A 67,505-nucleotide genomic window follows, 5' to 3' on the forward strand; every position below is an offset into this window, starting at 1 on the left:
CCCCCCCTCTTCTCTTTCTTTCTGCCCTCCACCCTCTCTCTCTCTGCCCTCCACCCTCTCTCTCTCTCTGCCCTCCCCCCTCTCACTGCAGCCCCTCTCCACTCTCTCTGCCCCCCCCTCTCCTCTCTCTCTCTGCCCTCCCTCCCTCTCTGCCCTCCCCCCTCTCACTGCAGCCCCTCTCTGCCCCCCTCTCCTCTCTCTCTGCCCCCCCTCTCCTCTCTCTCTCTGCCCTCCCCCTCTCACTGCAGCCCCTCTCTGCCCCCCTCCCTCCCTCTCTGCCCTCCCCCCTCTCACTGCAGCCCCTCTCTGCCCCCCTCTCCTCTCTCTCTGCCCCCCCTGCCCTACTTCCGCAGGGGCCCATTTATCATTAACTATTTGCGGCACATTCCCAGAAAAAACCCTGTTTCCCGTAGATATCCGTGTTGGGGGCGGGTTAGATGAAAATTTCCCTGTAAAGTATGTGGGACTTCACGCTATGGAACTCACGGTTAAGTGAATTCGACCCTTGGTCTTCAGAGACCTCTAACAGTGCACGTTTACCTCATTATCATAAGTGAAAATACTTAGCATCACCTCTGGATCATTTAAAATGTGTCGGCTAGTAATGAATACACCTGTGCAGCAACTAGATCTTGAAACATGCACTGCTAGGAGTCCCTCAGGGCTGGCACTGAGTTTGGGAAACACCATCTAAAGTGGTGATTATTAATACTGTATTACTTAAGCTATCAAGTGTATAAGGAGACCATTGTGTTCCCTGCCCATTTTGTACATGAAGAAACGTGCCCTTCCCTGCAGTGCTATCAGCAGCTGAATACAATCCTAACAGCGGGGTGGCTTAGCTGGGGTGGGCATCGAATCTTGAAACCTTTTCACAGTGTGTATTTGTCGGTTGCTGATAGCATGGCATCAGTACCTTGGTCATGTCCTCGGCAGCTATATGGTCCCTTAGGAGTGCCCAGTATGAGAGAATGACCTAGCGGTCCAGGATCTCGCTGGTCCGTGGCCAGCCCTACAGCAGTGGGGAGTCAGAGGGGTGTGATAGGAATTACCGCCGGCCGCATAGCCGACGTTTCGATTCCCGGCAGCGCCGGCAGGGGTGAAGAAGCTGATCGTCCAAAAAGGTAAGTATGCTAACCTAATTTCCCCCCTAACCTTCCCTTAGGGGTGCCTAACCCTAACCTTCCCCCCCCCCAAGTGCCTAAACCTAACCCCTCCTTCCCCACCACCTGAACCTAAGTCTCCCGGGGGGGGGGTGCCTAACCCTAACCTCCCCCCGGGTGCCTAACCCCCCCCTTCCCTTAGCCTAACCCCTCCCGGGGGGGTGCCTAGCCCCCACCGGGAACCCTATACCTAATCCTCCCCCCCGAGGCTGTCTGTGCCCGGCTTACCTTCGTTCAGTATGCTGGGCGTCGGTCTTCCGGTGTATGGATAATGACAGGCGTCGAGTTTTCGATGCCTGTCATTAGGACTGGGCTGTCAGCTTTTAGACTGTCTGCTTCCAGACTACATCCCAGTCAGAGCTGTGGAATCTAGCTCTCTAATTGCACCAAACGCAGAGAAGTACTGTATGTGCTGGGTGAAATGGTTAAGCTGACGGGCATTAATGTTGCATTGTCTTTGTGTGGGTAGTTTACTTGTATTTATTTTACTTAGTGGCCAACGTTTTTATCACCCTCTCTGCTGGGTGTCTGAGGGGCATTGAAGAGGCATGTGACACGGTCTGGTGGGCATTCAAAATCCACACACGGTGGTCTGATCGCATGTGGGTTGGTCTGAGGGGCATATGCAGTGGTCAGATTGCATATTAGGAGGCCTGAGGGGCATATGCATTGGTCTGATGGCATGTGGGTTGGTCTGAGGTGCATATGCAGTGATCTGATGGCATGTGGGGATGTCTGAGGGGCATATGCGGTGGTCTGTTGGCATCTGGGGAGTTGAGTAGGAAAGAATTAAATATAATACACATACACGTTAGTGCCCACAACTCGCAGTACACCACAAAACTGTAGCAACACGCCACAAGCATTAGTCCTTTTAAATTAAAACGTGCCCTCCTCAGTGATTAGTACCCTGCCTGAAATAAACCTAGAGTGAAGATTACCAATGTGCAGTATATGTTTAGGACTGGCCACAATCACTGTAAAAGCAAGTATATGGGAACCGCTCTACAAATTCTGCGTTCACCCAGCACTGGTCAGTGTTACTACTACTAAAGAAAACTACTGTTACCAGAGTTGCTTATTAGTTATACAAAGGATTCTTCATTTACCTGATTGCTATGGGATAGTTGGGAACGGTTCTTAACGTTGCCCAATGTGCATTACCTGTAGAGTTTCACTTACCTGCAAAACATTTTGCGTCACCATTACTTCGCCAGATTACGCAATCCGTCACTTTGCCCATGTGGATAATTCTTATAACCTCGTGAAGGGATAGCGAGCCATAGGAAATCTACAGGACGCTTTTATAAACCACCGGACGAGCTTGTGCCGGCTCTTTTTGTTACATGAAATGCAGATTTACCAGTGCAGAGCGGAATGGCGTTCAACGGAACGCTGAAGAGGAACGCGAAGATGGTGTCTTCGAAACCTCTGTGATATTCCATTGATACAGCGCGGAACTCCATCTGTAGTGGACAGACGGATTTTTATGTTTGCGATTCAGCGACTGAAGTGTCGCTTCAGCAGAGACCGCGTGAGTTTGGCTCTCCTCGCCTCCTTTATATACCACAACGTATATGTAGCACGTATATTTCTATGTGTAAGGATTGATGGTTTTTGTACTGTATGTGGCAGTGCCAGAGACAATCTGCCTGTCATATAAGCTCCCTGTAGTTATTACAATACGGGGTCTTCATTTGGTGGGTTCGAACTCCTTCAAGGCCATCAGTCCTCCCATGAGGCCCTGCTCAGCTCTTAATAGACTACACCGTAAGTCTATTTGAGAACAGAGCAAGGGCTCTAGAGGCTAGACAGCAGGGCTGTAGCTAGGGTAGTGCAGCCGGTGCCATCGCACAGGGCACCGCAGGTCAGAGGGCGCTGTTTGGGCCTGTCACATTTCTGTTTATTATCATTCTCACTTATAACTTCTTCTTATTTCATCCCCAGCATCTCCTGGCCTCTCCTATCTCTTCTCTGGCCCTTCCCCATGAGGCCATTCCCCTTTTTTGGGTGCATTATGTCCCTTTGAAAAATGAGGGGGGCGTCAATGCTCTTTCTGGCACAGGGCACCAAAAAGTCTTGCTACGGCTCTGCTAGACAGGCATTGCCTGGGGCCCAGTGATGCACTATTAAGTCCCTGGCTCTGAAGGTGCATATCCACTACACGAGAGTGGAACGACTGTATGATTCCAACATTGAAATCGTTCATCATCCTGTGCAGTGGATAATGTGCCCACACTGAACGATATGTGCAGGCACCCTCCCTCATCCCCGAACATGTCCAAACCTGTCTATCGGCAGGTTGGCCTGCATGTTCAGGCGATGATTGATGAGCGCGCATCTCTGGTCGTTTTCAAAAATTTTACTGCGCGATTAAACGATGTTGTAATCGTTCAATCGCTCATTTTAATTGTGTAGTGGATACGCACCTTGACAGTGCTGGAATTCAATCGTAGTGAGAGGTTGTAGAGGGGGAAGGCCAATCGCAAGTCCTGAGCTGTAAGGTGGGTCTATGGGGCCGCAGCTAGGGGGATGAGCACTTTACATTTTACAGGCTGAATACTCCAAGTAGTGGGAGGAGTGTCCTGTGGGGCAGGATTGATTAATTTTGCACGACCGCTGGTTCTAATGAAGGTATATTAGGGATGGCCATTGGAAGGGTGACACTTAATAGTACCCAAGTTTCTACGATTGCATAACATCTATTAATTATGTTTTACCGGCGTACAAGAACCATTCAATGGTTAGCACCATGGATAGTTCCACATGCCCAGAAGAGACCTGTGGTCAGTGTAGTTGGACAATAGCACAGCCACAAGTAGGTTAGTAAGCGGGACGACGGACTACCATTTTGTTGAAATCTCTATGATGCTGTAAAAGTGACAGCCAATCAGAGCAAGCCATGTGATTGTCTCCAACAAACAGAACAAGAAAGCAAGAAACAGTTCAGGAAAAAACTTAACCAGTGCATCACTATCGGCGATGATCAATTACAGCAAACATCGCAATAACACCATCAAATGGAATTTGTATTTACATCGGGAAAAGGAAAATCCATTGATGGTTCATAACTTCCTCCTATCGATGTTCACATGATTTTGGGACAGTGCCATGTTTATGGCTGTGTCCATTGTTTTTATTTAAGGATACTAGCTGGAATTCCGTGTATGCCACAGTCTCTTCCCAGCACCTGTTCAGGGGTGTATCTACCCATTGGTCAGGATGGCACTCGCCAGGGGCGCCGGCCAAAGGGGGGGGCGCCATCCAGCAGTGCCACCAGCAGCCAATGGGTGGACTACCCCCGCTAGTCCCCCGGCCCCACAAGTGTAGGGCAGACCGCAGTGAGAGCGGTCTGCCCTACACAGTAACAAACACAGCCACCAGTGGCGGCTGTCTGTTTGTTATAGCAGCCAGCCAATGAGAGTCAGACAAACTCATTGGCTGCTGCGTCCACGGAGGGAGCCGACTGGAGCTCACTTATGAACTCCGCCTTCCGGCTCCCCCGCAGCGGGTGATGGGAGAGCCGTCATGACGTCTCTCCCATCCCATAGTGTAGAGCGAGAGTAGGCCCGGAGGAGTGGACAGCGGCGGTCGTCGGCAGGAGCGGGGATCAGGTAAGTTGCTTTTTTTTTTTTTCTGGCACAGCATGGGGGGGTGGGAGTGTGGCTACTAGGGGGCACTGTATAGGGGGTGGCTGCTACTGGGGGCACTTTATGGAGGGGTGGCCACTACTGGGGGCACGTTATGGGGGGGTGGCCGCTACTGGGGGCATTGTATAGGGGGGGCCGCTACTGGGGGCACGTTATGGGGTGGATGGTCGCTACTGGGGGCACTGTATAGGGGGGGTGCTACTGGGGGCACGGTAAGGGGGGGTGGCCCTACTGGGGGCACATTATGGGGGGGGTGGCCACTATTGGGGGCACTGTATAGGGGGGGTGCTAGTGGGGGCACGTTATGGGGGGATGGATGCTACTGGGGGCACTGTATAGGGGGGGCGCTACTGGGGGCACGGTAAGGGGGGGTGGCCCTACTGGGGGCACATTATGGGGGGGGTGGCCACTATTGGGGGCACTGTATAGGGGGGGTGCTAGTGGGGGCACGTTATGGGGGGATGGACGCTACTGGGGGCACTGTATAGGGGGGGTGCTACTGGGGGCACGTTAAGGGGGGGATGGCCGCTACTGGGGGCACTGTATAGGGGGGACTACTACTGGGGGCACTGCATAAGGGGAACGACTACTGGGGGCACTGCATAAGAGGGACTACTACTGGGGGCACTTCCTGAAATTATGGGGGGAGGGGACCGCCAGTCCATTACCTTGCCAGGGGCACTCGGATACCTAGATACACCCCTGCACCTGTTATCAGCTGAGTCTTGTAGTCCAGAGTGCAGATAGCAGTAGTGAAACATTCATCTACAATATATTCCTATGCAAACAGGAATGTTTTTGGACTATGACAAGTCATTGGTTATAAGAACTGCTGAGCGCAGCGATGTTGTCAGACCGTAACCTGCTATGAATCCATAGGTCTTTGTGATTGGTAGATAAGATATCAGTGTTTGAAGGCTGGTATTAAGGCAAGATATACATAGCATAAATGACACCAAGTCACATCCGCTCGCTTACCTATGGTAAGAACGTTTGCGTGTACATTGCTATACAGACTATAAGAATGACTAGTGATGCTGACAAAACTGGGCTGTATTTAGTATACAGATTTGTATCTGATAATATTCTGATGGAAGATACCAGCGGAGTCTTCACTACTTTACTACATGATAGGAATAACAAATAGTGCCGTTAATAAATGAATGTGCTGAAGCGGTATGCAGTCGGCATCCTGACTGTCTAATCCTGGCAAGTGTCTAATAACAGGCGTCGAAATCCCGACGCCTGTCATTAGATCTGAGCCGGGAGCCCGACACCCGGCTTACCGATCGAAGGTAAGCCGGGCGCGAATGTGGGGGGGGGATGGTTAGGTTAGGGGCTCCCGGGGGGGGGGATTTAGGATTAGGCACCCCCCGGAGGTTAGGGTTAGGCACCCCCCCGGGAGATTTAGGGTTAGGCTGCGGGGAAGGGGAGGTTAGGTTTAGGCACTTAAAGGGGGGTTAGGGTTAGGCACTTGGGGGGGAGGTTAGGGTTAGGCACCCCTAAGGGAGGGTTAGGGGCAGAGGTTAGGTTAGTAAATAGAAAAAATACTCTCCTGTCGGGATCTTCACTGCCTGGCTTCCGCTGTTGGGATTTGAACCATGCGGCCGGCGGTAAATCATACTGATGCCGCTGAAGCATAGTTGAACGTATGGTCACTTGCGGAGCATTTTTTGCGTGCTACAAGTGTGGGTGATGCAGAGACGTGCACATTTTGATCACATCTGCATTTAGGGCCTAAGAGGCGGAACTATATAGTAACGGGGTGTTCTCACATACGGAAAGGGCAGACGCGGGCGGTGGGGAGCTGGACGTAATCAAACATGCAATGGTTTGGAAGCATACTGTACTGTGTGTTGTGCCTAGTATAGGGCGGTTGCTAGAATGATGATGACTGATAGCCAACCAGGCGCACGTGCAGACGCGGTCACATCCCGCTGTGACTATGGGGGAATATATATGCATCATTTCCGGCCACTCCTGTTTACTCCCTTCTCCATGTCTGGCGCAGAATCCCTACGTTTAGCTGCGCACTATCTTCTGCTATTTGCGGATGTGACAAGTCTTTAAGGTTCTGTCTTGCAGGAAGTCACTGTAGGATATTGGCATGTGTGCACATTGCAGCTGCTTTCATCCTGTGCCTGTCTACGTGTGCCTGGCTTATGCTGGGCACCGATTACCTTCAGCTTGTGCCGCTGTCCTCTCTGCACACATTGGTAGGGTGCTTTGACAATGAACAACCTGACAAAGGGGGAAATCAATTCAATGCGATGATGAATAGCCGCAGGAGGGAGCTCCCGGAGCTATTCAATTCACCGCGCTGTTTGGGCGGGCTAAAGGATTCCTTCCTCTCTGGGTATGCGAAGAAAAATCCGACAAAAGTGCCGGCCACGCAGCGGTTTACTGGCTTAACGCGGCGCATACAGCCTCACGGCTGGCACTTTAGTTGGAGAATGACGGTCCTCGCGACTAAACAGCCAGGTTAAGTCGCAAGAACCGTCATTCTCTGACTTAACCAATTCCCGACTAGGCAAACAGCGCGGTGTATTGAATAGCTGCGGGAGCTCCCTCATCATCGCATTGAATTGAATTCCCCCCATTGAGTCTTTTTGGAGAAAGCGCTAAGTAAGTAAAATTATTATTATTTTTAGGGTGGACTGTTCATGCATATGGATTTTATAACAAGAGCTGCAAATAGCAAATATCCCTTATATTGCTGTATGATCCACATAAAATGTAACTAAATATTTCTTGCATTACTAGGAGGTATAAATACATTAAATACGCAAAGCCTGCCTGATGCTACCAGGGAGAGAGCTGTGGCTCTGATTCAGCTGCGTCCGCAAGCACCCGCTAGCTGCGAATATATGCTACTGAATGCAATCGTACGGCAACCGCAGCTCTATACCAAGCCGCCCATCACTGCATAAAGCCGCCCACTTCCCATTACATGCATCCGCAAGTCAGCAAAACCATCGGTAACATCGGATCCATTCACACAGTTGTGGCTGACCTGACCCTACCTCACAAACTGCTAAACTTCCTGTCGCCATCTAGAACTCTGCCAATGTGTGCAATCGCAGTGGCGTAATTATGTGTATTACCACCGACCACCCTCCCTCTCCATCCCCAAACGCTCACTCAGGGCCGTATTCAATTTGGAGCGAAAAGTCAGTTTCGGTGATACATTTTCACTGATTTCATTTATCCCCGCTTTCAATTTCCCCGACTTTTCGCCGGTGCGAAAAGTTTGCTCATTGTAACCAGCGGAAAAGTTAACGGCAAAGGATGCCCGGCGGAAAAAAGTGCAGAATCGGGGTTTTGGGGTGCAAAATTGCGGCAACTCCCTTAAACCCTTTGTACACCCCCCTTGACGCTAATTGCGTCAAAAACGCAAAAAAAACCTACTAAAAACACCCAAAAAAGCACTTTGAAAAAATGGGTGAAAAAAATCAAAGTGGGGGTACAAAATCAAAAAGTATCTAAATAGCTTTTGGGGGTGTCTGGTAGTATGGGGGAGGTGTACTTTGGATTGCAGGTGTTTGATGAAGGTGCATTTTTGGTGCTATTTAATGCTGTACCTTAGCAACTTTATAATATGCTTGCACCCATTTTCATGTACCCCAAATTTGATGGGAATACTAATTTCCCCCCCCCCCAAAATTGCTAAATCTATTCTTCACCACTGTCGCTAAATAGCGCCTATTGAGACCATTGAAAGACCCCAAATACCTTTAGCAGGGCTAATCAGGGGTACCCATAGTGAACCCCCATATCAGAACATCTTTTGGTGGTGTGTCAGGCTGATTTCCCCAAAAACTACACGACTTTTTGCCTGTTTGCGGTTAGCCGGTTCCCGTTTTCGCCGATTTGGAATTGAATATGGGGATAAGCTGGGACGCGCGCGATACTTTTTCGCCAGCCTCGGACTTTTCGCTTCAGATTGAATACGGGCCTTAATGTCAATCACTCTGTGAAGATTCTGCATGCTCACTGCGATAGCAGCGGCCGGGTCACGCACTGCAATGTATACACAGAATGCAAACATCAGCCACCTGAATAAGGATGACTTTTATTCCTCTAACCATGTAAACACAGAGAACTAATCTGGCCCCGCAGTCTGTACATTTTGTTTTCTGTGTGTCCTGTGTGCTTGTGGATGTGTTACTTGGCAGCTGGTGAAAGTATTCTGCCAAATGTGAAGAACATAAACTAATCTAATGGCCAGAGGCATACAGTACTGGATAAAACAAAGGGCCTGTTTCAGAGCCGGACGCAATTAGCGCTCGCTCGTCCTGAAAATAGGGGTGGCTATTCAAATGAACCGTTCGCTGTTTGCGGTCTGTTCACGCCTCTAGGTCTGAACGAGCGAACAAAACTTGCGGTCGTTTTTTGGGAAATTACGCCCCCTGGCCGCTCGCATCCTACGTCATGTCCGCTATTTATTAGATTAATCGAGTACATCGAACAGGTATGAACTGCTCGCTATTCTTGTGGTCGGTTTTTGCTATCACAACTTTGCAAGCAATTCTGGCTATAAAATAACCTAGTGACGTGGTCAGTGACGCTCCTGTATTAATTATGCACACCCATAAAACGCCCGTTTTGACCTTTAAGCACACCTGCGTTCTGATCTCCACTCCCCGTTTTCAAGCACCTTCCCCTGTAACCACCCACATACACTCATTCTGTCACTCAAATTGTCAGGCATTCGCTATTTTGCGAGCACATGAATTTCGGCCGCACTGACTGGTTCGCGCATGCGTATAACGATCCGTACACATGCGCAGTTGGCCAAACATCACTCGGAGCGAACGAGCTACCGCTTACGAGTGGCTCTGAATCAGGCCCAAAATTCAAACCACAATAGTTGAGTCCCTTGGATAGCCGTGCCAGATTTATACACTGGGTTATAATATTGTCATTATCTTCTATTTATAAAGCACCTACCTAGCACGTAGCGCTGTATATTGAGGGGTTCATGACATAAATTACATAAAGTGACAAAAGAAATGGGGTGGGGAATAACTGATATTAGGATTGTCCATCACCATCAATGACTTTCACTCATCAGGGGAAAACCATTAATACTTAAAACATGCAACGCGCTGGGCTTTTTATCATCGGGCCATTGGGAGGAAACCATTGATGGTTGCTAACCTGGTCAGTGGTTAACCTTAATTGATATTAAAGGTAGCTGAATAACAATTGCAGCTTCTGGTGGGAAAGTGCATGTGACTATTATATGATAGTACCATTATCAGATGCCAAAAAAAAGCAGCCATTGGCATTTAAGGTGGTGTGGTACATATGGGACAAGGACGGAACGTCAAGAAACATAACCAGTGACTGTAACAATCTTCTTACAGTCATCTGCTGGCACCATAAGTGTCATTCCCCATTTGTCTTAACTCAACCCCCTTCCTCTTCTGGTTCTGGGCAAGGCTGTGTTGTGGTTATCGGACAGCTTGGAATAGCCTTGTATATCCTTGTATGTTCTTAAAGTTCTTTTAGATGTTGCCAGCAAGAAAGCATTGGACACCACCAATGGAGGAACAGAGATGGCAACAGCAATGACAGTTGAACTCATCGGTTCCAGCAGCTGAACTGAGATGATATTGAGTAGATCTGCTAAACAGCCTGTGGCTGGTGTGATGACTCCACGATACCCGTTATATATAGTGTAACTCCGTTTAAAAAAAAAAAAAAAAGTTTTTATTACATAGAAAACTTACAATAAAATAAACTTGAAATAGAATTCATCACAAATGAAACTGCTCCACTAAGCAGACAGGCCGCCAACCGGATAAAGACTGTGGGAAAGCATGTCAGATGTCCATGTATACGAGTCCTGGGAACCTTTTGAATGCATTAACCTCACCAACAGATCGAGCACCAGATAGGACAAGTCTGACAGTGGAAAAACCTCTAGTCAAACTGACGCGTTTCACATTTAATCTTTTTTTCAAAGAGTATATATTTATAATCCAAAGCAATTAGCTACATGGAATAGGTCAAGCTTACATGCCAGCCCTATAAAGAAAATATAGGAATATTTTCCCAAATAATGTACCCAGTATTTCTGTGCTGCGTCTACAAAAGTCTTTATGAACTACTTGGCAAACGTACTATTAGCATATGTTTCTATGATGTTATAATGAAAAGTTATTTCAGTTCTAAGAAATCCTGAGTAGAGCTGTGTCTTGGACAAAGTTTTGTAAAATCCATTAGCACACACACACACAGCCATTTGTAATGACCTCACATGGACGCAGGGAGTGTGGGCAGAAAAATAATGATTAATACATGCTGGCCTAATGCAAGAAATGTGTCACTTTTCTGTGTCACCCATGTCTGTCCCCCTTCCCTTATAGAGTGTAAGGATCAGGGTCTACTTACCTCGTGTATTCTTCCTTTACTTATGTCATTATCTCCTCCCCCATGCTTACAGTGGTCCTGAATTTGTCTGGTGCACCCATCAATTAGGGTACAGGTTTCAGTCAGCGCTGACTGAATCATACTGTAATCATAATGAATCATACTGTAATTTTATAGTCATGTATATACTGTATCAGTATCTACATAATTGTTTGTAAATTGTCTACCATGTTCATGTATTCTGTTTTATTTTGCTTTGTTTGTATCATAATGCTATAAACGTTACACCCTTTGATGTAAGGCACTACAGGCCCCTTGTGGCACCCTATGAACAAAGGTTAATATTAATAATAATTTAATTGTAATTAATTTGCTATTGAAAATCTCTTTGTTTTTCAGATTCTCCTGGGCTCATACACACGAAAATACCTGAGTATTCAGTTTCTACTTTTGAACCTGTGTATTTTATGAAACCGTTTTGCAATAATATTACAGTGTGTCATTTTTGTTTCCTTTTTTTTTTACATAAAGTACTGTGACTTCCTTTTGTCATATTAAACTCATAATGTTATGTCTTTGTGTTCTTAATGGATTCACTTGCTAGTTAAGCTTGGCGGTTATAAACAGTTCATAACTAAATACAGGGAATGGTTGGGTTTACAATAACTGACTTATTTAAGCTGAGACTGTAATGTTAGATAAGTTAGGGAGTACCCGTAGACTTCCTCAAATCCTCACCTTTGGCACCAAATCTTGGTGGTGACAGAATTCCAGAGATAATAGTGAATGTGAAACATTGGGGGTGATTCAAAGGTGGACACAAGTACGCCCGACGATTTACCTCTGCGCATGCGCCCCGATGTTTATTGCCGGGAGACGCAGATTGAGAAATTGCATGGAAGTCCAGGTGCAATGTGTTCAATGCTGGTCTGATAGTTCACAACAGCGCTACTGCAACAGGGTCCACCTGTGGATGACCACCATATTTTGGGAGGTTTAACAAACTACAAGGTGGTTTTGTTATCATGAACCCTTCCACACCCACACATAACGTAGGCTCAGGTGAGTGTTGCCGAGACCTGTTCTAGTTCCAGCTCACTGACAGGGCCCTGCTGTTGCCTATATGTGTAGTATATTCTGCATTGTAGGAAAATTACACATCTCAGCAATGCCAAAGTATTTGTGAATGTTTTATTTTTAATTTCCAGGAGTACATTCTATGTTTCATTATTTTATTTGAATGCCAGAGATTGGAGCATCATTGTCTCTTTTTGAGGACTCCATGCTTTGATAAGTTGTTTGGTTATATCACCCACCATATAATTTCATCACTATACAGAAAGCAGATATCATCAACGTCTCAGTGACATGTGAAAGGATGTTTTTAGTCTATTATACGTTGTAGCGTTGCATTAGGTTTTACTTTCCAGACTCCTCCGATCCAATGACGCTGTCCTTTTGACCTCCTTGTGTAACCTCAGAAAGATGTACCACCTTTTAGGGTAGGGATGTGTCTTGGGTTCAATTGTCTTTCAAATGAGTTGTGCTGTTGTGTGATCTGCCAGTTGACGGAGCTGATCGCGGCATGTCCGGTGGATCCATCTCTGCGCACAAGTATATTTAGAAGCTTAAATCACTTACAGATTTGGTTCTGCAATTAGATTTGCATGTGATCACAAACGTCTGTCTCTAGTTTTTCACGACTGGCTCTGACCGCCTTTCCATTTTATGTCAAGTGCCGGCTTCAGATGTCGTTACGGAATTTCAGGTCAGTTCCCTTCATTTTCCTGTTATATTCTTCATCAAATCTTTTATTCTGGGACTCTGTGAAATGGTTCTTCCAGTCACCAACTTCTCCTGAATAAAATAAATAAATATATTGAATCATAGTTCTGTGGTTCTTTCATAGAAATAGTTTGAAGGAAAATGGCTTAAATTGGAAACAAATGCTTTGGAGACTGTCTGAAGTATATACATCTCCACTGAATTGTACCTTTCCTCATGAAGGGGGAGAGGGAGAAGTCCATCACATTAGTGGGCATACTGCTATAGTTGGCCATTGGGTTCTCCTTCATGCTCTTGAAGGATGTGTGTTGGTAGACCTTCTCAACAGCATCTTCAGATAATTCCTTCCCCAAGAACGTCATCACCTTTCTAATCTCACGCTTTGGGTTCTGTCCAGAAATTAAGGATGACCTGTCAGAGGCTTAACGTGAAACTCGCTCCCTCTTAAATTATTCACTCACCTCTTTCATATCTTCATAGAACAAGTACAGGACTTCATGCTTGTCTTTGGCTTTCCACCAGCCCAGGACATGATCAAACCAGCTTCCCCAGGACACTGAGAGAGCAGAGACCGCATGTCATTGGCTGTTCGTGAAAGGCTACAATTTATAAGGAGTCTATTCTGCTAGGAAACAGCTACTAAGATCAGGTGGTCCTTGTGGCAGAGTGACAGGCCGCCCCAGGTGAGGAAGGGGTTACCTTCCTGGGATTCAGGTAGTGACCCCACCCCTCCCTCACACCTGGTTATTTCATGGCCTATTCAAGGTGCGGTAGTTGAATTGTGTTTGTTCTGTGGTGGAGAAAGGACTTTCACCTGTGAACCTCCATGTGGTATGTTGTATGTTGCTATGATGTGATACTACTATGCTGCAGTACTACTAAGCCGTGATACCACTATGCTGCAGTACTACTAAGCCGTGATACCACTATGCTGCAGTACTACTAAGCCGTGATACCACTATGCTGCAGTACTACTAAGCCGTGATACCACTATGCTGCAGTACTACTAAGCCGTGATACCACTATGCTGCAGTACTACTATGCTGCAGTACTACTAAGCTGTGCTACTATTATGCTGCAGTACTACTAAGCTGTGATACTACTATGCTGCAATACTACTAAGCTGTGATACTATTATGCTGCAGTACTACTAAGCTGTGATACTACTATGCTGCAATACTACTAAGGTGTGATACTACTATGCTGCAGTACTACTAAGCTGTGATACTACTATGCTGCAGTACTACTAAGCTGTGATACTACTATGCTGCATTACTACTAAGCCGTGATACTACTATGCTGCAGTACTACTAAGCCGTGATACCACTATGCTGCAGTACTACTAAGCCGTGATACCACTATGCTGCAGTACTACTAAGCCGTGATACCACTATGCTGCAGTACTACTAAGCCGTGATACTACTATGCTGCAGTACTTCTAAGCTGTGATACCACTATGCTGCAGTACTACTATGCTGCAGTACTTCTAAGCTGTGCTACTACTATGCTGCAATACTACTAAGCTGTGATACTACTATGCTGCAGTACTACTAAGCTGTGATACTACTATGCTGCAATACTACTAAGCTGTGATACTACTATGCTGCAATACTACTAAGGTGTGATACTACTATGCTGCAATACTACTAAGGTGTGATACTACTATGCTGCAATACTACTAAGCTGTGATACTACTATGCTACAGTACTACTAAGCTGTGATACTACTATGCTGCAGTACTGCTAAGCTGTGATACTATTATGCTGCAGTACTACTAAGCTGTGATACTACTATGCTGCAATACTACTAAGGTGTGATACTACTATGCTGCAGTACTACTAAGCTGTGATACTACTATGCTGCACTAATACTAAGCTGTGATACTACTATGCTGCAGTACTACTAAACTGTGATACTACTATGCTGCATTACTACTAAGCTGTGATATTACTATGCTGCATTACTACTAAGCCGTGATACCACTATGCTGCAGTACTACTAAGCCGTGATACCACTATGCTGCAGTACTACTAAGCCGTGATACCACTATGCTGCAGTACTACTAAGCTGTGATACTACTATGCTGCAATACTACTAAGGTGTGATACTACTATGCTGCAGTACTACTAAGCTGTGATACTACTATGCTGCAATACTACTAAGCTGTGCTACTACTATGCTGCAGTACTACTAAGCTGTGCTACTACTATGCTGCAATACTACTAAGGTGTGATACTACTATGCTGCAATACTACTAAGCCGTGATACTACTATGCTGCAGTACTACTAAGCCGTGATACTACTATGCTGCAATACTACTAAGCCGTGATACTACTATGCTGCAATACTACTAAGCTGTGATACTACTATGCTGCAGTACTACTAAGCCGTGATACCACTATGCTGCAATACTACTAAGCTGTGATACTACTATGCTGCATTACTACTATGCTGCATTACTACTATGCTGCATTACTACTATGCTGTGATACTACTATGCTGCATTACTACTATGCTGTGATACTACTATGCTGCAATACTACTAAGCTGTGATACTACTATGCTGCAATACTACTAAGCTGTGATACTACTATGCTGCATTACTACTATGCTGCATTACTACTATGCTGTGATACTACTATGCTGCAGTACTACTAAGGTGTGATACTACTATGCTGCATTACTACTATGCTGCATTACTACTATGCTGTGATACTACTATGCTGCATTACTACTATGCTGTGATACTACTATGCTGCAGTACTACTAAGCCGTGATACCACTATGCTGCAGTACTACTAAGCCGTGATACCACTATGCTGCAGTACTACTAAGCTGTGATACTACTATGCTGCATTACTACTATGCTGCATTACTACTATGCTGCATTACTACTAAGCCGTGATACCACTATGCTGCAATACTACTAAGCTGTGATACCACTATGCTGCAATACTATTAAACTGTGATACTACTATGCTGCAGTACTACTAAGCTGTGATACTACTATGCTGCAGTACTACTAAGCTGTGATACTACTATGCTGCAGTACTACTAACCTGTGATACTACTGTGCTGCAGTACTACTAAACTGTGATACTACTATGCTGCAGTACTACTAACCTGTGATACTACTATGCTGCACTAATACTAAGCTGTGATACTACTATGCTGCAGTACTACTAAACTGTGATACTACTATGCTGCAGTACTACTAACCTGTGATACTACTATGCTGCAGTACTACTAAACTGTGATACTACTATGCTGCATTACTACTATGCTGCATTACTACTATGCTGTGATACTACTATGCTGCATTACTACTATGCTGTGATACCACTATGCTGCAGTACTACTAAGCCGTGATACCACTATACTGCAGTACTACTAAGCCGTGATACCACTATGCTGCAGTACTACTAAGCTGTGATACTACTATGCTGCATTACTACTATGCTGCATTACTACTATGCTGCATTACTACTATGCTGTGATACTACTATGCTGCAATACTACTAAGCCGTGATACCACTATGCTGCAGTACTACTAAGCTGTGATACCACTATGCTGCAATACTATTAAACTGTGATACTACTATGCTGCAGTACTACTAAGCTGTGATACTACTATGCTGCAGTACTACTAACCTGTGATACTACTGTGCTGCAGTACTACTAAACTGTGATACTACTATGCTGCAGTACTACTAAACTGTGATACTACTATGCTGCAGTACTACTAACCTGTGATACTACTATGCTGCACTAATACTAAGCTGTGATACTACTATGCTGCAGTACTACTAAACTGTGATACTACTATGCTGCACTAATACTAAGCTGTGATACTACTATGCTGCAATACTGCTAAGATGATGCTGTAACACTGCCTTGTTACTGCTATAACATGACTGTGCTGCTTTAATTACTTAATAAAGTGGCAGAATGTTTATATCCGACCATGAAAAGACTCGTATACTCTTTTCCATTGCCGCAATAACCTGGGTTATTGCCGGGTCTACACAGGTCGCGGCTTGGTGTAAAAGGGTCTTTGAAAAAAAACCTGGGTCGACTCTGACGCTGGTCGCTACCAGAAAACGACCTAGGTAACAGTGCATTGTAAACAGCGCGAACCGGGTCATGGTGACCCAGGTCACGCCTCAAACCAATGGATTGGCTGGCTTCAGTAGCGCTTGGACATGACATCATCTCTGTAACGCTGGAAGACCTGGATCACTGAAGATACAGTCCAGTGTGAACATCTGCACCCGGGAAATAACCGCTGGTGTAAAAGGGTTAACACCCGGCTTCTACCTGTGCTGTGTCTCGGGTTTGGTGGAAAAAGGGGTATAATTGAAACTACCCTTCTACAGTCCTGTACAGTGCTTCTGAATATAATGGTGGTGCTTAAATAAAGCAGTCATTCCATCATTAATGCACAATTAAACATATGAATTGATCCAGTTTTTTTTCCAACATAATCATGTTAAATCATTGTAATAAATAAAACTTGAATAATGGAAAAAGTATGAGTAGAAAAACAAAGACCATCCTCTTCTAAATCATTTCATGAGTAATTCAAAATATATACGTTAGTTACTTGCTAACTGTACGCTAAGAGAAGAGAAACTAAACGTTAGCCCCTGGTATCACATTATACAAGATCCTATGGTTCTTCCTTATGACCACTTTGATCTCAGGTCACTTCCAATTCTACTGGTCCACAAGGAGTCGTTTGTCTCATCCAGCTATAGCGTGACTTGAATTTTGTGCCCAGGGGTATCTCGCTTTACCCTCTAGATCAGTCCTAACGCACCCCCAACAGCTCATGTTGTGAGGATTCCTGACTGCGGAAACTGGTAGGATAAATACTGACCCTACCAAACAGACTAAGGGCCTGATTCAGACCCGGTCGCAAGCGCTGAGTGCTCGCAACCGGGTCGATGGTGGCCCAGAGCGCATGCGCACGACAGAGCCGGCTCCGTTGTGCGCATACGCGAGACCCGGATAGCGACGGGCAATCTTTCGCTCCGGGTCTCGCACCAAAGGGGGCATGCTGTCGATGTTGAGTGACAGCACGCCCCCTTTGGTGGGCGGGCCGGGGGGGGTGGCTGCCCAGACGGAGGCGTTCCCATGTGAATGCCTACCGTTTGGGGGCGGCCCCACTGACATCACGAGTGATGTCAGTGGGAGAGCTTTCAGCTTTGTTTGAGACGAAAGGTCTCTGGGGCTTGCGGCCACGAGACCCTACCACAAGGGTCTCGTCGCAAGTCCGATGGTTGCGATGGTCTTGACCATCATCCTGGCCGCTCCATAAAAAAAAAAAAGCTGCCCTGATTCAGAGCGAGCGCTCTGTCAGAGGGTCTCGTGGCCGCAAGCCCCAGAGAGCTTTCGGCTCTAACAGCCGAAAGCTCTCTCAGTGGGGCCGCCCCCAGACGGTAGGCATTCTCATGGGAACGCCTCCGTCTAGGCAGCCACCCCCTCAGCCCGCCTACCAAAGGGGGCGTGCTGTCACTCAACATCGACAGCACGCCCCCTTTGGTGCGAGACCCGGAGCAACTGATTGCACGTCGCTCTCCGGGTCTCGTGCATGCGCACGACGGAGCCGGCTCCGTCATGCGCTCTGGGCCACCATCGACCCGGTTGCAAGCACTCAGCTCTTGCGACCGGGTCTGAATCAGGTCCTAAGTCACCTCTGCATGATTAAAGAAGTCCTGAAAACATGAGCTGTTGGCGGTGTGAGAACTGGTTTTGAGAACTCTTCTAACTAAAACAAGTTGACATCCTTAAGCAGAGACGTACCATTTCCCTTCAGGAAATTCTCCACATACTCGTTCCATGTTCCGGGGTCAGGCTGAGTCTTATTCATTAAATCAAAGTAGTAATATGACACGGCATTGTCCTTCGCATTCCGAGCAACATAAATAACCTGCGGAAAGATAGGGATTACAGTAATTCCCCCAAGTACTGCTAGGAAGTCATCGACAAAACTACAGTTATCCAAAAGCCTCACCACAATCCATACGGCTAAGAGCTGGTAACACAATTCACCAAGACGATTATCGACTACAGAAGCCATCATCAGCCCTCTAGAAATGGTGGTTATTTATCAGCCAGTGTTTATACAGTACCTTACCTTACACTTCTGTGTCCAGAAAGATTTCGGCACCAGGTCATACTGTAAATGGGTTTTCACCAGTCGGGGGGACGGGGTTATTTCCAAAATATCTACCCCTGTTGGAAGGAGAGACACCATCAGCTCCAACGTAATGTGATCCATTTATCCAGGTTATATGAAAGGAAGTATAGGCTTACCAGAGGGGATGGGAGGAGGGGAACAGATCTCCAGAAAGGGGAAACGAACATGGGTGGGTGCGCGTTTGGTCTTTTCCACGTCCCCTTCATTCAGGATGCAGTCCACAATCTCTTGTACCCATGTAGTGCCTGCAATAACCTCAGTGAGAGAGCACAGTGCACGTAGGGATTTGTGTGGGGAACAGAAAAGCTTGCAATCTAATCTACCTGTGCATCACTTTAGTTTAAGCCAGAAAGAAGATGGCAACAGGGAATGGTTAGATCCATGGATTATATACCACTAATTGCACATGGAGCTCTCTCCTACCTGCCTTGGGGTAGGTGGCTATGAGGAGGTCATCTGGCCTGGCCTGGAAGTTCTCCACTTTCTCCCATTGATCTGCGATGGGCTGCATGAGCGGCACACCATTAACCAACCGTAGCGGGAACCGATAGAATATCCCTTCCGGTGCATTTTGGAGGATGCTATTATAATCCTCCAGTGTTAGCTATAAAGAGAACAAACATTGAAGTTCCCAATTTTACTCCCGTTATTACCGTTTATTTATACGCCACAAAATTTTTGATCAATCTCAACACTCAACAGTAGCGCTTACTCTCCCCTGCGACAATTAACCTGCCAGAATTTATTTGGATCTGGGGAGGCAATTTGAGAACGCATAAAGAGGTCACATGACTCGGGGAGAACATACAGCGGCTGAATATGAAAAGTGGACGTTACCAGGTGGGAAAGGGGTGGCAATGGGGCATTCATATTTAGAAGATGCTTCCCGTGGATGTGTTGCGGGTGTGTCGACAGAGTGGCGGGTTATTTAGAGGTGGGTGTAACGCAGAGGTCACCCCAAGTTTCAGTTGGATCTCCTGCACCAAAATTTGGGCTGGAGCATACACAGATAATAGAGAAAATAGTCGCAAGCAGAGGGCCGGGGGTGATGCGGTCACATCTATGCGGCCGTCTCAGAACGCAGTACAGGCAGATGTGCGCATGCATTGCGGCCGGAATAGCGACTGCTTATTCAAGCGATTCGGGATCAGGCCCATTGTCGGTGAGCCAGGGGGGGTGCAGTACCTGTGTCTGTTTTATTCTGATGCTCTAGAACACATACAATACTAGAGTATCATAAACAAAGCAGAGTCACACAAAATAAAACCCTGGGGAAGCCTAAAAGCCCCCAGAAAACACCCTAATGCTACCAGAAATATGGTTAAAAAATACTTTTAGTAACTGTTATTTTTCTAATTGTATCTCTGTGTTACCTTACAGAGTTGGCACTACAGTATGTAATGTGTACAATAAAATAGATTGTGAACTCTTCTTAAACGTGGTGACACAGAGCTGGCATCCAGCCTCAGCAATATCACAGCCCAGGGCATGCATGCATTCATTCATACAGGGGGGAGCTGGGCCAGGGGGCAGGGTGCCATTTGCACCATGGGCCGGTGCAAGTTTAGTGATCCAGGGCTGCCTGGCAGGAGGCAGGCAAAGAATTCTCCTGTTTTCCGACTGCTTGGTACTATTACATAGGGATGGCCATCGTCCATCGATAGTTAGCAATCATCGATTGTTAACTGTCGATGGTCAATGGTTCTTCCTTTTGATGGCAGAGAGCCAATGGTTCCCCACCATTGATGGACGAGTGGGACGGATGGGACGGAGCTTAGCCCCATCCCCCAACAGCTTCTAAGCTCTGTCCCTGTTTTTGATTGGTTTTGCGGACTGCTGTGTGGCCATTGATGGTTCACCATCGATGTTTGTTTTTGCCATCAATGGTAATTATCGATGGACACCCACCGGTGGCCATTCCTACTATAACATGTTATGCAGCAGGGGCTAACAGAAAATGGCTGCCCCCATAGCAGGCTACAAAAGAATGGCCGCCGTCGACCAATGGCGAGCCAAGGTTCCTTTCCCAGGTGCTCTGGGTGAAGCACTCACCCAGTGTTCACTGAAGAGTTTATTCTGCACACACAGGGCCGTATTCAAGTCAGAATCCGCGGATTACGTCATTTAGCCAGGCGGTAAGTTTTCGCCGTATTCAATTCCAAAGACTTTTCGCGTACGTGAAAAGTCAATGCAATGTAATCGGCGGAAAAGTTTCGCCTATGAATAGCAGGCGGAAAAAAGTGCAGAATTGCGGTTTTGGGGTGCAAACTTCGGGAAACCCCCCTGCACTCTTGGGACAGTCCCCCAAAGATAAACTGTGTCGAAAAAATAATAAAAAAAAAAGTTAGAGCACCCCAAAAAAGTACTTTCACTTTGGGGGCGAAAAAATGCCAAGTTGGGGGACAAACTTAAAAAACTAGCGAAATAGACTTCTCTGGGGTCCCCAAGTATGGGGAAGGTGTTTTTAGGATTGCGGGTGCTTGCGGCATGTGGATTTCTCGCGTGTTTTAAAACTTCACTTTAGCAACATAAAAATATGCTAGCCCCCATTATCATGTACCCCAAATTTGCTGGGAGTAGTTATTTCCTCCCAAAAATACTGCTTCATGCTATTCTTTACCACTTGTGTTAAGGCGCTAATTGGAACCAATTGTCACAACTTAAGTACCCCAAATACCTTCATTAAGTCTAATCGGGGGCATCTATAGTGATCCCCAATGTTAGTGCATCTTTTAGGGGGTGTCGGGCTGAGTTCCCCATTTTTTATAGGACTTTTCCCTTGATTCAGTTTCGCCTGGTGCTGTTTTCGCGTCCTTTCTAATTGAATACGGGGAATAGCGGAGGCGCGCCCGATACTTTTTCGCATGCAAAACACGCGTTGTAGGTGAAAAGTCCGGCATGCAAAAAAGTATCGCGGGTGCGAAACTAATTGAATACGGCCCACAGTTGGAAGCTGGACTCACCCTAGTTTGCCTACAGGTACCTTAATATGTGTACAGATGATTTTCTATCTGAGCCATGTTTGAATAATTCAGGGTACTTTTATGAGACATCACCACTGAAATTATCCTGTCTATCAATTGTGTCACTAGAGTGCACCTGATAAATTGCATATTGTTCATCTTTTGTGTTACTTTCCCATGTGTACATTGCTCCTTTGGATATGGTAAGTGTGATCTGAGATTTTTCTGCCTTGGTCAATGTACATTATATACTGCTGGCACACTGGGGCTAGACAACATTATCTAACTATTACCATACCAGGTTGTCTAGTTTGATTTGGTGCACTGCTGTTATTTCCTTAGCACAGTGTCCGAGTATATATCATACTTGCCGCAATGGCCGGAGGCTCCCGAAAATAGGGTGGTGCTCCCAGGCGCCCGCAAGAGAGTGCAAATCTCTGGCCCCCCTTCTCCCCACTTACCTGGTGAAAGTGGGCGGTTTGGAGGGGACGATGACTTAAAAGTTTTAGGGGCCTATTCATTAAACCTAAAAATTCTCTGGAGATAATTAGCTTTAGAACTCTCATGGAGTTCTAGCTAATTATAGGTGGAATTCATCATTCCACCTCTCCATAAGTATCTATTCCCAAAAACCGTCATTTTTGCGATGGCAGCTTTTCGGGAAATAGATACTTTTCCCTGCCTACACTACCTTATCGCATCTGGAAACAGTGCTGCGCATGCGCTGATACATCTGTAAAACCAGCGCATGCGCAGCACTGCCTACAGATATGGTAAGTTACGTACCCCCCACCCCCCTCCGCTCACCTACCCCCACCCCCCCACTTACCTGTCCGCGCAGCAGCCTCCGGCTCCGTCCTGCTGGTCTGTCATGTGGTTTCCCTGCATGACACATTAGAAAAAAAAACTAAACTTTTTTTTTTTGTCTAAACTTTCTTGTGCTCTGCTGGGGAGCACACATGTCCGACCAGCCTCCGGAGCCTGAGGACGGAGCAGAGCACCGGAGGGACTCATCGGGGGACCTGCACACGCTGATACAGGTAAGTTTCACCTGCTATTCGCCACCTCACAGTGGCGAATAGTAACTATCAAATTCCGAAAATTGATAATTTTCGGAATTTGATGAGTGCCACAATTTCCACATCCCCATACTAATGTAATAATATACTAATGTAATAATGTATGGGGAGTGTGGAAATTAACGCAGGGGGACTTAGCAAGGAGATATCTGTGATATCTCCTGTGCTAAGTGGCTACATGAATACCAAAATAACGTTATTTAAGGAAAATGTCCTTAAAAACGTTATTTTAGTGTTGATGAATAGGCCCCTAATAGTCAAAACTCTGGAGAATAACCTAAGTATGACAGGAAATGCTCTGCCTCACCTCACCGCAGATCACTGATATATACATACACGCACACATACATATATACTAGGGATGAGCGGGTTCGGATTTCTGAAATCCGAGCCCCCCTGATCCGAGTCGTATCCGAGTCAGGCTCGACTTTTCCCGCCTGACTCGGATCTGAAATCGAGGAAAAATGTCATCATCCCGCCTTCCGGATCTCGCGGGTTTTGGATTCTATAAAAGGTCCTCGCGTCTGCGCCATTTCTCACTCCGGCTGTGGACAGTGAAGAGGGAGGGTGGGAGCTAGGGCTGGCTGGGCTGTATTGTGCTGCTGTTGTCCATAGGGGCTGGATGGACTGTGTTGTGCTTTTGTTGTCCATAGCGGCTGTGTCCACTCCAAAGTCTATAGGGGCTGGCTGGACAGTGTCCCATAAAGGCTGTAGTCCAAGAGGGGTGCTGCAGTGTTGTCCAGGGGGTGATCTGTGCATCAGGGGAGCTCCCCCAAAGTGCACTCCCCCCCAAAAAAATGTTTTCTGTGTTTGTGAATTGTGTGTGCAGTAGCCGCACGTGCATCAACAAAGTAGCGCCAAGCGTGCGCCTGTGTCATAAATCAAGGGCCGGCTGGCTTGTCCGTTAAAGGGTGCTGTAACCCCCAAAGTGCACTCCAAACAAAATAAAATAATATTTTCTGTGTTTGTGAATTGTGGCCCTGATTCATAGTCGGACGCTCTGACAGAGCGCTCGCTCTGAATCAGGTCCGTCCCTCCTCCTTTTTGGAGCGGCCTCCAGCTATAGCGAGCAACCAAAATGATGGTCACGATGGTCACGACCATCGGGCTTGCGACGAGACCCTTGCGGTAGGGTCTCGCTGCCGCAAGCCCTGGAGTGCTTTTGGCTCTATCAGAGCCAAAAGCACTCCCACTGACATCACTAGTGATGTCAGTGGGGCCGGCCCCAGACGGTAGGCGTTCCCATGGGAACGCCTCCGTCTGGGCAGCCACGCCCCCGACACGCCCACCAAAGGGGCGTGCTGTCAATCACCAGCGACAGCACGCCCCTTTGGTGCGAGACCCATAACGACGGCTTGGCCTCCGTTATTCGGGTCTCGCGCATGCGCACGACGGAGCCTCCTCCAAGGACAATTCCATCTTGCACCTCTTTTTTTTTCTTTGCATTATGTACTGTTTGGCGCCTAGTTTTTCAAACTGCCATCCTGTCTGCCACTGCAGTGTCACTCCTAGATGGGCCACGTGTTTGTGCCGCCCACTCGTGTCGCTTAGCATAGTCATCCAGCTACCTCGGTGCAATCCAGATCCAAAACACGAAGAAAGATCCAGATCCAAAACCAAAACACAAAACACGAAAAGTGGCCGGTGCACACCCCTAATATATACATACACATGTCACACATACATTACACACATACACACCATACTTGCCTACACTCCCGGAAGTCGTGGGAGGCTCCCGATTTTTCGGGTAGCCCCCCGCACCCCCGGAAGTGTAGGCAGATCTCCTGCATCTCGCCCACTTCCTAGTGAAGTGGGCAGTATGGGGAGATTTAAATGGGAATTCACGGGTCTGTGAGGGGAGGAGCAGCATTTTGCCCCGCCCCCTCATCTCAGATCCGCGAATCGTGGACTTTTCAGGAAAGGGGTCGGACCTAATTATGGCAACAGTCTGGCCCCGCCCCCCGAATCGGGCTGCTCCCGGAAAGGATTTACAGTATACAAAGTCGGTAAGTATGATACACACATGTCTATGTCACACATACAACACACAAATCACTGTCTATCTTACCTTACAGCAGCAGCAGATGGGGATGGGACAATGCACATGTAATTAGGACCCTCCCCTAGCGGCAGAATGCTGCGATTCACGGGTCAGTCGCGAGGGAGCAGGGCCAAATTTATACAAACTAATGGTAATATTGACTCCGCCTCCTCCCCCATTGACCCACAAATCATGGCATTTTACCTCAAGTGGGCGGAGTTTAGTAAACATTGTGTCCACTCTCTCATCTGTCGGGGGGGTGTTTCTGGGTACTCAGAAAGCCCCCCTGCGTGCACTATTGTTATAGGTGCGCACACGCAGCTCTTGCACCCTAAGTACGAAACAATTGAATTACTCCGATCGGTGCCCATTATATTTGGGCGCCCAAAAAACAATTAAGTCGCCCCCAATAATTGTTCATATATTTAAACAACATACCCATTGGATAAGCTTCGCCTACTGTGCATTGCCACGTCTACTTTGCCATTGCTGCGTGCTTGTAAAAAAGCCGGGGCCACTTCATTGCCTTTGCCCCCCAGGCTTAAAGTTGCCAGCCAGCCCCTGCATAGCAGTGCCCCGTGACATACCTTATGTATCTTCTACAGCTGGAAGGTGCAATGCTCTGTAGAATGCTGCAGATTAGGAAACTGACTAAATATTAGTACAGCTACTTTGCAGTGGAGAAACCACAATACGAAGTTTAAGAAGTCAAAGATATTGTAAGGTCAGTACCCTCCCCTGTGGTTCATGCCAGGTATCTGTGTTCTTTCTGTGTGTGTACAAAGGGCCTGATTCAGAGCCGCTCGTAAGCGGCCGCTCGTTCGTTCCGAGCGATGTTTGCACAACTGCGCATGCATACGGATCGTAATACGCATGCGCGAACCAGTCAGTGCGGCCGAAAATCGTTCGTTCGCTAAATAGCGAATGCCTGCTATTTTGAGTGATAGGAGGAGGCGTATGTGGGTGGTAACAGGGGAAGGTGCTTGAAAACGGGGAGTGGAGAATCGAATGCAGGCGTGCTTAAAGGTCAAAACGGGCGTTTTAAGGGTGTGCACAATTAATACAGCAGCGTCACTGACCACGTCACTGGGTTATTTTATAGTCAGAACTGCTCGCAAGATTGCGGTAGAAAAAACCAACCACAAGAATAGCGAGCAGTTCATACGCTGGTCGATGTACTCGATTAATCTAATAAATAGCGGACATGACGTAGGATGCGAGCGGCCAGGGGGCGTAGTTTTCCAAAAAACGACCGCATGTTTTGTTCGCTCGTTCAGACCTAGAGGCGTGAACAGACCGCAAACAGCGAACGGTTCATTTGAATAGCCACCCCTATTTTCAGGACGAGCGAGCGCTAATTGCGTCCGGCTCTGAATGAGGTCCAAAGTGCACAGGAGACTTCAGAATACTGTTAGTTCCTATATTGAGCATTAGGTGGCGACCTTTCATATCACTCACTGTGTTACCTGGGTGAGAGCACAATTAATGTTGTTATCTGTGCAGGATTTTGTATTAAAAGTAGGGGTGTGCACCGGCCACTTTTCGTGTTTTGGTTTTGGATCTGGATCTTTCTTCGTGTTTTGGATCTGGATTGGTTTTGCCAAAACCACCCTTCCGTGTTTTGGGTTCTGGGTTTTGTGTTTTGGATCTGTATTTTTTTTAAAAAAAGCATAAAAACAGCTAAAATCACAGAATTTGTTGGTTTCTCTGCTCCTATGCTATTATTAACCTCAATAACCTTAATTTCCACTCATTTCCAGTCTATTCTGAACACCTCACACCTCACAATAGTGTTTTCATGTCCAAAAGGTTGCACCGAGGTAGCTGGATGACTATGCTAAGCGACACGAGTGGGCGGCACAAACACGTGACCCATCTAGGAGTGACACTGCAGTGGCAGACAGGATGGCAGTTTGAAAAACTAGGCCCCAAACTGTACATAATGCAAAGAAAAAAAAGAGGTGCAAGATGGAATTGTCCTTGGGCCCTCCCACCCACCCTTATGTTGTATAAACAGGACATGCACACTTTAACAAATCAATCATTTCAGCGCCAGGGTCTGCCACACAACTGTGGCTGAAATGATTGGTTCGTTTGGGCCCCCACAAAACAAGCTGGCAATTAATGTGTCCCTGCACAAACTGGCTCTACGGAGGCAAGATGTCATCCTCATCCTCCTCATCCACCGATTCCTCACCCTCTTCAGTGTGTACATCCTCATCCTCACAAAGTATTAACTCGTCCCCACTTGAATCCACCACCACAGGTCCCTCTGTACCTTCTGGAGGCTGGTCTCCCTGGAAGAGCTGATAATTCATTTTGATGAACATCATCTTCTCCACATTCTGTGGAAGCAACCTCCTACGCCTTTCGCTGACAAGGTTCCCGGCTGCACTAAACACTCTTTCGGAGTACACACTGGAGGGGGGGCAACTCAGGTAAAATAGAGCCAGCTTGTACAGGGGCCTCCAAATTGCCTCTTTTTCCTGCCAGTACAGGTATGGACTGTCTGACATGCCTACTTGGATGCTGTCACCGATGTAATCCTCCACCATTCTGTCAATGGTGACAGTATCATATGCAGTGACAGTAGACATGTCAGAAATTGTTGCCAGGTCCTTCAGTCCAGACCAGATGTCCAAACTTGGTCCTGCCTGCCCTGCATCACCGCCAGCGGGTTGCTTAGGATACCTAAGTTTTTTCCTGGCAGCCCCAGTTGCGGGAGAAAATGAAGAAGGAGCCGTTGACGTGTCACGTTCCGCTTCAGCTGACAGTGTGTTCACCAGCAGGTCTTTGCACCTCTGCAGGCTTGTGTCGGCCGGAAAGAGAGACACCACATAGGCTTTAAACCTAGGATCAAGCACGGTGGCCAAAATGTAGTGGTCTGATTTCAACAGATTGACCACCCTGGAATCCTGGCAAAGCGAATGAAGGGCTTCATCCACAAGTCCCACATGCCGAGCGGAATCGCTCCGTCTTAGCTCCTCCTTCACTTTCTCCAGCTGCTTCTGCAAAAGCCTGATGAGGGGAATGACCTGACTCAAGCTGGCTGTGTCTGAACTGACTTCACGTGTGGCAAGTTCGAAGGGCTGGAGAACCTTGCACAACACGGAAATCATTCTCCACTGCGCTTGAGTCAGGTGCATACCCCCTCCTTTGCCTATGTCATAGGTGGATGTATAGGCTTGTATGGCCTTTTGCTGCTCCTCCATCCTCTGAAGCATATAGAGGGTTGAGTTCCACCGCGTCACAACCTCTTGCTTCAGGTGATGGCGGGGTAGGTTCAAGAGTGTTTGCTGGCGCTCCAGTCTTCGGCACGCAGTCGCTGAATGGCGAAAGTGGCCAGAAATTTTTCGGGCCACCCAAAGCGTCTCCTGCACGCCCCTGTCGCTTTTCAGAAAATTCTGCACCACCAAGTTTATTGTGTGAGCAAAACATGGGACGTGCTGGAATTTGCCCAGATGTAATGCCCGCACAATATTGGTGGCGTTGTCAGATATCACAAATCCCCAGGAGAGTCTAAGTGGGGTAAGCCACTGGGCGATGATTTCCCTCAGTTTCTCTAAGAGGTTGTCGGCGGTGTGCCTCTTACTGAAACCGGTGATACACAGCGTAGCCTGCCTTGTAACGAGCTGGCATTTCTGAGATGCTGCTACTGGTGACGCTGCTGCTGTTGCTGCGTAAGGTGATACATCTACCCAGTGGGCTGTCACAGTCATATAGTCCTTAGTCTGCCCTGTTCCACTTGTCCACATGTCCGTGGTTAAGTGGACATTGTGTACAACGGCATTTTTCAGGACACTGAGGACACTTTTTCTGACGTTTCTGTACAGTCTCGGTATCGCCTGCCTAGTGAAGTGGAATCTAGACGGGATTTGGAACCGGGGACACACTACCTCCATCAATTGTCTAAATCCCACTGCACTAATGGCGGATACCGGACGCACGTCTAACACCAACATAGCAGTCAAGGCCTCAGTTATACGTTTTGCTTCAGGATGACTGCTGTCGTACTTCATCCTCCTCGCTAAGGACTGTTGGAGGGTCAATTGTTTAGTAAAAGTAGTGGTGTTCCTACTTCCTCTCTGGGATGATGAACGACTCCCAGCAGCAGCAACAGCAGCAGCGGCAGCAGTAGGCGTAGCAATGCAGGATCCTCCAGAGGAATCCCGGATAGGAGAGTCAGTCATGCCAGTGACATGGCCTGCAGGACTACTTCCGATCCTGACTAAGGAGGAAATTGACGAGGAGGGAGTTGACGGTGTGGTTTGCAGGCGCTTGGATACAACAGGACAACGGGATTTAGGTGTCCCTGGACTGCTTACGGTCTTAGCCAAAGTTTCTGAACTTGACAGTAACTTTTTATGAACGCGCTGCAGGTGCCGTATAAGGGAGGATGTTCCTAGGTGGTTGATGTCCCTACCCCTACTTATTTCACCTTTACATATGGTACATATGGCAAGACAGTTGTTGTCCGGATTTGGATAGAAATATTGCCAGACCAAAGAGGTGGAATGTTTGGTCTTCTGCCCAGGCATGACCGTGATGGGCTTTTTCATCCCACGGACAACAACTGTCTCCCCCGGAGCCTGATTTAAACAAACCACATCACCATCAGAATCCTCCTCGCCAACTTCCTCCTCAGCGCCAGCTACACCAGTATCCTCATCCTGTTGTACTTCAACAGTGACATCTTCAATTTGCATATCAGCAAGTGGACTGTGGGTGCTCCTTTCAGCACTTGCAGGGGGCGTGCAAATGGTGGAAAGAGCCACCTCTTCCCGTCCAGTGCTGGGAAGGTCAGGCATCGCAACCACCACCACACTTGGACTCTCCTTGGGGATTTGTGATATCTTCTTAGAAAGCACAGTTCTTCGCTGTGCTTTTGCCAGCTTAACTCTTTTGATTTTTTTAGTGGGAGGAGGGCTTCCATCGTCATGTGAAGCTGAACCACTAGTCATGAACATACTAGGGATCGACCTTAACCGTTCCTTGCCACTCCGTGTCGTAAATGGCATATTGGCAAGTTTACGTTTCTCTTCAGCTGATTTAAATGTCTTTTTCAAGGTCATTTTCCTGAACTTTGCCATTTGGGATTGTATGTGCCCTCTACTATGACATTGGGCATCGGCCTTGGCAGACGACGTTGATGGCATGTTATCGTCTATGTCATGACTAGTGGCAGCAGCTTCAGCACTAGGAGGAAGTGGTTCTTGATCTTTCTCTATTTTATTTTTATCGGAGAAAGTTTGGTCCTCCATTTATGTTATATCGATTTGATATATACGTGCGGCTAAACACAGAAAATAATTTTTTTTTTGGTTTGGACTGGAGTGTACTTTCAGGGGTTACAGCACCCTTTAACGGTCAAGCCAGCCGGCCCTTTACTTATGACACAGGCGCACGCTTGGCACTACTTTGTTGATGCACGTGCAGCTACTGCGCACACAATTCACAAACACAGAAAATAATTTTTTTTTTGGTTTGGACTGGAGTGTACTTTGGGGGTTACAGCACCCTTTAACGGTCAAGCCAGCCGGCCCTTTACTTATGACACAGGCGCACTCTTGGCACTACTTTGTTGATGCACGTGCGGCTACTGCGCACACAATTCACAAACACAGAAAATAATTTTTTTTTTGGTTTGGACTGGAGTGTACTTTCGGGGGTTACAGCACCCTTTAACGGTCAAGCCAGCCGGCCCTTTACTTATGACACAGGCGCACGCTTGGCACTACTTTGTTGATGCACGTGCGGCTACTGCGCACACAATTCACAAACACAGAAAATAATTTTTTTTTTGGTTTGGACTGGAGTGTACTTTGGGGGTTACAGCACCCTTTAACGGTCAAGCCAGCCGGCCCTTTACTTATGACACAGGCGCACTCTTGGCACTACTTTGTTGATGCACGTGCGGCTACTGCGCACACAATTCACAAACACAGAAAATAATTTTTTTTTTGGTTTGGACTGGAGTGTACTTTCGGGGGTTACAGCACCCTTTAACGGTCAAGCCAGCCGGCCCTTTACTTATGACACAGGCGCACGCTTGGCACTACTTTGTTGATGCACGTGCGGCTACTGCGCACACAATTCACAAACACAGAAAATAATTTTTTTTTTGGTTTGGACTGGAGTGTACTTTCGGGGGTTACAGCACCCTTAACGGTCAAGCCAGCCGGCCCTTTACTTATGACACAGGCGCACGCTTGGCACTACTTTGTTGATGCACGTGCGGCTACTGCGCACACAATTCACAAACACAGAAAATAATTTTTTTTTGGTTTGGACTGGAGTGTACTTTCGGGGGTTACAGCACCCTTTAACGGTCAAGCCAGCCGGCCCTTTACTTATGACACAGGCGCACGCTTGGCACTACTTTGTTGATGCTCGTGCGGCTACTGCGCACACAATTCACAAACACAGAAAATAATTTTTTTTTTGGTTTGGACTGGAGTGTACTTTGGGGGTTACAGCACCCTTTAACGGTCAAGCCAGCCGGCCCTTTACTTATGACACAGGCGCACGCTTGGCACTACTTTGTTGATGCACGTGCGGCTACTGCGCACACAATTCACAAACACAGAAAATAATTTTTTTTTTGGTTTGGACTGGAGTGTACTTTCGGGGGTTACAGCACCCTTAATGGTCAAGCCAGCCGGCCCTTTACTTATGACACAGGCGCACGCTTGGCACTACTTTGTTGATGCACGTGCGGCTACTGCGCACACAATTCACAAACACAGAAAATAATTTTTTTTTTGGTTTGGACTGGAGTGTACTTTCGGGGGTTACAGCACCCTTAACGGTCAAGCCAGCCGGCCCTTTACTTATGACACAGGCGCACGCTTGGCACTACTTTGTTGATGCACGTGCGGCTACTGCGCACACAATTCACAAACACAGAAAATAATTTTTTTTTTGGTTTGGACTGGAGTGTACTTTCGGGGGTTACAGCACCCTTAACGGTCAAGCCAGCCGGCCCTTTACTTATGACACAGGCGCACGCTTGGCACTACTTTGTTGATGCACGTGCGGCTACTGCGCACACAATTCCCAAACACAGAAAATAATTTTTTTTTTGGTTTGGACTGGAGTGTACTTTCGGGGGTTACAGCACCCTTAACGGTCAAGCCAGCCGGCCCTTTACTTATGACACAGGCGCACGCTTGGCACTACTTTGTTGATGCACGTGCGGCTACTGCGCACACAATTCACAAACACAGAAAATAATTTTTTTTTTGGTTTGGACTGGAGTGTACTTTCGGGGGTTACAGCACCCTTAACGGTCAAGCCAGCCGGCCCTTTACTTATGACACAGGCGCACGCTTGGCACTACTTTGTTGATGCACGTGCGGCTACTGCGCACACAATTCACAAACACAGAAAATATATTATTTTTTTAGCACTTGGGGGGAGCACCCCTGATGGACAGAGCACCCCCTGGACAACACTACAGCACTCCTTTAGGACTGGGACACTGCACAGGACTTTGGAGTGGACACAGCCCCTATGGAGAACTGACTGCACAACACAGTCCAGCCAGCCCCTATGGACTTTGAAGTAGTGGACACAGCCCCTATTAACAACAGCAGCACAGCACAACACAGCCAGCCCCTATGGACTTTGAAGTAGTGGACAACAGCAGCACTACACTACACTACACTACACAGCCCTAACTCCCACCCTCCCTCTTCACTGTCCACAGCCGAGTGAGAAAATGGCGCCGACGCGGGTACCTTATATAGGATCCAAAACCCGCGAGACTCGGAAGGCGGGATGATGACGTTTTGCCTCGATTTCAGATCCGAGTCAGGCGGGAAAAGTCGAGCCTGACTCGGATCAGACTCGGATCGGGGGGGTTCGGGGGGGTTCGGATTTCAGAAATCCGAACCCGCTCACCCCTAATTAAAAGTGAGAGATTGTGCTAATTGGCACTGAGTTATATTTCTCTGCAACCTAGAGTCATCCTGGAGGGTAATACTTACTTAAATCCATAAAACACAAGCAACATTTTTCACTCCATTGGCTCTTAGAACAGTTTTCCTCTATGGTACTATTTACATAACGTTTCCATTGCACCCAGTCCCAGAACCTTCCCCATCAGATGGCATGGATGGGGGCAAGTGACAGGACAGATAGCACTGGTGTGGCAGGGGGCAGGTGACAGAACAGACAGCACTGGCGTGGCAGGGGGCAGGTGACAGCAAAGATAGCACTGGCATGGATGGGGGCAGGTGACAGGACAGATAGCACTGGTGTGGCAGGCGGCAGGTGACAGGACAGATAGCATGGCATGGATGGGGGCAGGTGACAGGACAGATAGCACTGGTGTGGCAGGGGGCAGGTGACAGGACAGATAGCACTGGTGTGGCAGGGGGCAGGTGACAGGACAGATAGCACTGGTGGGGCAGGTGACAGGACAGATAGTACTGGTGTGGCAGAGGGCAGGTGACAGGACAGATAGCATGGCATGGATGGGGGCAGGTGACAGGACAGATGGCACTGGTGTGGCAGGGGGCAGGTGACAGGACAGATGGCATGGATGGGGGCAGGTGACAGGACAGATAGCACTGGTGTGGCAGGTGACAGGACAGATAGCACTGGTGTGGCAGGGGGCAGGTGACAGGACAGATAGCACTGGTGGGGCAGGTGACAGGACAGATAGTACTGGTGTGGCAGAGGGCAGGTGACAGGACAGATAGCATGGCATGGATGGGGGCAGGTGACAGGACAGATGGCACTGGTGTGGCAGGGGGCAGGTGACAGGACAGATAGCACTGGCATGGATGGGGCCAGGTGACAGTACAGATAGTACTGGTGTGGCAGGGGGCAGGTGACAGGACAGATGGCACTGGTGTGGCAGGGGGCAGGTGACAGGACAGATAGCACTGGTGTGGCATGGGGCAGGTGACAGGACAGATAGCACTGGTGCGCCAGGGGGCAGGTGACAGGACAGATTGTACTGGTGTGGCAGGGGGCAGGTGACAGAACAGATAGCACTGGTGTGGCAGGGGGCAGGTGACAGAACAGACAGCACTGGCATGGATGGGGGCAGGTGACAGGACAGATAGCACTGGTGTGGCAGGCGGCAGGTGACAGGACAGATAGCATGGCATGGATGGGGGCAGGTGACAGGACAGATAGCACTGGTGTGGCAGGGGGCAGGTGACAGGACAGATAGCACTGGTGTGGCAGGGGGCAGGTGACAGGACAGATAGCACTGGTGGGGCAGGTGACAGGACAGATAGTATTGGTGTGGCAGAGGGCAGGTGACAGGACAGATAGCATGGCATGGATGGGGGCAGGTGACAGGACAGATGGCACTGGTGTGGCAGGGGGCAGGTGACAGGACAGATAGCATGGCATGGATGGGGGCAGGTGACAGGACAGATAGCACTGGTGTGGCAGGGGGCAGGTGACAGGACAGATAGCACTGGTGTGGCAGGGGGCAGGTGACAGGACAGATAGCACTGGTGTGGCAGGGGGCAGGTGACAGGACAGATAGCACTGGTGTGGCAGGGGGCAGGTGACAGGACAGATAGCACTGGTGGGGCAGGTGACAGGACAGATAGTACTGGTGTGGCAGAGGGCAGGTGACAGGACAGATAGCATGGCATGGATGGGGGCAGGTGACAGGACAGATGGCACTGGTGTGGCAGGGGGCAGGTGACAGGACAGATAGCACTGGCATGGATGGGGCCAGGTGACAGTACAGATAGTACTGGTGTGGCAGGGGGCAGGTGACAGGACAGATGGCACTGGTGCGGCAGGGGGCAGGTGACAGGACAGATGGCACTGGTGCGGCAGGGGGCAGGTGACAGGACAGATTGTACTGGTGCGGCAGGGGGCAGGTGACAGGACAGATAGCACTGGTTAGGCAGGGGGCAGGTGACAGGACAGATAGCACTGGTGCACCAGGGGGCAGGTGACAGGACAGATTGTACTGGTGTGGCAGGGGGCAGGTGACAGGACAGATTGTACTGGTGTGGCAGGGGGCAGGTGACAGGACAGATTGTACTGGTGTGGCAGGGGGCAGGTGACAGGACAGATTGTACTGGTGTGGCAGGGGGCAGGTGACAGGACAGATAGTACTAGTGTGGCAGGTGACAGGACAGACAGCACTGGTGTGGCACTCCCAGCACCGCAACCACATCCTGTAACTACACTCAGAGCTGTAACTAGACTTTTTGGTGCCCTGTGCCAGAGAGAGCATTGTCGCCCCCCCCCCATTTTTAAATAGGGACATAAGATAGAGTACCTGAAAAATCCACATCCTATAACTACACTCCCAGCACTGCAGCCACATCCTATATCTACACTCCCAGCACTGCATCCACATCCTGTATCTACACTCCCAGCACTGCATACACATCCTGTATCTACACTCCCAGCACTGCATCCACATCCTGTATCTACACTCCCAGCACTGCATCCACATCCTATGTCTACACTCCCAGCACTGCATCCACATCCTATGTCTACACTCCCAGCACTGCATCCACATCCTATGTCTACACTCCCAGCACTGCATCCACATCCTATGTCTACACTCCCAGCACTGCATCCACATCCTATGTCTACACTCCCAGCACTGCATCCACATCCTATGTCTACACTCCCAGCACTGCATCCACATCCTATAACTACACTCCCAGCACTGCAACCAACGATCTTTGGCATGTGGCATCTCCGTCTGGTCCCGGTCTGCCCACGCTCACCCACCACCAGTAAAAGGAGGGAGCTGGCTTTCTGGGAGATTCCATTTTAGGGCCATATTCAATTAGTTTTGCACTCACGATACTTTTTCGCATGCCGGACTTTTCGCTTATATCCGGTGTTTTGCATGCGGAAAAGTATCGGGTGTGCTCCCGCTAATCGCCATTTTCAATTAAAAAGGACTTGAAAACGGCACCCGGCGAAAAGTCCTGTCAAATGGGGAACTCAGCCTGACACCCCCCAAAGATGCACTAACATTGGGGATCACGCTAGATGCCCCCGATTAGTCCTAATGAAGGTATTTGGGGTACTTAAGTTGTGACAGTTGGTGCCAATTAGCACATTAACATAAGTGGTGGAGAATAGCATTAAGCAATATTTTTTTGAGAAAATAGCTACTCCCAGCAAATTTGGGGTACTTGAAAATGGATGCTAGCATATTTTTAAGTTGCTAAAGTGAAGTTTTAATAGACATAAAAAATTCACCTGCCGCAAGCACCTGCAAACAAAAAAACACCTGGCACATACTTGGGGACCCCCCCCCAGAAGTCTATTTCGCTGTTTTTTAAGTTTGTCCCCCAAATTTGATCTTTTTTGTCCCCTGAAAATGAAAATACTTTTTGGGGGTGTTCTAAAGTCTTTTTTTTTTAAATTGACACAGTTTATCTTTGGGGGATTTCCCAAGGGTGCAGGGGGATTTTGCACCCTAAAACCGCAATTCTGCACCTTTTTCTGCCTGCTATTCATAGGCAAAGCATTTCCGGTGATTACATTACATTGCGTATGCGAAAAGTCTTTGGAATTGAATATGGCGGAAACTCTCCGCCTGGCAAAATAACGTCATCTGCGATACTTTTCCGCGGATTCGGACTCTAATTAAATGCAGCCCTTAATGTGAAAGTCCAATTTTAATAGCGTGTCATCTGTCAGTCCTGGGGGGGGGGGGGGTGCTGCTGTCACTGGGGGCGTTACTGTGACATAATGTGTGGTGAGGGGCATTACTGTGGCATAATGTGTTGTAAGGGGCATTACTGTGGCATAATTTGTACCTTTAAGGGACATTACTGTGACATAATGTGTTGCACGGGGCATCACTGTGGCATAATGTGTTGTAAGGGGCATTACTGTGGCATAATGTGTTGTAAGGGGCATTACTGTGACATAATGTGTACCTTTAAGGGGCATTACTGTGGCATATGTGTTGTACGGGGCATTACTGTGATATAATGTGTACCTTTAAGGGGCATTACTGTGGCATATTGTGTTGTAAGGGGCATTACTGTGACACAATGTGTTGTAAGGGGCATTACTGTGGCACAATGTGTTGTAAGGGGCATAATGTGTTGTAGGGGGCATTACTGTGACACAATGTGTTGTAAGGGGCATTACTGTGGGATAATGTGTTGTAAGGGGCATTACTGTGACACAATGTGATGTAAGGGGCATTACTGTGACACAATGTGATGTAAGGGGCATTACTGTGGCATAATGTGTTGTAAGGGGCATTACTGTGACACAATGTGATGTAAGGGGCATTACTGTGGGATAATGTGTTGTAAGGGGCATTACTGTGACACAATGTGATGTAAGGGGCATTACTGTGACACAATGTGTTGTAAGGGGCATTACTGTGTCACAAAACCACACATCCTGTTTGTGCTTTTATTTTTTATTTTTCTATTTGGAGGGGGGGGGTGGTGGTTAAATTACTGTCTTGCCCTGGGTGACAGAGATCCTAGTTTTGGCCCTGGTGTACTGCATACATATACACATATACCTTTAATGCACGCTTTTTCCTAATGTTATCACATTACTAAGTGATGTTTGAAAACCACAAAATTAAGACGATAAGATACATTGATCCTCCCGGCAGGTTTTCTGTGTCCTTGTAGTTGTTACTTTGGTTTTCTTAACGCTGTAAAGAATTTCCTGTAGTGTGTGTTTTGCAGTGTGAGTAGGAAAACATGTCAGCAATTATCTAATTATCAAACGCACAGAGATTATATAGCCCCAGTGCACGTCTATTAAGCACAATCAGCTGGAGAGGGCAATGTGGTCTCAGCCAATCAGAAGCCAGCCAATCAGAAACCAGCCAATGAGAAGTGTCAAGCTAATCCTGCTGAGTGTGATAATTATCATGACATATTTTGCAACAGGGATCGAGCACCCGCACGAGATACTATATGTCTCCTGACCTTCTGTTCCAGTTGCATGTACGAGTGAACAACCTTGCTCAGCCTACACTCACTCACTACTTCCCTCCCTAGTAAGTGCTTACTCGCCTACTTTATGGATCTTTGGGCAAAGTTCACGTTTATCACATGATTCCTGTTGTCAAGGCCGGGTCCCCCGGGTGCCGCGATTTGCGTTACCGCGCAGCAGGGGCAGGGCCAGGATGATGAGAAATTTGGGAGGGTGGCCTACTTTCCGAAAGTCTAATTAAGTATGCGTAAACTTAAGATGTGACCGAATCTGCATACAGACATAAGTACACGTACGTTGTATGTGTGGTACGGAACTGCGGGGTCAATTCAGACTCGGATGCTAAGCCACGATCGCTCGTATTTAAAAGGGGCCGGGCATGCATATTCCGCGATCGCGCTGTCTGGCATAAGGACGCCCTCTATGTCTTAGGGAGTGACGTCAGAGTGAGCGCACGCCGGTGTAAAGACGCCCACTTTTCTTTCTTCGCACACGTCATCTCCTGGAAGTGTATGATTAATCAGTAACATCGAGAGCCATCGGAGCTGCACGCAGCGCATGAGGTAGACTCTACCTCGCCGCAAGTACTGTGATCACTGCAGGCTGAAATACAATCAAGTGACGTGTACAATGACGCTGCCATGCTAATTATGCATGTCCATTAAACGCCGTTTTGACGCCCAGACATGCCTGCGTTCGCAGCACCACTCCCCCGTTCACAAGCACCTTCCCGTTACCAACCACAGATGGCACTGTCACTCATAGCGCTCAGTCTTTGTGCTACGAGCGCACGACTCCCGTTTGCTGTGACTGGCTTGCACACGCGCACTGCTACACATGCGCAGACGAGCGACTATCGACCATAGCATGCGATCGCGGCTTAACGTCCGGGTCTGTATTGGCCCCTGTGTCTTTTCAGCAAGCAGGCGTAGAACCCTGCGAGGGCCCTGTATCTGCGCAGTCGGCATGGCAACCACACCTTGTAACTGCACTTTCAGTACTGCAGCCACGCCAAACAACTTCACTCTCAGCCAGGGGGGCAGAGGTTGGCGTGAGCGGGTAAAAAGTTTAGCCACACCCCCTAGATGGCATGCCCACATCCTTATTAGCGGGCAGTGCATGCAGAGGGCCCGGTATTCACAATGGGGTGTGGCACGCCATACGTACACCTGGTCACACCCCATAGGAACGGGACCCAATAGCTCTCCCGTCAGCACTGCAAATTCATGTCCTATAGTAAATTCTCCCAGCACTGTAATTGCCTTAAATCTGCCCTCTCAGCAGCGCTACTACAAGCTGTAACTGCCTGCTAGCCCTGCAGATGCACCCTGTACCTGCCTCCAAGCAACTGCACCTTGTAACTGTACTGACAGCACATTATAACGGCACCACATCATATATCTGCTCTTTCTCACCACTGTCACACTGCACCTTCTGTATCTCCTACTACCCCTCCTGCATGTCCTCCGCACACTGACTGTATACAGTCACTAAGGGGCTATCCCAGTAGTAGCAGCCCTCTCCTGCCCTGCATTCCTGCTCTCTGCAAGCCCAGCATTGGTCCCCAGTACTCACATTTATCTTCTCCATGCTGTGTGCTCTCCCCACCCTCTGCTCCAGCACTGCTCAGATAGATCCAGTGTCCAAATTAAATATAAATACGGTATAAACTGCCACGTCAGGGAGGGCGTGTTCCCCGAGGGGAGAGGGAAACTGAGGGCAGAGCTTGATAAAACTTTCAGTGTCGACATTGAGAGAGCAATGTGGTGGCAATAAGTAACAGTCTATTTCCTAAAGTATTCTTCACGTCTGGTTGATCACATGAAGCTGGGCAGTGTCACACAGCTATAACAATATATTTTCCTCCCAACTGAAATAAGAGCTATTGGCAGAGGCTAAATCTCCCCTGAGTTCTATTTATTTCCAGTTAGGCACAGGAACGGCGTTCTTGGAGCGTTCACAAACAATATGACATAATCCAGAATGTGTTCCTGACCCTGCTGGCCTGGGTGACTGGGCCACAGAAATCAGGTGCTCGGCGAGGTGTCATCAGCTGAACATAACCATCTTCCCTCGCACAGGCTCAGTGTGTTGGCGGATGAGTTGCTTGGATATGAGCCAGCCAGCAGGAGCCCAGCACATACTTACATACATACACACATACATACATACATACATAATCTGAGGATGGCGAAGAGCCCACTGAGGTGAGTGGCTGAGACCTGTGACAAAAGAATCAGTCTTCTCAATAAAAAGCTGATAGACCTGCATGTGGGGAGGTCAGAGTGTCATTTAGGGAGGTCAGAGTGTCATATGGAGGAATGTGGGGAGGTCAGAGTGTCATGTGGGAAGGTCAGAGTGGCTTGTGGAGGCATGTTTGGAGGTGAGAGTGGCATGTAGAGAGGTTATTGCCACGTGGAGGCACGTGGGAAGGTCACAGTGGCATGTAGGAAGGTCAGAGTGCCATGTGGAGGCATGTCAGGAGGTCAAAGAGATTTTGCGACTAACAAGCAACCGCTTAATGTCTATATTTAAAAGCGAGATCGGTCTATAACTGGAGCATTGAGTAGGGTCCTTGCATTACATATAGCAGACAGCCACTGCTAGGACTGCTGGTACATGGACTCAGGAGACACAAGGTATTTTAGATGTAATGAAAGTTGGTTCAAGTCATTAAAGCCGTGTAGATCGGTAAATGTCATATGAATAGGGAGACAAGTTCCTAAATGTAAAAAAAAAATAGACTATTACTGTGCTTGAAAGTTAAAGGCAAAGCAATTGTCGTAGACATTGAAGATGTACTATTTGTGCCTGATCTCGGAACTAATCTAATTGCCATTAGTGTACTTGAAAGGAGAGGATACCGAGTCCAATTTGCAAAGGGTCACTGCATTGTATACAACCAAACAGGTACTGTAATTGTTGCAGCAAGCTTGTACCAACAACTCTACACCCTAGACACAAAGGAATGTCGTGCGATGGTAGCTGCTGAATCCAGGGCCGATGAGAGCTGCACCGGGCCCAGGTGACGGGGCGTGGCCTAATCACAGGAGGTGTGGCCATGTCCCCGTAGAAAAAAATATATATTTCAGCGCCGTACGGCCCTGCACGCTGTGGAGGGGGGCGCTGTGTGCCCTCAGCCCGGCGCACAACCATTGGGGGGCGCAATCAGCATGATCGCTCCCCCCATAGGCATAGGAGACTGCTCTGGCTTCTGCTTTAGCAGCCACGATCAGTCTCCCAATGCAGCCGAGCACACAGCAGCGTGTGCTGGTCTGCTGTGACTTAGGAGGGAGGGGGAGCAGTGCCGGACCTGGGCCCCCGCTGGGCCCCTGCAGCAAACCCAGGCCTGGGTAATTTGTACCCCCCCCACTCTCGCGCCCCTGGCTGATTCCAACCAAACAATGAAGCTATGACACAGAACTTTAGGACACCTAGGGTACGATGATCTACAGAAATGGCATGGTGACTGGGATGCCAGTGGACAATCCTGTAAGACCAGCATGTGATAGCTGCGTGAAGAACAAGCAAACACATTGAACCTTTCCTAAGTTTGTATCCATAGCACAAGTGACGTTAGTGGACCAATTGTGGTAAAAATCACGAGTGGGACATTTTACTTCATGACATTCATCAATGATTCTACAAAGGTGATGTGGTTTATTTTCTAAGAAACAAAAGGGAATTAACAGACAAGTTTAAAGAGTAGGGTGTCTCGTAGAGAACCAGACAGGTCTGAAACTAAAGATAATGACAGTGACAATGGGTGGGATGTACTAAAGGAAAAATGCGGTAAAAACCCAGTTTTCATGGTTTTTACCGCATTTTCATATTTACTAAGCCCTGGCCGCCCTATTTTCGGTCCGGAGGGTAACATTACCCTATAGAAGCCTATGGGTTTCTTACCGCATCCGTTCGTCGCCACTTCGCTGCCCCGCACCTCTCCCTGCCGGCCCCTCCACTTACCTCAGCCGTGTGCTGGCCCGTGCTCCTCCTGGGTCCTCCGCCTACTTCTTCTCCAATTCTACCGGGTGCAGGAAGGAGGAGGAGGAGCCCGAGCTTCCTGCAGAGGTCACCAGTCGGAAGCTCCTGGGGCTCGGAGGGGGCGGAGACCCACAGAGACCCCCTCACCCGGTGGCAGCAGCATCGCAAAGAGCAGCTCTTATCGCATATGTTAGTACATACGCGATTAGTAAGGTCGCGGTGACTGGCGGGATGCACACCGCAAGGTTAGTACATCCCGCCCAATGAGAGAAAACAAGAACAAAGATCTAGCAAACTGTTTTAAAGAAATAGAATGCACAAACAATTGGCGCTAACCTTCTAGGTAATTATGGCTCACAATATATAGTGCTAAAATAGCAAAAGTCAATTGACAGCAGCCCCTACACAGGTTGGGGAAAACTGGATCCCCAACAATTTGTAACCATAAAAAACTAAAAAGTATTAGAGGCGCTGGTCGATCTAAAATGCATTTATTTTGTAATATATATATATATATATATATATATAAAATATAAGAAACAAAAATAAATTAAAACAGAAAACAGCCAATAATGGCCCGCATGCAATTAGTTTCGCACCCGCAAAACTTTTCCGCCTGCCGGACTTTTTGCCTACATCGAGTGTTTTGGACACGGAAAGTTTTTGAGCACGCCCTCGCTGTTCGCCGTATTCAATTCCAAAGGACGCGAAAACCGTACCGGTGAAACTCAAACAAGTGCTGTCAGAGATGGGTAAATCAGCCTAACACCCCCAAAGGATGCACTAACATTGGGGATCAGTATAGATGTCCCTGATTAGCCCCCCTGAGCTATTTGGGGTACTTAAGTGCTTTCAATAGCCTCTATATAGCATCTTTGCACAAGTGCTGAAGAATAGCATTAAGCAGTTTTTTTGGAGTCAATAAGTAGTCCTGTTAAATTTGGGGTACTTGAAAATGGGTGCAAGCATGGTTTAAATTCGCTAAAGTGAAGTTTTAAGTGACATCAAAAACGCACCTTCAGCAAGCACCTGCCTTCAAAAAAACACTTCCCCCGTACTTACAGACCCCCCAAAAGTCTATTTTGCTACTTTTTATGTGTGTACCCCCACTTTGTACTTTTTCACCCCCATTTTCAAAGTTATTTTTTAGGGTGTTGCTCTTTTTTTTTAGTTTTTTGTTAATGCAGTTATCCTTTGGGGGACTGTTCCAAGGGTGCACAGTGGTTTCCGCACCTTCGCACCGCAAAACCGCAATTCTGCAATTTTTTTCCATCTGTTATTTATAGGCGAAATATGTTGCCTATTACATTGCATTGACTTTCCGCGTACACGAAAAGTCTTTGCAATTGAATACGTTAAAAGTTCCACCTGGCGAAATGACATCATATGCGATACTTTTTCACGGATTCCGACTTTTTGCCACTAATTAAATATGGCCCTTTCTGTAGAATGAAATCAGGATGCATCAATTGGCCAATAAGCACAATCATATATAGATCTAATTTAAGCTAGGACAAATGCGGTACTAATGAGCAATACTCTAATTGCATATTAGAATACATTGTTGATATTATCAAAGGTTGTATCAATTTGTAAAAATGTTTCAACCTGATTAAGAGAAAAACAGTCTCAATGTTCCTATTTAGCAATTGTTTCGCTTATATTTATAAAACTCATACGCCATAGTCCGTGAGATCAAGCCTGTGGGTAATCCACTGTGTTTAATAAAAACACACAGAAACTGTGATACAGTATTTATAAATGTAATATTCCAATTTAAAAATCTTGAGCTGTGGATTCATTAAGCATGGTTGGCAGGGAGAGTATAGGGAAAAAGGGAGCATGCATGCACAATAATTGCTATCCAAAAACTCACTCCCTCGTGGTATCCCTTATATGCAATTAGCACTCAGAGCTTATGCATGAGTTACCAATCCATCACATAACGATATGTTGCTAAAATTGTCAGCATACTGTGCAGGGGTGCCGAGAGGGTGGGGGGAGAAGGTACTATTTACCCGTGCCTGAACTTGCTAGAGGGGCCTGGCACCTCTCTCCCCTTCCCAGCCGCAGCAGTCTCCTCTGCCTGTGGGGGGGGAGCGATCACACTGATCGTGCCCCCCCTCTGGCTTTGCGCTGGGCTGAGAAGCTTACAGCACACCCCTCCCCAGTGCACAGCGCCGTGCAAAAGTGTTTCTTTTTCTTTAGCTCAAGGGGGCGTGGACACGTCTCCTGCGATTAGGCCACACCCCTTTCACCTGGGCCTGGCCAGGCGCTCTACGCCCCTGGCAGGCACTAGTGTAGGTATCTGCTAGAGATGGTGCTATAAACAAAGCAGGGACCCTCGACGACACGCCAACCCTTCTTTCTGTCTTTAGTACATATGCGATTAGTAATTTTGTGGTGACTGTCGGGATGTATACCGCAAAGGTTAGTACATCCCGTCCAATGAGAGAAAACAAGAACAAAGATCTAGCAAACGGTTTTAAAGAAAATGGCGCACAGCATCAGCTAACGATTCAATATACATCAGAGCAAAATGGCGTAAGTGAAAGCGCAAATAGGATAATAGTTGAAATGACTCGGCCTATGCTGAATGATGCAACTCTCGATTTAAGATTTTGGGCAGAGGCAGTACAAACAGCTGTTTACCTGAATAGTCGATCACCTACAGTTGTAGTCACAGACAAATCACCACTGGAGGAGTAGACTGATAAAATACCAAACTTTAACATGTGTTTGGAAGTAGAAGTTACGCTCACATTCTCAAATAGAGAGGACACAAACTTAATCCTAATCCATTGATTGCATCAAGGGATACAGTAAACAAAGCAAAGGCTATCGTCTGTGAAACATCAGTGATGAAAAGCTCATGCTGTCACAGAACATTGTGTTTCATGAGACTACTACAGCTAAAGACAACCAGAGTATTGTACAGTCACAGAGACTTGTGATGCTACACATGCCTGCAGCTGAAAGTGTGTCAGAGACTGAGGGCCTGATTCAGACCTGGTCGCAAAGCGCTCGCAACGGAGTCGATGGTGGCCCATAGCGGCTCCGTCGTGTGCATGCGCGAGACCCGGATGGCGACGGGCAAACAGTCGCTCCGGGTCTCGCAGACAAAGGGGGCGAGCTGTCGATGTTGACAGCTGCAGCGGTGGGTGGGCCGGGGGAGTGGCTGCTCAAACTGATACAAATCGATCAATGTAATAGTGGGAGAGATTACAGCTAAACTCACATTTTCTAAGCTCTCACCCTGTTATATTTGGCCCTAAGTTTGAGGTGGTGAGAAGACATCCTGGATAAAATGGCAGAAATACATTCAGTAACATGGGCCAGCACGAATGATGAGAGATCTGGCGAGGTTATGGAGATTTAGGTGTCATCCACATACATATAATAATAAAATCCAAAATAGATGACTAGTTTGCCAAGGGAGGTGGTATAGATAGAGAGAAGTAGATGACCTAGGACTGAGCCTTGTGGTCTCCAACCGATGAGGTAGTAGATCCAGAGAGAGGAACTCTGAAAGAGCGATTAGATAGGTAGGATGAGAGCAAGGATAGGGCTGTTTCCTGAAGACCCAGGGATTGTAGTGTCTGTATGGGAAGAGAGTGGTCAACAGTGTCAAAAGCAGCAGCGAGAAATAAGATGTGATAATAGACTTAGCAGGGATCAGAGCATTCACTACATTAGTCAGTGCTGTCTCAGTGGAGTGTTGGGGACAAGAGCCTGACTACAGGGGGTCAGTTGTGAGAAATGTGTGAGGCGAGCAGCGGCGGCGGCTCCTACCTTTTTTTTGTGGGGGGGCTGCGCGGGCTGCAGTCCACACCTCCTGTGTGCTGTGGCGGCGGTGCGCGGTCCTACTCTTTCAATGCGCATGAGCAATAAAAAAAAGAAAAGCCCCACGAAAGAAAAAAGACGCGCATGCGCAGAAAACCGCATTGGTGAAGGGGCTGCATCTACTGTTGCCCCAAGCAACCGAATAAAGTCATCATAATAAAAGCAGAAGTGCTTCCTATTGGAAGCGCTCTCTGCTAATGGCAGTCCGGACTGGCAGTCCCAGGGGGGGAGGAGACACCTCCCCCTGGGACTGCCTGTCTGACGTGTAGTGTGATTAGCAGACACTGCTTCCAATAGGAAGCGCCTCTGCTTTTATTACGGAGGGCTGCTTGCTAATTCACTTGCAGCTGCAGGGGATCTGGGGGGATCACAGGTGGGTGGTGCAGCCCCCTAGGTAAAATCCACCACTGGAGGCGAGTGTAGGCAAGTCTCAAGTAGTTTGGTGGGGCATGTGAGCTGAGAGGTGGGATGGTACTATAAGAGAGAGTTAGGGTGAGCACGGTGTGTTTTCAGAATAGGAGTAAGCACTGCATGCTGCAACAATCATGGAAAGGAGAGAGAGAGAGAGATCGAGAGAGAGAGAGATCGAGAGATCGAGAGAGAGATCGAGATCGAGAGAGAGATCGAGATCGAGAGAGAGAGATCGAGAGAGAGAGAGATCGAGAGAGAGAGAGATCGAGAGAGAGAGATCGAGATCAAATGAGAAGAGAAGAGAAGGTGCCGGAGGGGGCAGGGAAGGAACTAAACTGGTTGCTGGCTGAGGAAGAGCATAGCATTTCATGTTGGATCACAATATCCCTGTCCTTGAATTAGGAAGCAATGAATTAGGAAGCAATGAATTAGGAAGCAATGAATTAGAAGCAATGAATTAGGAAGCAAGCTCTTGGGCACTGATAGTCAGTGGGCTAGGTATGGAAGGTGTTAGAAAAGATTGAAAAATATTAAAAAGGAGCTTGGGGCTATGAGCAAAGATTGGAGACTGGAATTATGTTTGTTTGGTCACTCAGCATACTAGATTTACGCCGCTAGCGTTCTACTTTGTAGATGTCTTGTTACTTTAGAATGCCATATTTGCGGAGTATGGTTAATATGGGATACAGCAAGATCAGGAGAAGTGAATGTAGAGATTGGTGAGAGCAGATGTTGTAGAGAGGTGGAAAGTTCTTGAAAACTAATCAAGTTAATATTTCTGCGGGTTAGAGGAGGCTTGGGTCATGCACAGAGACCTTGAAGCGACGGATGAGAGCTTGCCGGTGATAGGATTGTGATCTGAGAGAGGGAAAGGAGTGTTAGTGAATTCAGAGATGGGAATAGTCTGGTGAATACAAGATCGAGGCAGTGTCCATCCTGATGAGTAGAGGGGTCAGGCCCTGATTCAGCATGGATCGCTATTCTGCTTATTGCAGTTGCTAATATCAGCGGTGATATGTAAATGTGTGCATTCGTATTGCGATCGCAGCCTGACATAAGGACGCCCACTTCCAATTACTCACATCGAGTAACATCGGACCCATACGCACAGGTAAGGCAGGTCAGACGTCACTTAGGAATCGCTTACTTCTGCGCACGCTATGAGACCTCAGGCTGCGTCTGGTATCGCAGTGGCTAATTTATGCACACCCATGCAGCGCCGTTGAAAAGTGCCGCCTGCATTCGCCCAGCCACCCCCCACGTCACCACCCACAAACAGCACTTCCTGTCACTCACTCTGCCATGGGTCTGCATAGCTTCTGCGATCGCAGTCCCACCCCACCGATTGCCTTACTTAGCCGGGGGGCTGGGTGCCGTCTTCCCCCGGGCTGTGCTATAACGTGTAAAGTAATCCAGCATGGGCTAAAAGAATATGGCTGCCCCCATTGCAGGCTACAAAAACATGGCAGCTGTCGACCAATAGGGAGCCAGGTCTCCTTCCCCAGGAACCCAAGGGGCTGAAAGGTGGGAAAAGGCTGCGGAGCTTGTTGAGGGAGTTTGTCAGGACTCCTGCAGCCCATGGGTTTCCCAGATTGACTGCTGCTGCCGCCTGTGAAGGGAGCAGAACATTTCACCCTGCTAGGTCCATACTGACAGCAGGTAAGATTCAGCACTGGGCACACCATAGTACTGTGCAGCACTGGGCACACCATAGTACTGTGCAGCACTGGGCACACCATAGTACTGTGCAGCACTGGGCACACCATAGTACTGTGCAGCACTGGGCACACCATAGTACTGCGCAGCACTGGGCACACCATAGTACTGCGCAGCACTGGGCACACCATAGTTACTGCGCAGCACTGGGCACACCATAGTACTGCGCAGCACTGGGCACACCATAGAACTGCGCAGCACTGGGCACACCATAGAACTGCGCAGCACTGGGCACACCATAGTACTGCGCAGCACTGGGCACACCATAGTACTGCGCAGCACTGGGCACACCATAGTACTGCGCAGCACTGGGCACACCATAGTACTGCGCAGCACTGGGCACACCATAATAAAGATATTGGTAGGATGCATGTGAATGTATTTTGCGAGGACAGGCTGAGGATGTTACAGTCACTGTATACAGATAATAAAAATGTTCCTGAGTGTTAAGAAAAGGGGGAGTGGATTGTTTAGGAGGGTATTTGCACAGAGGGGTGAGATGCAGGGAAAGACATTTTAAAGTTTGTCGAAGTTAGTAAGATAGTGTGATGCAGTGTCCGACTGTAGCAGGTGAGGATTGTTTTTGCCTGTTTTCAGATGTTGTTCACTGTTAGTTCAACTGTTATTTCACACACTTTTAGGGGTATTCAATATGGGACCGATAACATAGTTTTTGCGTTAATATCGCACCTATGACGTCATTATCGCAGGTTTTTACTTTTACACCGTATTCAATTTCAAAGAATTTTCGCAGGTTAGAAAAGTCTTTGATAAAAAACGGGGATAAGTTTTCACCATTGAATAGGTGTCGAAAAAAAGTGCAGAAATGGGGTTTAGGGGTGCAGGCTTAAAAAAAATAGCCTGCACCCCTGGGAATGACATTTAAAAAAGAACTGTGTCAAAAAAAGTTTTAAAAAAAAATAGGGACACCCCAAAAAATTAATTTAAAAATTGGGGTGAAAAAAAAATGGGAAAAAATTGTTTAACAATAGGGAAATAGGTTCAGGGCTATTCTGCAAGTATGCGTCAGGTGTTTTCTAGAATAGGCTATTAGCGGCAGGTGTATTCTAGAATAGGCTATTAGCGGCAGGTGTATTCTAGAATAGATTATTAGCGGCAGGTGTTTTCTAGAATAGGCTATTAGCGGCAGGTGTATTCTAGAATAGATTATTAGCGGCAGGTGTATTCTAGAATAGATTATTAGCGGCAGGTGTTTTCTAGAATAGATTATTAGCGGCAGGTGTATTCTAGAATAGATTTATAGCGGCAGGTGCACAAATGCAGAATTTTTAAAAACTTACTTTAGGGACTTAAAAATATTCTAGTACCCATTTTCATGTACCCTAAAATTGATGGGACCACTTAAAAAAACGAAAAAAATAACCTAAGTGCTCTTCTGCATCACTTCTTCAATGTCGGAAAAAAACACCTGCTGCGGCTATTTAAATCCCCGACTTTCATTTAAGAGAAACCGAAAGATTGCATAAGAAAAGAGGTGTTTTAAACCTCTAGGATGGGGGCAGGCATGTATGCAAATTACTTGTGGGAGTTAGCCTATGGCAAGCAGGGGCGGGTTTGTAACAGGAACATTATATAGTGGGATAAAAGTGTGGGCCAAAGCCTCTTTGTTCCAGATTCCTCCAGGACAGGGAAGTGCATTTTGTCAGTTGTCATTTTCCTTAATAAAACTCTCTTAGTGCTTCTCCTTCTTCTCTTCTTCTCTCCTCCTTTTCCTTATTGTATTTAGTCTCTTTTCATTTACTTCATATCATTGCTTTTACTTTTCCTTTCTGTCCTCAATCAGTGTCTTTTCTGATTTCTTGTTCTGCTGGGGGTGGGTGTAGCTATGTCCTGCCTAGTAATGAGCCTCCCCAGACCCTGGTCCCTGGCTCCACAGTGTCCCCATGTTATTAGGAGCTGCAGGTGTGGTTCCCCTATTGATAGTTCTATCCCCCCTCAGGCTGCAGCAGCTTTGTGGAAGGTGTGCCAGTGCGGGGGAGGGGTGCTTCCCTTCAGTCCTTTATGCCCCTGGTCAATATTATCTTTGTGGCTGCAATGACCAGCACCATAGGCAAATGCAGGAGGGGTTTATGAGTGCCTTACCTGAACCCCCCCTCAGCCCACACCATGATGACTACAATAGAAATAGCATATAATACTAAAGTTGCATGTTTTTTAGGATCCCCTCAGTGTCACAAATGAAATAACTAGCACTACAGTCCCTGTTGATCTTTTAAATGTGTCAGCCAGTAGAAAAAGTTAAAAAGCCAGTAATGAATATTGTTGTGCACCAACTAGATCTGGAAAACATGCACTGTACGGGGTGCACTGATATGGATCACCTATTGGATCAATTATTAATACTGGATAATACACCATCCAGTACATAGGGGGACCAATCTGTGCATCTGTTTCCAGGACAGTGCATGGTTTCTTTTTCTGCCCTCTCCCAGATTCCCCAACTTGCTCATATGATCTGTAAAGGAGCCGGCACATGAAATAAAAGATTCAGCTCAGACAGGATGGCTCTACTTCTACATATAATTACTTACTGTGTTTGCTGGTCCTGTATATGCCAGAATTATATCATTCAGTACATTCGTATGATGTATTTTATAGATGGTCTAAGTGCTGATTATGCCCTCTTAATGGTAGAAAACAGTTGCAGCAAACAGTGTCAGTATTATGCTGGGCATTGAGGTATCATTGGGGGAATAGAATGCTTTAGTGATGCGTTATATGACAGTAAGGGGTAATGGCTTTGACTCTGCTTTATTTATCTATAGCACCTAAGATCTAGCTTTTATCTCCTTTGAATCATTATTATCAGCCAATAGAGGAGATTGTATTATATACTGTATTCTGAGCATTTAACTTACAAAATAGACAGAATACATGTGCTACAGTGAATTTCTACAGGGTGCACAGCTTATTATTGCAATCACTGCCCCAAGCAGCTATCACCGGGAAGCTCCATTCTCAGCTATGCTCCTACTTCGACAAATATACATTGCTGGAGGTCACGCAGCCTTCGCGTCCTGCCTATGAGGGGTACAACGCGTGCAAAGCAGCTAGTTCAGTTCGTCAGGGCTAACAGCAGGCGTCTGGGGAAAATGCTTCGCCTTTAATAATTCCACATTAAAATGTCGTTTTCGTCACCTCTGCTTGCGATGTGGTGGCAATCACCCAGTTGCCAAGTGTTTCAAGGGGGGTGCCCAGCAGCAGCCTGCACAGCCAGCAAAAGGCACAAGTGCTAAGTAAAGTTCCATCCCCTGTCCGTGTCACAGCGATAGCAAAATGGTTGAGTTGGTACCCGGTTCTGCAGGACGCAGAATTTTCGTTAAAAGGCTTCAGTTTTGGTTTTCGTTTACCTATTTGCAGGGATGTCGACACATATCCGCCTAGAAATTTGAAGTCTGCCTTTGAATTGCCTCACATTCTTAGGGAAAAAGTGGCTGGCGAGGTTAGCGCAGGCGCATTGCTGGGCCTTTTGCAGAACCCCCATTAGGGATCTTGTGAATTCCCCGGTGGGAGTGGTTCCCAAGAAAATTCCAGGAAAATAAGGGCTCATGCAACATCTGTCTTATCCGCCAGGCTCGTCAGTAAATTATGCCATACCAGTTGAGGTTTCCTCGGTGGTGTACCAGTCTTTTGACGATGCTTTGGACGTCATTAGGTGTTATGGTCCGGGCGCACTGATGGCTAAGATAGATGTTGAGTCAGCTTTTCGTCTACTTCCTTTGCACCCAGAGTCATTCCAGTTTATGGGTTTTTAGCTTGGACAACGGATATTGCATAGACAAATGCTTGCCTATGGGGTGTTCTGTGTCCTGTGCGTTTTTCGAGCATTTTAGCACCTTCCTACACTGGTGCGCGGAATTTATTTATTTAATTTTTGCGGTAGTCATGGAATAGCCCACTATCTCGATGACTTTCTGTGTGTCGGCCCTTCCGGTTCAGGCAGATGCAGTTATCTTTTGTTTTCTTTACGAGCGCTGTTTTTTCATTTGGAGTTCCCGTTGCTGTGGACAAAACGGAGGGCCCTTCCCCTTGTCATTCCTGGGTATCGAGATCTGTACCTCGGTGGGTTCTTGTCGCATTCCTCTCGATAAGCCTGTCAAGTAATGCCATAGCGGAATGCACGGCTTCCAGTAGAATTACCCTGCGGCAGGCGCAATCCCTCCTGGGCCTGTAAAGTAATTCCAATGGGCAGAGCTTTTTCACGTAAATTGGAAAGGGCCACGGCTGGTGTCACTAACCGAGACATTTGCTACGTTTATCCTCAGAGATTAAGCAGGACCTCTCTGTCTGGGTCTCGTTTCTTCGGGATTTTAATGGCGTTCGGTTGTGGATGTCTCCAGCCGCTGACAATTTGCAGCTGCAGCTGTTCACCGACGCAGCAGGCACCACGGGGTTCGGATGTTATCTTGATGGCTCCTGGTGCGTTGGCCGTTGGCTGGAAGAATGGGTGGGAAAGGGTTTGACTAAGGACTTACTCCTTCTCAAACTCTTTCCCATAATGGTTTCCTTGGAAATCTGGGGGGAATGGTTACGCAATCGCAGCATCATTATCAGGTGTGACAACCTGGGCATGGTCCATGCGATACAATCAGCAACATGCGGCTTCCCTGCTGGTTTTGCGCTTGCTAGCGCAGCTGTGCTCACATGTTTGCGCTGTAACATCATGTTTAAGGCAAGACACATTCCTGGGGTGGAGAATGAGATAGACGATGCGTTATCACGTTTCCAGTGGGCTAGGTCCCGATCTGTGGCCCTGGTGCTGACGTTGTGCTTTGCCCCTCTTATGTTTGGCAGGTGATCGAGCCGGCATGGAGGGCTAAGCAGAACAGTCTTTAGCCCCCTCCACGTTGCGAGCATATCGGCAGGCATGGAATGAATGGGAAGATTATTCCCGTAGCAGCAAACAGGCAGGTAAGAGTCAGCATCGTTCGATGCTTTCTTTTATTTGGAGTCTCCGTTTGGCTGGCAGATCCAGGGCTTCTGTTGCGCGCTCTTTGGGGGGCATTGCATTTTATTGTAAATTGAAGGGCCAACCTGACTTTACTAAAAGTTTTCTGATAGTGAAGGCTTTAAAGGGTTTGGCACGGGTCTCCCGGCCAGTAGCTGACCGTAGGAGACCTGTGGACGCTCATCTGCTTCCGGCAGTATTAGGGGCGGTTCTCGGAGTGGCTCTTACTGTGTATGAGGCGGTCCTGATTCAAGTGGTGTTTTCGGAGGCTTTTCACGGCATCTTGAGGGTATCGGAGCTGGTGGCATCATCCAAATGGGTTGATGCCGCCATGCTCCTCTCGGATATCCTGGTCAGTGAGAGGTCTGTTCTCTGTAGGATTCGGCAGTCGAAGACCGACCAGACTGGTAGGGGTAGGTGGATCTCGTTGGGTCCATCTAGGGACGAACAGATCTGCCCCGTGGCACTAGCTATGCGGTATGAGTTATTGCGGCCGGATGTTCCTGGTTCATGACTCATGCATATGGACAGGACTCCGCTTACCAAATACCAGTTTGGTTGGTTTTTGAAGAGGTGTGTATCAGTTTTAGGCCTCCCGCCTCAAGATTTTGGTACACACTCGTTTCTGATCGGAGCCGCAACTTCGGCGGCAGCTGCGGGTTTCTCGGCATCAGAAATTAAGGCCCTAGGACATTGGAAATCGGATAGTTATAAAGGTTACATTCGACCTAGGCATGAAGGCCCTTTGTTTAAAGTCATTTCACAGTCTGTTCCGGTTACGTTTATATTTTATGCTTGCCTGGTTTTTGTCTTGTCTCATGTACTGTCCTGTCTTGTCTGTTACCCCTGTCCGTCCTACTCGGGATTAGCTACTCGCCATTGCTGGCAATGGGAGTCTTGAGGGATTTTACAATTTTTACCTGAACTGACGGATTCAATTCGGCTATTCTCAATCATTTAATTAGGCCATAGTCCATCCCTCAGCAGGTTTTTATTTTACCTCTTGCCGAGTTCACCTGTTTTTTCCCAATTCCCCCCCACCCATTCTTCCCCTTTGTGTCTTCTGTTTGTCTCAGCCACTTCAAATAGTAAAGTCGGCGACCAATAGAAAATTTTTCTTTTTGGCAGATACTCACTTATGTTCTATCAGATCCCACTAATACACCATAAAATTTTATTGTTTTATGACAATTACTAATTTTTTATTTACTGCTTTCCTCCACCTTTAGGATTGCTCTTTGACACGCAGGACATTTGGGTTATAGGCCACTCATATATTTTCTGGGCTGCTAGGTTTGAGTTCAGATCAAGCTCCAATTTTTGAATATTCAGCTAGGGTCCGTTGGATAGGTTCCAGAGGTATGAGATGGCATTCCTTTTGTCCTAAACTGTTAGAGTATGCAAGGCTTTTTGGTAGGCCACGTATTTTGGTGGCTTATTTAGGAGGCAACGACTTAGGGCAGAGGTCCACTGTAGAATTACGAGTTGATATTGTCAACGATTTGGCGAGGGTGCTATCGGCCTGGCCCTTGTGTAAATTAATTTGGTCTTGCATTGTACCTCGTCAGGTCTGGCGTGGGGTTAGGAGTTTTCCTGCTAATGACGAAGCTAGGAAGAAACTTAATTTCGCAGTTGCCAAATTTGTGATGGCCAATTATTGGCCGTTTCATGTACCATAATAACATTCAATTTCGATTTAGTTATATGTATAGACCTGATGGAGTTCATTTAACAGAGGAGGGTGTGTCATTGTTTATTGGGGATCTTTTTGAGGAGTTGGCGTTATTGGGGTAGTACTTGGTATGGTGGCGGTGCGGCGGTTCTATAAGCTGAACCTTGCTGTGGCGGGAAAGAACGGCAGGTCGCCAGTCCGGGTGCAATTATGATTTAAGGGCGCTCCCTTCGTTGACTGGTAGTTGGCTGTACCAACCTAACGGGGGGCAGTATCACCACCTAAACGCGTGGGAAGTCAAGATGGGGGTGAGCGTTACCTTTTGTTGATGATATGAGTTACATGGTTATGTGTATGCACTCTGGGCGATCTACGCCTGCTATGCCTTTTGTTGTTTGTGTGTGGGCATAGCAGATCTGGCTGATTTCTGGCCGTCCTTTCTTTGCCACCATACATCCTTAAATAAATAATAATTATTATTGCTCCAATAAATCGCCATCAAGTTATCTGCCAAATCCACGTCTCAGTGTCTTTATTTTATGTTAGTATGATAAGTGGTTTGCACACATGACAACACCTCATCCGATAGAAGGTTTAGAGAAACCGAAAGATTGCATAAGAAAAGAGGTGTTTTAAACCTCTAGGATGGGGGCAGGCATGTATGCAAATTACTTGTGGGAGTTAGCCTATGGCAAGCAGGGGCGGGTTTGTAACAGGAACATTATATAGTGGGATAAAAGTGTGGGCCAAAGCCTCTTTGTTCCAGATTCCCCACCCTCCCTCCCCTATAAATTTTGGTATGTTGTGGGTTTGGTTTTGGGTGGCGGGAAAGAACGGCAGGTCGCCAGTCCGGGTGCAATTATGATTTAAGGGCGCTCCCTTCGTTGACTGGTAGTTGGCTGTACCAACCTAACGGGGGGCAGTATCACCACCTAAACGCGTGGGAAGTCAAGATGGGGGTGAGCGTTACCTTTTGTTGATGATATGAGTTACATGGTTATGTGTATGCACTCTGGGCGATCTACGCCTGCTATGCCTTTTGTTGTTTGTGTGTGGGCATAGCAGATCTGGCTGATTTCTGGCCGTCCTTTCTTTGCCACCATACATCCTTAAATAAATAATAATTATTATTGCTCCAATAAATCGCCATCAAGTTATCTGCCAAATCCACGTCTCAGTGTCTTTATTTTATGTTAGTATGATAAGTGGTTTGCACACATGACAACACCTCATCCGATAGAAGGTTTATAGATTATTAGCGGCAGGTGTTTTCTAGAATAGATTATTAGCGGCAGGTGTATTATAGAATAGATTATTAGCGGCAGGTGTATTCTAGAATAGATTATTAGCGGCAGGTGTATTCTAGAATAGATTATTAGCGGCAGGTGTTTTCTAGAATAGGCTATTAGCGGCAGGTGTTTTCTAGAATAGATTATTAGCGGCAGGTGTATTCTAGAATAGATTTATAGCGGCAGGTGCACAAATGCAGAATTTTTAAAAACTTACTTTAGGGACTTAAAAATATTCTAGTACCCATTTTCATGTACCCTAAAATTGATGGGACCACTTAAAAAAACGAAAAAAATAACCTAAGTGCTCTTCTGCATCACTTCTTCAATGTCGGAAAAAAACACCTGCTGCGGCTATTTAAATCCCCGACTTTCATTTAAAGGCTAAAACGGGGGTACCCATAGTGATCCCCCATGTTTTTACAACTTTAGGGGGGGTCCTACAATTTTTTTTAAGGAAAAATTCGTAACTTTACGCAAATCCAACTTCGCAGGCTCCCGTTTTCGTTAATTTCATATTGAATACGGGGATAAGCGGGCGCGCGCCCGATACTTTAACGCAGGTAAAAGCTCCGATATGAAACGTAAACTTCGACAGCGAAGTTTACGTTTCATATTGAATACTCCTCTTTGTGATTAAAACACTGTAGTGCCTTAAAACAAAGCTGACCCCTAGACTGAGTGTTAAGATATTTATATAGGGTTTATGTATTGAATTAACCCACAAGATTCAAGGACCAGCGAGATTCTGGTCAGTCTGCCCATTTTTTTTTTTTAAAGCGCCAATAATATAAAAGCCAAAACCAGGTTAGTTTTGTCCTTTAAATGAAGGCACAAGCTACATCTGAGCTACTGCACTGTGTTAAGGCCAGTATGGTGTCATACATTGTGGCTCACTGACAGACATCTTTAGTACGGGTAATAACATTTCCCAGCAAGTCTAAAGTCTAAGCAGTAGTAGAGCGGCTTACTCACAGCAAATGAGTGACTCCAGGCTTATCTATAGACTTCATGTGGTGTCTGGCATCTTACCAAGCTTGGAGAGATTGCAGTTTATCCATGTTGGTGAACTTTATTTTAACTAGTTGGCTACTTTTATGTTCCACTTGGTGTCTAAAGCTTAGATAATTCATCATTATCTTGTTTTACTGTGAGCAGCTAAATGTCGGACTTTGATATATGTGAAATAGTCGATGTTCCTTCATTGCTTGTGAAGACTCCAGACACAACATTAAGGGGTATATTTACTAAAGTGCAGGTTTTTAGAAGTGGAGATGTTGCCCATAGCAACCAATCAGATTCTACTTATCATTTGTCTAGCACCTTCTAGAAGATAAGAATAACGGAGGGCTCGGATGAGCCAGGAGTGGCTTAAACCAGGAGGCTGGGTGGTGATCACATCAGGCTTGCCGAGCCTCCCGATTTTCGGGTGCTACTCCCGGCCCCCCGGGAAGGCAGGCAAGCCTCCCGCAAGCCGCCATCCCTCCCTACCCCCCTGCAGAGTTACTAGGGAAACCCCCGCAGCGGGGAGGCCCGGTGAAGCGATTCGCGCTGAATCGCGTCATCGTGGCCTCGTCCCCCGCTTTACAATGCTGTTTACTCCGGCATTGTGATGAGGGGGTGGAGCCGCGATGACGCGATCTCGCGGTCACACCCCCGGTCCGCACTGGCCACGCCCCCACAACGGCGTTATCGTGCGGCCACGCCCCCCGCTGTAAGCTGACATTCAGCCCCCTCCCGGAAGGAGGGAGCTGAATGTCGGCAAGTATGGATCACATGCAGTCAGTTAACCTATTACAGAGAGAGGGGTGTGGTATTTGGCAGAGGTTATTTAAGTCCTGGACGGCAGGCTTTAGGCCTTTTTCCTGTAGAAGCTTTGCCCGCCCACACATACTGTATGTACTTCTCATATAATTGGAGTCATGAGAGATTTATTTGGACATTGTTGTTTGGGGTTCAGTTGCACATTTATCAAGTATATTATTTTGTGTATACAGTTATAGGGAGGACTTGCTTGGCCATTTCATGGGTACTGTTTTTGGAGGAACTCCACAATATATACAGACGTGGACACATTGGTTGGTCCCTATCCATGAAAAAAAGAGCCCATATTTTATTCTGAAATAACTTGAAACTGACAAAAGTAATTGGCATTCATCATTATTTATTCCATATTTAGAAGAAATCGGACTTTGCAAATGATTTTTGAATCAACAGAATATTTTAAATAATAAAACAAATGAAAATGGTCTGGACAAAAATGATGGGACCTGAACCCAATATTTTGTTGCACAACCCTTAAGCCGCGTATCCACTAGGCGACTGAGGAAAGACAGTACGATTATGACATCGATGATAGATGATATATCGTTCAGTGCAGGCACCCTCCCTCATCCCTGAACATGGCCAATCTGTCTTTTTCGGCAGATTGACCGGCATGTTCAGGCGATGTTTGATGTCGGAAACGACCAGCGGGAGCGCGCATCGCTGGTCGTTTGACATTCTAGTTCACGATTTGTGCACGATTAATGAGTGATTGGACAATTACAAAGTCGTAATCGTTCAATCGCTAATTAAAATCGCCTACTGGATACGCGGCTTTAGAGGCAATCTATCGATTTCTGTAACTGTTAATGAGATTTCTGCACCTGTCACTAGGTAGTTTGGGCCACTCAAACTGCTCCAGCTGTCTCAGGGGGATCGGTATGAAACTGGCAGTTCGAATCCCGACGCTGGAAGACCGGCAGTGAAGATCCCAACAGGTAAGTATTTTCATTATTCACTAACCTAACCTTCCCCCACCCCCCAACCCTCCCTTAGGGGTGCCTAACCCTAACCCTCCCTGTAAGTGCCTAACACTAACCTCCCCTTCCCCACAGCCTAAACCTAAGTCTCCCGGGAGGGGGTGCCTAACCCTAACCACCTCCTGGGGGTGCCTAACCCTAAGTCCCCCCCCCCGGGAGCCCCTAACCTAACCCTCCCCAACCCCACGGCTGTCTGCACCCGGTGCCCGGCTTACCTTCGATCGGTATGCCGGACGTTGGGCTCCTGGCGTAGGTAAAATGACAGGCATCGGGATTTCGACGCCTGTCATTAGACCCTTGCCGGGATTAGACAGTTGGGATGCCGACGGTCGGCATTTAGACCGTCGGCATCCCGACTGCATACCGCCTCAGGTGTGATGGTGCCTTCTCCAGTCTTCATGTTTCAGCTCTTTCATTAGAAGTTCCTTAGGATTCAGATTAGGGCTCATAGAGGGACACTTCAGAATAGTCCAATGTTTTATTCTTATCCATTCTTGACTTTGTTTTGGATCATTGGGTCTCATTCAGACCCGGTCGCAAGCACCGATGTGCTCGCAACCGGGTCGATTGGGTAGCCCTGTGCGCACTGCGCATGCGCAAGCCCCGGAGCAAGGGAGAAACTCTCTCGCTCCGGAGCTCGCTACAAAAGGGGCGGCTGTTGATGTTGATCGACAGCTCGCCCCATTTTGTAGGCGGGTCGGGGGGGGGGGGTGGTTTCCAAAACGGAGGTGTTCCTTAAGGAACGCCTACCGTTTTGTGGGCGGCCGCACTGACATCAGTGATGTCAGTGGGGAGCTTCCTGCTCCATCAGAGCAGGAAGCTCCCTGGGGCTTGCGGTTGCCAAGACCCAACCTTAGAGTCTCGTCGCAAGCCCCGATGGTCGCGATGGTGATCACCATCGCGACCATCAACCTGGTCGGTCGTTAACCCACAGCTTAACTAACGACCAGGCGGCCGCTCTTCAAAAATTAAGCGGCCGCCCTCATTCAGAGACAGCGATCACTTCTTACGACCGCCTCTGAATGAGGGCCATTATCCCATTGGAGAACCCATGACTTGCAACTGCGACACAGCTTCCTGACACTGGGCAGTATGTTTTGCTCCAGAATGCCTTGAAAGACTTGAGATGTCATTGTGCCCCATGCCAGATGCAGCAAAGCAGCCCCAAAACATAGCTGAGGGCATGATTCAGAGATGGATGGAATCGCAGAGCCGCACACATGCAGCTGTCAAATTTCATCCAGCTCAAATGCAAATGCAGAAGTAGGTGTCCTTAGGAAACAGACCCCTCTTTGCTGTACCTGCAATCCCAGCCCTGCAACTGCGGTCATAACCTGGGATCACCATTGCGACCATCAGTCGCAATGGTTGCCCCTTTGGCCAGGCTGTGGTAGCTGAAGCTTACCACAACCTGACCGAGTCCTGCCAGCTTGCGAGACCAGGAAGTCCTGCGTTCATGGACGCAGACCTTAGCCTCAGCACTTCCAGCAAACGGCGACACTGCCAGAAAGCTCCCGTTTTGACTCTACTGTCTAAAGGACATTCTCCCGGCAGCACTGTGACGGTCATTATGCAATGCAACAAATTCCAGTCTGACTTTTTTATTTTTTTCAAAAGTGGAGTCGTCCTGGATCTGCTTCCATGGAGCCAACTGTTGCTCAATAAGCGTCAGACGGTGCGATCAGACACTGACGTACCTTGAACTTGGTTTCGGCTTGTATCTCTTTTTTAGGTTGTCCATGACTCTTTTTCTACCATTCTCACTATCCTTCTGTTTTATCTGGGGTCGATTTTCCTCTTGTGACCGTGTTCAGGGAGGTCGCCTACAGTCCCATGGACTTTACATTTCTAATAAAGCTGCTTGGAAATGGTTTTATAGCCTTTATCTTTACCGCGCTTGTCTATCAGTGTATTTCTGATCTCTCAGACAACCCTCTCCTTTCCTTCCTCTGGTCCATGCTCACTATGGTGCACAGAATCATGCCAAACAGCAGAGTGACAACTTTTCTCTATGTAAATAAGCTGAATGACTGATTAGAACATTGAAGACACGTGTGCTGCTAATTCTAGAAAGCCATTTGTTTAACATATCTCTATTATCCAATTATTTTATACCTTTTCTTAAGGTGGGTACACACGGTACGATGTGTACCCACCGACGCGACGGACATTCCGAGGGCCGACATATCGGGCGGTCCCTACACATGGGATGATCCGGTGCCCGATATGCTGACTCCCCCCATAGCGCTGCAAGGGATCGTCAGACGATTCGCCGGATCTTTTGTACATGTAGAAAGATCAGGCGAGGCGACGGACGACCCCACGGGAGCGTGCAATGCGTCGGATCGTCAGCTATATCGTTCGTGTGTAGGGGCCTTATGAGGTACCAACAAATCTGTCCAAGTCATTTTAGAATATCTTAAGAGAATAATCAATAATTTATCTATTTTCAGAGCTTCTTTAATAATAAACATAAGAAGAATAATACCAATTATTTTATTTATGTAGTGCTCTTTCTCCAATAGGACTAAAGGCGCTTCACAGACAGAATGAGACATAATACAGTACAGGAACATAATACAGTACAGGAACATAACACAGTACAGGAACATAATACAGTACAGGAGCATAACACAGTACAGGAACATAACGCAGTACAGGAACATAACGCAGTACAGGAACATAACGCAGTACAGGAGCATAACACAGTACAGGAGCATAATACAGTACAGGAGCATAATACAGTACAGGAACATAATACAGTACAGGAACAATGAAATCTAGAAAAGCTTTTCATGAAATACAGAGCATGAAGATACTAGAAAAGGTTTGGCAGCCATTTTGGGTTGTCAGTTGCAGGTTTATTCATTCTACCCATGCAGGGTCCAGGTGAGGCAGCCATTTTAGGCGCACTACATAGGATTACACTGGGTAGAATAGGGAATGCCTGGAACTGATGACACATAATGGGAGAGATAAAATACTTGTCGAAATCCTTGTACGTACATTACAACCATGCCTTTTTCATTCTACACAGAGTACAAGGCAAGGCAGCCATATTGGGCGCACTAAATTGGTTACAAGTTGCGAATAAGCATGGAAAATAGGACACGCAAGGATACAATGAACAGTGAAGTAACAGAATACCCCCTGCCTGAATGATCCCAGGGGTCGCTCATCCTGCTCTTGAAGTACCAGGTGAGGCAGACATCTAGGGCACACTACATAGGTTACAGTGGGCAGGATGAGCAATCCATAGCAGTAACATGCGGTTGGAAGTTGCAGAATAAGCGATGCGGCAGCAATAAGGAGAGAATGCTAGGTGGCAGTATCAGCCCAGAGCAGGCAAAATACCACAGCAAGAAATGATAGTTTTTGTTTAAAAAAAACAATGTTGGAAACGGCCGACCAAACCATGGCATAACGTAACATGCTAGACCATGCGTACAAAATACAGTGGGCTGCATAGGGCGAGATGCAGCAAGGTTGAAAAATGCGGGTTTGACCGCATTTCTCATATCCGCGGTGCAATCTGGGGCTTGGTTGCGGTGGGCAACACCAACTTCGTGATGGCGTTACCCATAGAAGCCTATGGGCTTCTCTCCGCAGAGTGCTGATAGTGATCCAATCAGATCCCTCCCAGTACCCCCCGGGGCATGTGCGTGGTTCTGCACATGCGCAGAATGACGCCGGAGGGGATTCTGGGTCATAGACCTGGAAGTCCCTCCACCGCAAAGGGCCGATCTTATTGACAGAGCGGTCCTTTGCGGTTATCGTCATGCATGCTGGTGTTACCATTGCCGGCATGCATGCGATGACCTGCGGAATGCATCCCGGCCATAGAGTCCAGCAATACGAAAAGTTTAAACCAAACAGTGGGAGCATATATGGGGGCAAGTGGCTAGTAGAGGGGGACAAAACACATTAAAGTAAAGAGAAATAAAAGGCCTGCTGCAGCCCCAAGAATCCACCCGTCCAATGTCGACATGCATCCCGCCACAGTGCCGTGACAGCCAGCATGGCCAGTGCCGCGCTCTCCCATCCCCCCCAAGGCCCATCACTGTCTGAGCAGGCGAAGTGGACCTGGAGCAGGGAAGCGGCTGGGCAGAAGAGTGGGTGGGGCTCTGACGGGCAGCCCTTCGGCCGGCGGGTAGCTCCTGGCGGCGGTGCTGGGGCTGTATTCCAGTAGCCGTGGAGAAATGCAGGATGATTGTGAATTATGTGGAGCCAGGGATGGGAGCTCTGTGAGCGTGCGACCATCCCAAGCCCGCACCGGAAGGGATGCTTTATTCCACAGGTTCTCAAGCTCTGTCCTCGGGACCCCAAACAGTGCATGTTTTCCAGGTCTCCTCACAGAATCACAAGTGAAATAATTATCTCCACCAGTGGCTCTTTTAAAATGTCAGTGAGTAATGAATACACCTGCACACCTGCTGGGTGACCTGGGAAATGTGTCAGTGAGTAATGAATGCACCTGTGCACCTGCTGGGTGACCTGGGAAATGTGTCAGTGAGTAATGAATGCACCTGTGCACCTGCTGGGTGACCTGGGAAATGTGTCAGTGAGTAATGAATACACCTGTGCACCTGCTGGGTGACCTGGGATATGTGTCAGTGAGTAATGAATGCACCTGTGCACCTGCTGGGTGACCTGGGAAACGTGACCTGTGTGGGGTCCTGAGGACCAAGTTTGAGAACCACTGCTTTATTCTATAGCATACCAAAGGGATGTGGGTATACGTGAGACAATAGCTATTAATTTCATCACTTTCCCGAGGACTTATGCATTGTTTCAGTGAGCTATGAGAGTGCCAATAAAGGTGTCCATGTCTGTAAGTATAGAGGCTATTTAACAAGGGGGTATGTATCACAGCAGACATTGTGGCAGTCACTCTGTCTCTGATCGCCGCAACCGTCCTCATAGCTTTTTATGGGGACTGCAAAAATTCCCAAATCGCCAACCTCCGAAAAGTTTAGCTTTTTGGAGCTTAATCCTGTTCCGAACCTGACAGTACATTGGTAGCATAGGCCACTGTCCCAGCAAGAGACTTTTCTTAAAATAATAATGCTTCTTGCCATAATATGTGGTGAAAAGAAAAGGTTGGCTATCTATCTTTTCTTTTGGGATCGGTATGATCAAATCCCGTCAGCAGAAGCCCGGCAGAGGTGAAGATCCCGACTGCGCTAAAGGTAAGTATAAACTAACCTAACCCCACCCTAACCCTCCCTTAGGGGTGCCTAACCCCCCCTTACCCACTGCATAAACCTATGTCTCCCGGGGGTAGTACCTAACCCTAATCTCCCCCCAGGGGTGCCTAACCCTAACCCCCCCTTCCCCTAGCATAAACTTAACCCTCACGGGGTTGCCTAACCCGAAGTCCCCCCCAGGAGCCCCTAACCTAAACCCTGCCCCCCATGCGGCTGTCCGCGCCCGGCACCCGGCTTACCTTCGATCGGGATGTTCGGCTCCCGGCATAGGTAAAATGACAGGCGTCTGAATCTCGATGCCTGTCATTTTACCCTTGCCGGGATTAGACAGTCGGGATTCCGACCGTCGGCTACCCGACTGCTTCCCTTTTCTTTTTGGGTTACAATTTCCAGTTGGACACCTTTAGGACCCTTTGGACTAGGTAAGTATTTAAAAAATGTTTTAAACCTAAACTGTGTAAATTGTTTTTTTTTTTACTTGTACGTCTTTATTTCCTTTTTATATTTATTTTTATGGAGAACTACAGATCCCAGGTGATTCTAGTGGAACTTATGGTTGTCCATGTGCCCACCTGCCCTGGGCAGCCATATTTTGACACTGGTCAATGATTGGACTTGTAGTTCCCAAGACTTAAATCTAGATACACACTATAAGATTATCTGGCTGGTTAGAATAAAAATCTGGTAATGTATGGGGCCAAATGACGATCGACCATTTGCTCCCAAACACCGGAGAACCTAAAAATAAAAAAAGATAATTTTGACAAATTGGTTAACTCAAACACATTTAACCAATTTGTCTGAACGAACATTTTTGTCTATTTTCCAGTGTTTGGGAACAAATGGTCGATTATCATATACATTACCAGATTTTTATTCTAACCAGCCAGATAGGACAGATAACTATAATAATTATAGTGTATATCTAGCTAAAGTGTTTTTATTACGATTACCCATTACCTACTGGGTATCTGGAGCTGGAAGAGCCATGGTGCTATTGGAACCAGGACTGGATATACCCAGAAAGGCATTCTTGTGGGGATAACCACCTTTGGTGCCGACTGGCCTGTTACTGACTGGAATCATGGTAGTGGTGGAGGGCCCACACAATGCGGTTACCCCCTTTATGGTTCCACCAGCCCAGACTGGCAACATGCTGGTTATCCTCAAGTCAGGAGAAGCACCACCCCCAGTGGCAAACGCAGGATTTCGAGAGGGGGGTTTCCAAATGCTTGATTTTAAAGCGAGTGTGGCCATTCCGTGAAGAGGGCATAATTAGCACTTAACCAGCTGTAAAATGCATCATACAAAGTGTATTATGTGTCATTATTCCAGCATATACAGGACCAGTGATCACAGTAACCCATTATATGTGTCATACATAGTGTATTGTGTGTCATACTTCCAGCATATACAGGACCAGTGATCACAGTAACCCATTATATGTGTCATACATAGTGTATTGTGTGTAATAATTCCAGCATATACAGGACCAGTGATCACAGTAACCCATTATATGTGTCATACATAGTGGTTTGTGTGTCATAATTCCAGCATATACAGGACCAGTGATCACAGTAACCCATTATATGTGTTATACATAGTGTATTGTGTGTCATAATTCCAGCATATACAGGACCATGGATCACAGTAACCCATTATATGTGTCATACATAGTGTATTGTGTGTCATAATTCCAGCATATACAAGACCAGCGATCACAGTAACCCATTATATGTGTCATACATAGTGTATTGTGTGTAATAATTCCAGCATATACAGGACCAGCAATCACAGTAACCCATTATATGTGTCATACATAGTATATTGTGTCATAATTCCAGCATATACAGGACCAGTGATCATAGTAACCCATTATATGTGTCATACATAGTGTATTGTGTGTCATAATTCCAGCATATACAGGACCAGCGATCACAGTAACCCATTATATGTGTCATACATAGTGTATTGTGTGTCATAATTCCAGCATATACAGGACCAGTGATCACAGTAACCCATTATATGTGTCATACATAGTGTATTGTGTGTCATAATTCCAGCATATACAGGACCAGCGATCACAGTAACCCATTATATGTGTCATACATAGTGTATTGTGTGTCATAATTCCAGCATATACAGGACCAGTGATCACAGTAACCCATTATATGTGTCATACATAGTGGTTTGTGTGTCATAATTCCAGCATATACAGGACCAGTGATCACAGTAACCCATTATATGTGTCATACATAGTGTATTGTGTGTCATAATTCCAGCATATACAGGACCAGCGATCACAGTAACCCATTATATGTGTCAAACATAGTGTATTGTGTGTCATAATTCCAGCATATACAGGACCAGCGATCACAGTAACCCATTATATGTGTCATACATAGTGTATTGTGTGTCATAATTCCAGCATATACAGGACCAGTGATCACAGTAACCCATTATATGTGTCATACATAGTGGTTTGTGTGTCATAATTCCAGCATATACAGGACCAGTGATCACAGTAACCCATTATATGTGTTATACATAGTGTATTGTGTGTAATAATTCCAGCATATACAGGACCAGCGATCACAGTAACCCATTATATGTGTCATACATAGTGTATTGTGTGTCATATATACAGCATATACAGGACCAGTGATCACAGTAACCCATTATATGTGTCATACATAGTGTATTGTGTGTCATAATTCCAGCATATACAGGACCAGTGATCACAGTAACCCATTATATGTGTCATACATAGTGTATTGTGTGTCATAATTCCAGCATATACAGGACCAGTGATCACAGTAACCCATTATATGTGTCATACATAGTGTATTGTGTGTCATAATTCCAGCATATACAGGACCAGTGATCATAGTAACCAATTATATGTGTCATACATAGTGTATTGTGTGTCATAATTCCAGCATATACAGGACCAGCGATCACAGTAACCCATTATATGTGTCATACATAGTGTATTGTGTGTCATAATTCCAGTATATACAGGACCAGTGATCACAGTAACCCATTATATGTGTCATACATAGTGTATTGTGTGTCATAATTCCAGCATATACAGGACCAGCGATCACAGTAACCCATTATATGTGTCATACATAGTGTATTGTGTGTCATAATTCCAGCATATACAGGACCAGTGATCACAGTAACCCATTATATGTGTCATACATAGTGGTTTGTGTGTCATAATTCCAGCATATACAGGACCAGTGATCACAGTAACCCATTATATGTGTCATACATAGTGTATTGTGTGTCATACTTCCAGCATATACAGGACCAGCGATCACAGTAACCCATTATATGTGTCATACATAGTGTATTGTGTGTCATAATTCCAGCATATACAGGACCAGTGATCACAGTAACCCATTATATGTGTCATACAT

At 47.1% G+C, this 67,505-nt stretch overlaps 1 protein-coding gene across 1 annotated transcript; it reads right to left on the reverse strand.

Moving 5' to 3' along the window:
* Positions 1 to 12,370: 12,370 nt before the first annotated feature.
* Positions 12,371 to 39,831, reverse strand: LOC148476864 (sulfotransferase 1B1-like). Its single transcript, XM_088457500.1, has 8 exons — positions 39,761 to 39,831; positions 19,602 to 19,782; positions 19,295 to 19,423; positions 19,116 to 19,213; positions 18,782 to 18,908; positions 13,438 to 13,532; positions 13,185 to 13,365; positions 12,371 to 13,048 (listed from the first exon to the last, which is right to left on the reverse strand). Exons 1-8 carry the CDS (start codon positions 39,773 to 39,775, stop codon positions 12,936 to 12,938), a joined length of 939 nt encoding a protein of 312 aa, XP_088313626.1. The 5' UTR covers positions 39,776 to 39,831; the 3' UTR covers positions 12,371 to 12,935.
* Positions 39,832 to 67,505: the final 27,674 nt, after the last annotated feature.

Source organism: Taudactylus pleione, unplaced genomic scaffold, assembly GCF_031769625.1.
Source record: "Taudactylus pleione unplaced genomic scaffold, aTauple2 ptg000762l, whole genome shotgun sequence".
NCBI classification, from domain to species: domain Eukaryota; kingdom Metazoa; phylum Chordata; class Amphibia; order Anura; family Myobatrachidae; genus Taudactylus; species Taudactylus pleione.

Excerpts from the sequence above, each read along its gene's own strand:
- LOC148476864 (XM_088457500.1), bottom strand. Across the intron at positions 19,214-19,294 it reads CCCTCCTCCCATCCCCTCTG|GGGTAGATATTTTGGAAATA; the intron begins GTAAGCCTATAC and ends TCCTTCCAACAG. Across the intron at positions 18,909-19,115 it reads TCTGGACACAGAAGTGTAAG|GTTATTTATGTTGCTCGGAA; the intron begins GTAAGGTACTGT and ends ATCTTTCCGCAG.